Source organism: Falco cherrug, chromosome 5 (assembly GCF_023634085.1).
Source record: "Falco cherrug isolate bFalChe1 chromosome 5, bFalChe1.pri, whole genome shotgun sequence".
NCBI lineage: Eukaryota > Metazoa > Chordata > Aves > Falconiformes > Falconidae > Falco > Falco cherrug.
Window position 1 is genome coordinate 49,287,118 of NC_073701.1, and position 60,985 is coordinate 49,348,102.

The 60,985-nt window shown below is 37.6% G+C and overlaps 1 long non-coding RNA gene across 2 annotated transcripts; it reads right to left on the reverse strand.

Annotated features, from left to right (window-relative positions):
- Positions 1 to 2,733: 2,733 nt before the first annotated feature.
- LOC114017221 (uncharacterized) lies at positions 2,734 to 49,122 on the reverse strand. Of its 2 annotated transcripts, none has more exons than XR_008732564.1 (5): positions 48,855 to 49,122; positions 17,730 to 17,836; positions 15,583 to 15,686; positions 14,421 to 14,480; positions 2,734 to 9,558 (listed from the first exon to the last, which is right to left on the reverse strand). It is a non-coding gene; the product is annotated as an uncharacterized LOC114017221 (long non-coding RNA). The 2 variants fall into 2 exon arrangements; XR_003562129.2 differs by lacking the exon at positions 48,855 to 49,122 and adding an exon at positions 19,004 to 21,759.
- Positions 49,123 to 60,985: the final 11,863 nt, after the last annotated feature.

Here is a 60,985-nt window from a genome sequence, read left to right on the forward strand (position 1 = left end):
GCTGTAATCCCTTTAGCCACTCCTCACACTGAAGCCAGTCTGTCTCTCTGACTACCCTTGCCATCCTTGTCTAGGGAAGCAGTAATGCAAACAGTACCCAAGATGCAAACACGCATTTTCTACAGTTGTGGAATGCCATTTTCTGGTTTATCTTCTGTTCATTTTTTGTGATTCCATTTGCTGGTCCCTGCTTAGCACTGTACGTTTCCATTGAAATACTCTAGTTCTTATTCCTAAATGGAAATATTTATTTCATGGTCTAGTATTGTATCTAAATATTTAAGAGCTTTTCCACAATTTTAATGTTCATTTACACAGAATTCTATGTACTACTTTGATTCTCTAGTTACTCATTATCATGAGGTCCTTGTAAAACTCTCAGAAACTGGGTTTTCTAGTAACAGTAGCACTGCCAAACTGCCAACTGATCTTTCAGTTCCTTTACAAGGATATTTATAAATTCATGCCTTCATTCTTTTAGCTTTGATATATAATCAATCTGTAAATCAAGCATTAAATTTTATATTGAGTGAGTGCTGGGTTTAATGTTAACTACGGATTTGATAATTTTTCAGCATCCCGTGTTTAAGGACTGGAGGCTTCTGCAGTTTCCTTATTTGCAGGTCTGCCACATCAGCTTCTTAGTAAATTATTAGTAACTTCTAAGTTCATTAGCCTAACTTTATCCCTATTTAACACAGATTAAAGTCTTCAAAGTAAGGTTCTTTATATGCTTGTCAGAAAATGACCATCTGAAATTTATATTCTTAAAAATTCAATCAGAAACACAGCCATATCTGAGGTGCACTTATCATTTTGCAGAATAAAATGGTAAGTTAAAGTAATGCCTGGATTCTAATGCATGTGGTTAGCATTCCAAAATCAGCTTGGAAGAAGAGGAAATGCAGAAGAAATGCTGTGATTATTTCCAATGGCTTGTAACTCATTAACCCTATTGGTCCTTTTCTAAGTCCATGAACAGAGAAAATGAGAAGAGAAAAAATATCTTTAATTCTTAATGCCTCTAGTGTTGTGCCTTCCGAGCACACAAGTAATGGGAATTAGTGTGTGCACTGAATGCAGTCCAGACTCCTGGGTAATGAGTAATTAGTACTAAGCTATACTACATTAAGGACCATTAGGAGATAATACTTCTCCTTAGCCTAGTTTTACTGGGCCATTTCTTTCAGATTAATTTGTTCTGTTCTCAGGAAAAAAAAAAAATCAATTAAAGATGATAGAATAGATAAAAAAAACCCAACAAAACAGTAGGCACAAATGACTTTTTTATTTTCCTGTGGTAGTTCCCTTAAAGCCAGCACCAGTGGGAAGTGGAAAGCCTGTGCAGCTAGAAGGGTTAGTGGAAGGGGGAAGGGAGAGCAAAAGAAGGTGGTTGCCTGACTGGTTGCTGCCTTCACACGTTGTTAACAAAGCTGCATGAAGAGACTGAGAAAGATGTTCTAAACTGAGTGGGTATCTCTTCTCATGAAAGAAGTTGGAAAAGGACTATGATGCCGTGACTCACCATTTCTTCTCATCACCCCACAGCCACTAGCCACTTCTTTTAGAATTGTGAAAAATCCACAATACAGTGAGATAATTAATGTTAAAATCAGCTATGAGCTACATGATTGTATTATGGGGACACATTTTATTTTAATCTCTCAAATTTGTTGCAAATCTCTTTGGGCTGTTGTGGCTTCTTTTTTGAGTCGTCTATGCCTGAAGCTTCCCAGGTTCTAAAACAGCAATAAACTCTCCTGGTCTTGTGTAACTCTGGACAGATGGTAAATGCTGTAGTGCCTTTCAGTTGAATATCAAAGCATGAACAGCAGTTGTGATTATTATTTTCTAGTGATGGTGTCATCCTAAAGATTCTTCAGTTGCTATCAGGGGATAAACTGATGTACACGGTCAAAGTAATTCACAAGTTGACAAGCACTATCTCTCTTTAACCTTGCCCCCAGTGAACAGCCAGACAATTCATATGAGGACCTTTAAGACCAGAAAAATCTGGTTTAACATGCTATGCAACCTGCGCATCAAACAAGTGAAGTGTTTGTGCTAGTGCCAATGTGCCACTTAAGCTAGCCAATACGCACTGGTATGCTTCCTTTTGGAACAAGAAACTGCCCTAGACCCACTGAGATCTTCATTTTGGGTAAATATAAAACATTTAAGAATCTTAATTGGGTACTCTAAATTTATCCATTATACATATGGTTGCTTTTCACTGAGCTGTAAATTTAGATTTTAATTTCTTTCCCCTTAAATATGTCTGGTTTGATATCTACTGGAACTAGGTTGAATACTTTTCTTCCAGTATCTAAATTTCTGAGTATATATGTATCTATATACTGTACATTTCCATGAACTGTATTTATCCATACAAGTTTATCAGTTCCACAACTGGGAATTACAGACAAGACAGTAAAAAAAAAATTACGTTACACTGCAAATGTGCTTTTTTTGAACAATTAGAGGATTCTGAGTAATCAAAGAAGAATAGAAAAGTGTGAGAAGGCAGGTTAATATTTTCACATATGCCCGAGTAATTCAAAAGCTAAGGCTTACTTTCAAGAGTGGATAAACAGGATACTGAAGCTTCCAAGAGTATTTTTATTGTCACTGTAATTAGTGGAATGGAGAAAAAAGATAAATGACTAGTCCCAGTATATACCATTCACACAAACTAATGTGAAACTTCATAAAAAAAAAACAAAAAAACCCAACTTTCTGTGTTACTTTGCAATGTCATCTTTTTATTCATTTAGATGTGAAAAACAGAACATTGACTTTAGCTGCATGTTCTACCTACTTACAATAAAAAGTAGAACCTAGAATAAAAATAAAAGAGCTAAAAGTTCTTTTGATACAGGTTTTACACACCACGCTTTCTTTTAATGTAGATTTTTGCTTCCCCTAGTGTGGCTTTACTAAACAAATTCACTCCAGGTGTCTTACGAGAGCAGAGTGGGAGGATCACCTCCCTTAACCTTCATGCTTCTTCTGATGCAGCCCAGGGTATGGTTGGCTTTCTGGGCTGCAAGCACACATGGCTGGGTCATGTTGAGCTTCTCAACCATCAACACCTCCAAGTCTTTCTCTTCAGGGCTGCTCTCAATCCATTCTCTACCTGGCCTGTAATTGTGCTTTGGATTGCTCAACCCAGGTGCGGGACCTTGCATTTGGCCTTGTGGAACTTCATGAGTTTTGCACAGGCCCACTGCTCAAGCCTGTCAAGATCCCTCTGGAGGGCATCCCTTCCCTCCAGCATGTCAAGTGCACCACAGAGCTGAGTGTCATCAGCAGACTTGTGGAGGGTGTGCTCAGTCCCACTGCCTGTGTCACCAACAAGGATGTTTAACAGTGCCAGTCCCAGTACCTAGCCCTGATGAATGCCACTTGTCACTGGTCTCCACTTGGACCATTGACCTCCAGCCAATTCCTTATCCATCGAGTGGTCCATCTGTCAAATCCATGCCTCTCCTGTTTAGAGACACAGACAACAGGCAATTCTGTGTTCTCACTTTTTCTTTGTGGCATCTGAAAGGATCTCACATTTTCAGGTTCAATTCTCAACGAATTTGGAAGTGTATATTCTTCTGGAACTCTGCTGACAGATTTCATGCTCCCCTGTCACCTGAGAATGTAAAAGACTTACACAATACAAACTAAAATATGACTTCCTACTTTTTTTATACTTTTCTTTATGCCAGGTAAGTCAGTGGAAGCATATGCAAAACATTCCTGTGGACTAAACAGAAGTTCTTGTTGAAATGAAAGGTTAATGGCTTAGTACCTATTACTTTTCTTAATCTTTTTAAACAAAATTATCTGGAAATACTAACACCACTTCTTCAGAAAATGAATGTTCATTCTTTACTCTTATTCTTTTTGGCCTGTATTTTCTTTTTATCATGGTAGCACACTAGCATGAAAAAGGCTACCAATGACATAAGTCTGTGATCCATGCCACAAAGAAACAACCTATAATCGATTTTATTTATGCCAGATTTTGGCGAGTCACTTTGCAGACTTAATGTAAACCACTGAAAAAGTTACACTTCTCAAGCAATATTGTTTATTGGCTCTTTTAACCCTCATATTACTATTTACAAAATTATTGATCTCAGAGACTTTTCACACCTTTTGTTATTTTTCTTACATTTCAGAGTTCTGTATTCTGTAAAGAAAGAATGGAATAATACTATGAATGGCATAATAATGGAATAATATGTGTTTTGCAATACATATCATCATGTATCATGAGATATTTATTGAGAATTACTAACAGAAGAAGGATAAATTTTGGCACTACTATCTGATATTGTCATGGTTAAACCTAGTCTCAACAATACCTGGGAAATATCTGTTGATTTGCTAGGCCTGACATTTTAGGGATATGTGGCTCTAATTCTTCATCTAACATTTCTTCCAGACTGTAATTATAACCACTGTACCATGTACTTTAGTTGTCAAGTAGAAAAAGCACTGGAGCTTGTATTGTCTTCCTTTTATATAGCAGCTGTACCTCTGCAAGGTGGGATTTAGTTATTATGATAATAATTAAAAGTCTTATGAAAAGTTACTACAATAAGACAGAAATGTTGCATGCCAACTTCGTTTAGAATAAAGCGAAGTTAAGGGATTAGGAACTGAATTCAGTAAACATTATCTTTGTTTTGTAGCCTAAATGCTCTTCTCAAAAAGAGAACTTACATATGATTACTGCATAATACATGTTCTCTACACAGAGAAGTAGAAAAGGTAAATAATAAAAGTTTCTATTCTTAATTACGTGATCTAATTAAAAAATTGTGTATACCTAAATATGGACATACCAAAGACTTATTTTAAACAGACTTGAAAGAGAGAAGCTCAAGAAGCAAAATCCTTTTATTTATTTCTGGGCTCTTCACCGCCTTAGTGCCTTTAGTCTGTGGTTGTTGTACTACAGGCCGCAGTGGCAGCAAGGTAGCCTCTAACAGCTTCTGCCAGTTATGGAATTGTATGGCTGAGGTTTAAAGCATTGGAAAAAAAAAAATACTAACTGTTTGGAAAAGTAGTTATTGCACATGCACTGTGCTTCTTCATGACTGAGACTCTAAGGCTGTATCTGCTCTGCAAAGTGGAAAGCACAAGAGGCTTTATGATCAGTTTCCTTCCTTTCCCCTTTTTGTTTTCTAGCTTCTTAGTCTGTTTATCTTCGGGGCAGAAACCATCCGTGCTCTGCTAAGGCAAAGAATATTGCACTTGTGGACTGAGCTTTGTCCTTCAGTGACACTTAAAAACCAAAATGAAAAGTTTTCCTAAAAGACATGCTCCCACACAAAAAGGAATTCTCTCAGAGGAACACAGAGGCCTTATTACATGACACCAACTGATTGCAGCAGTTCTGCTAACACCCCACCCAATTCACAAAAGTAAAACTGAGGCAGTTTCTGCCACAAAATGATGCAATGGAGCCTGGAAGGTTTTCAAAACTGTCTACAAGGGATCTTTTCAGATGATTAAAATGGGTCAAAAAGACCCATTATAATCATCTAACTTAACGTCAGACAAAACATATAGCTTTTCTCACAGACATTTTGGGAGAACTTGCAGGTGATTAAGTATTCTTGCCGTCTGTAGTATCAGTGTGCTAAAGCAGTTTTGCTTTTGAGCACTACGGAAAGAGCTGGCACATTTTTAAGGCCTAATGTAAAGACCACTGGAGCCATGGAAAGCAAATGCAGGTGGCTACATCTGAGCTACCGATTTTGCTGCATTCACAGTTAACGGACGTAAATAGACACTCTGATGGCAGTTTATCTCATGCTAAAGTAGATATCTAAAAACAGTTATATGAATCACACTTGGAAGTGCCTCTTTCTTTTCATCAATTGTTAAAGCAGCTTAGGATGAATAGTTCAGATATACACATCCACACTATACACATGCAAAGTCAGATGAGATGAAATCTTCCCAGAAAATCTTTTTGCATACTGTTACCTGAATTTGGTTCAAACCTGGTTTTGCATTGTTACTGTTTTTGATATTGATAGGGCTTTGCAACACAACAAATGTTGCAATAATTCTCTATATACTGAAAATATAAAAGGTCACCTATAACTATAGGCATTGATGTTTTTTGCTTCAGATAATTTTTGAAACTAAAAAAATAATCACTTCCTTAATATGATCACACCAGTGAAGATAATGACCCTACAAATCTGTTTCAGTGAAGAACAGATAACAAATGCAAAGTATGCAATATGCATAAAACCTGCTGATTTGTAGCAAGTTACAACATAATAACTGATCTTTTACAGACTACAAAATATATGTGCTTATGATAGCAGTATACTTCGAAGCAATATTTAGTATCTTGCAAGAAGTAGAAATGAAACTGTAAAAGACTATAAATAAATCACAACTGCAGCATTTCATCTCTTCAGGTTATCTACACATTACTTCTCTAAACTGGAATGTTTTTAATTTCTTCAACATATTGACCATAAATGCTATGTGAGATTGATGATTTTACAGTCAATGGCCTACACCAAAGATAAAAAGCATGCTGATATGGCATTCTGCTCAAGAAATACTCCTTTTCATCTCCCTGGTGTTATCAAAAACTTGACTTGCTTTAAAAACTGATAGAATTAACTACAGTACTTCCTTTGTGTACTCACATCTTCATAATTTACAGTCTAGCTGCCAAACTGAGAAAGTCTTTTCACATCACGTTAGCTTTTCTAGATGTTCAAAACATTCTCATCTGGTATTATTAAATAAAACAAGCTTGTGCAAGACCTCCAGTTAAAATGAAGTAAAGAATGTGTAGTTTCAGAGTAATGCTAATAATGTCTGTTATTTGTATTTATTGATTGGAGGGGAAAAAAATCACTGCTCTATTTCAGAACTGCAGAGGAATGAATTTTCTTAAATCTCAGAGCTATATTTTTCATGAGTAATGTATATGGCTAAAGCCAATACTGTTAGATTTATTAGGAATGCGATGCTCAGTATTTCTAAGGACTTAAATCAGCAATATTAATCCAACAATGTTAATTACAGAGCTATTTTGCAGACTCCCATGATTATTCAGTATCAAGAGTTAGTTATACCATGGTAAGTAATTTATTCTTCTGTCCTTTTTTGAAAAAAAAATCTTTGAAAGGATTGCTGTAACAGTCTTCATAACGGTTAAGCATGTATGTTGATCCAGGGTAAAAAAACTATTTTAAAAAATGAATTAGGGACTCAGGAGTATGAAACACATTCAGATTTACCAAGGCTTATTAGTTCCAGCTCAGCACTATACTAATGCAACTATACTGTTTCTGCACAGACCTGGCTTGCATCCAGCCAACTCAGAGCACAGCAATCATGAGTCTCTGCAGCCATCCATGGAGATACACAGCTCAGCGCTCAGTATCTAAAGGTCGCATTCAGACCAGCCACCACAGCACCAAGGGCAGGTGTTGGCTCCTACCACAGCGTGCACATTCAGAACAGAGATTAGCAGTTTACATCACCCTGGTAGCCAATGAAAACACATTTCATGACTGCAGGAACAGGGCTGACAGACAAAATACCTAGCACACAGTTCAATTAAGGGTTTTGGGGGGGGGTGGGGTTTTTTTAGAATACAATAACTTCATTGTTAGAAAGAGGATATGTAATCCATGGAAGTCACTGGTGCTTAAATCTTGATGCCTCCACTAGGATTTCCTGGGAAATGCAGTCCCTCCCGTGGAAAACTTTGAATGGAGAAAGACCACATTCAGAAGACTTCCAGTAGGTCTCAAGCTTTGGTGTCACTTCTACCACCCCCTTTAAATACCAGTGGCCCGCTTGATGGGAGGCAGCCTGAATGGCCTACTGCTTTCTTAAACACAGATGCCTCAGCAAGCATGACAACAACTGGCTAAGAGCGGCCATAAATTTCTTTTCAAATGTGGTTGACTAAAAATGAAAATGAGCATCTACAGGGAACAAAAGCACAAAGACAGGGTTGTATTTCTAACTCTACTTAGTCAGTCTGAAAATCACATATCAGGTGGTGGGTTTTTTTTAATTTAAAATTAAAATAAACTGGTAAAAAGGTTAAAATCTTGGAAAAGTAAAACAAAAACAGTAGAGCAGTTTATCCAGCATTATCATAGTTCCAAGAAGAAATGAGAAAACGTTGGAACAGAAAAAGTGTTTAGGGGCTGAATATCATTGTAGTTTACCTGTATGAGTCTTTTTCTCATGAACCAAATACATTTTTCTGTAATGACAGAATGCAAACTGCTTTTTATATCCTTCTTTGAAGGTATTTAAATCTGACCATTTCAACATGAGATGAATTACTTGCAAGAAAGAAAGATGAATTTGCCACGATTGAGGAACTGGATTAGTGTTTCAGGGAATTAGCCAACTCTATCGTTTGCTCCAGCTGTGCTGGGAAATCTCTTTTCTGTACTATAAATCAGTAGAAGATATTTTAACTACATGCATAAAATATATTTCAGGCCAGTTCCTGCTACCCCAAGTGATAACAAAATTTTCTGAAACATTCTCAGACTAGTACTGACTTATTAAAGGCCTCTGTGTCACATATATTAAATGAGAGGACATTAACTACTAAACAGAAAAAATGCTAATTCATGGTCATAGAGCAGACATTTGAAACTTAATTCATACTGAGAAAGTATGGAAATAATTTTTTTAAACAGTGAGGTACACTACAAGAACAATCTTAAATGCCAGCATCCTGATCTTAGGAAATGGGATGGCTTTTGACATATGCTGGCAGTGTTGATGTTTAAGAGGAAGAAAATGGTAATACTGGTACTCTTGGAACCTAGAAGGAGTCTTATGGTCAGAGTATATTAAATTGTGTTGCAATCCCACTAGCAGGGATGAAATAAGCAAAAGCACCTGGTACCTGCAATCAGAGGACTGATTCCTTTCTCTGGGTAATTGACAGCTCCAGCTAAGGGGGTTGAATGTTTATGGACTATTGATCTAGCTGACACAGCACAAGCTGAGTTTCATGTAAAAGTCTGTACTCAAATCAAATTAGAGGGTAGGTGAGTGACTCATAAAACATCTAACAGCTCTAGTTTAGAGGAAAATGAAATGGCATTGAAATGGGATGTTTCAGTAAGAGGCTATACCTCTGATCATGACAGAACGTCTTCCACACTAGTGTTATTTATTTGGCACTTCTACAAATTATTAACGATTTTCTACTACTACAGTGAAACAATTCAATGGGAGAGTTCATTCTGGTAGGGAAAGAGAAGCCAAACTGCAGCCAGTGACCCAGACCACCCTGTATCAGTGCGGTACTAACAGAACATACTTCTATCAGAAACATGAGAACACTGACCCATGAGGGTCATTTTGCAAGGAGTACAGTCCAAAATAACAGGTCTAGGGATTAGGGAGGGAATCCATGGAGGAACTTGATTTTTCCAAATCTCAAATCTGAGATTCATTTAATCTCTCTTTTCTCAAGGAAACTCAGTTTCTGTGTTGCTTACAGATGTTTCCCAACAATGAAACAGCAATTCTTCCATGCTAGGGGAAAAAAAAAAAATTATCTTATTTCAAGATACAGCCATCAGAAATTTTCTATAAACATTCTGCAATATTTCAATTTTAATCTTGGTATTGTATGACTGACATCTACTTTTTGGTATTATAACTAAATTTGATACATCACTGATCTTGTACTAAGTAATCTGGCTTCAAAAAAAGGAAGAAATTAAATAATATGGTATACATATATCTCAGAGATTTACACTTTTCAACAACAAGACCTGCAGCCTGATAAAGTAGATGAAAATGAAGGTAAGGTGAAATTTAATAGCAATTTTCCAATATTTGATACCAAACAGAAGTATTAGGAAATTAATATACCAATGACATAGCATCTTAATATTTTAGTAGAATATTATCAACAGTAAATTTTCTGTGGTCTAAAAGGCTATGACAGTTCAAAATATGTTAGCACATATTAAAACAATGACTGCATTTCTCATTTCAAATGCATCTGATTTTCATAGAGCACCAGAAAGTCATCATCCCTGCTGCGATCATAGATTACAGAAAATAGAGGATGTAGATTGTCATGCTTCACTGAATACATTTTTATTACATTTAATGTTATTTAAATGATTGCAGAGCATACTTGAAAAATTGTGCTCCATCCTTGCCCAGAACCCTTAATGAAAGGCTGTGACTAGAGCAGTGAAATATATGCTAAAGGCTACCCAATTATTTACTTAAAGATTGCAAGTTTTTTCTATTATTGTAGTGTATATTCAACAATGTTTAAGAACAGCTTAAAATATTATTAAATAAAAATAATGTTGCATAAATCTTTTTCCCCAAAAAATAAAAAGCATATTTTACAAAGTGAATCTATGAGTATTGAAGATAAAATGTAACAGTCTTTCCTATAGACTGTTTGAATTCTTCAGAAATCTTCATCTCAAAAAATAGAAAGAAACGGCTACACTTTTTAATGGGCACAGGTAATCAAAAGAATAAAGGCCTTTACAGGAACTTGTCACTATCCAGAATGAAGCCTCCTGCAAGGCACAAAAAGGTTGAAGAATTTCATTGGCTTTTGCTTTGCAAAGTTTAGGTAGTCATAAAAGGCAACCTGAGAAGATCAGACAGGCTGTGAGAAAATACAGCAAGGAAACCAGTTCTGAGCAGACAAGTGACATACACTAAGCAAAAGTGGTTCTGTGTTTTAATGAAATAGGATTTAAGGCTGAACAAATATAAAAATAGATGTCATTGACCCTCTGATACCATCGTGAATTTCACCCAACAGAATCAACTTCTACCATCCTTAATCACTAGTTATCAAAAGGGAGCAACAACACGCTCCTTGAGCATGTGAAATATTTTCACGTCTTTCAAGCACAGACAGATCTACTGGAAGTCCCCAGTAAGTTTACAACACCCCATTCATATGTGAAAACTATGAAGAGAAAGACATTGTTTTAGGTATGAATACAGCAAATTAATTCTTTGATTTTAAAACCTATGTTTTTAACTGAAACTTTTGAGTAGAAATTGACATTTTTCATGTTTGCATGAAAAAGGAATGACATCTAGTGGCAGATTAAATTAGTTACTACTCTGTAGCAGGGGTGAAGGACACTGTAAGGAAATTCATCATCTGATTGCAGTGTTATGGAATTAAATCTAATAGATCCTGGTAACATTTATCAGTATGATTCACTTCACACCTATCAGAGCAATTACTGACCAAATCTCTTTAATAAGTTAAAGGTATACATGCAGGACTGGACCTGAGGGAAAATAAAATACACAAGGGGTGCATTATCAAAACAAGATACTAAAACCAAACTAGCAAATATGACTGCAAGCAAAAAAACACCTTTGCACGTGCAAGAAAAACCTACAACAGTCCAAGCATCTATCTCTTTTCAATTTTTGCTCATTTGTGTTGATTTTAGGTTAGCCCAGGTAGCCTTTTCTACAAAAGGGTAGCTAGGAATGCTTTGTGATCATGTAATTTTTACAAAATAAGGTAATTCTTTCCCAGCCCCATCGTGCAATCTAAGTAGATCACTTGAGGAAACTGCTACTTTTATACTATCATGCTTTTTTTTTTTTATTTATTTATTCTTTAAATGATGCAATAAAAAAGAATGACCAGGGCAAAGAATAACATCATCCAAAGATAATGGCCACTTTGAAAATTTAGATCAGAATATTGAAGACATCAGGTTTTCTTCGAACTCAGTGTTTTGAAAGCATATGCATTGTTTTAATGAAGGAGTATTTGTGGTCTGTTCTCAAATATGCAGTGATTCACTGGGTAAGGTCTTGTGTTATGATAGGAAATACAGGCTGATGGGTGACTGCCATTTCAGTAAGTAGAAAGAAAGGCAAAAGAAAATTTGATGTAGTACCAAACCACAGGTAAATTTATGAATTTATATTCTGTTAATTTCTTCTTTGCCTTCTGAAAGCTGCAGTATTAATAGGCAAAAGTCACAGTCTTCTATTGCTGCTGAATGAAACATGCTGTGAATAGAGATTAGATCCCCTCAAACCTCATTTATTGCCAAAACTTGACTTGTGTTGGAGCTTTGATAAATTACAGCAATTTCCAAATGTGCGATTGGGATTCAGGGAGATATGGCATGTGTTATCATGACTGATAAACAGCTGAAGACTGTCAGGAAGATGCAAATTTATAAACGCATTACTTTTTGTTCTTGAGTTGATTCCTATGTAGAATATTGGCAGGTATATTTTGCTTGTTATTTTAATCTCTACTTTTAGAAATATGAGGGTTTATGGATGGTTCCTCTGTTTGGAGAAAAAACACTAATCAAGGCACAATGACAAGCATTCCAATAAGACTAGCTGACAAGCATTCTGTTTGCATCGCACTTTACCTAAACATTATTAAACTTTTACATTGAAATTATGTCAATGTAATTTCATCTGCAAGGGTCCAGCTTCTTAAAACAAATTAGATGAAAACTAACTATTGATCGGTCAAAAACTGAGCCAGTCCTAATTAATGAGCAACCTGTAGACTAGGACAATACATTCCCTGTGTCCCCCATACAAGTGTCCCACTCAGTAAGTTTATCAGTTCAAGATTTCCAGGTCACGGGCCCACAAAAGCTCAGGGTTTTTTTGCAAAAGCCTTGTAACTTCCTTTAAAACTGGCCACTGGCTGCACATGTAAATCCCTACTTCTGCACTTGGCCACAGTATGAATGCCAAAACAAGGAGAACTGTTAATATCAAGCAAACATAAATTATATATACACAGCAATATCCTTCCAAGAGAAGTGTCCCATAATAAGCTTGGAATTATTATTTTTAAGTACTATTTAATAAACAATTGAAAAAAATTGTCTTAAAAGTTAATCCATAGTTTTTCCTCAGGTGTAAGAGTTCTTGATTTCCCCCTTACATTGGGCAAAGAGGACTTCAAGACCTCTCTATGGAAGCAGTTATAACTTCATCTTCAGCCACTGCCTCAGTTGCTGTTATAAATCAAGTAGCATAAATGTAAGGTTTTTTAAACAGTAGAACCACAAAATGGAATTAAATTCTGAAAGCCTTTATACACTGATATGTTATTTTCATTCTAAGCCTCTTTCCTGTCAAGCTTCATTAATTCTTTCATGTCCTTGGTTATCTACTTTTGTCTCTTTATCGCCTTTCTCCTATCCTTCCTTCCTTACTCCCTGCTGATAGAGTTCTAGTCTCTTTGCCTGCCCTCCATTTCTCCTCTCATCATGTCCATTTGAATCTGAAAATTTTTCTGAGATACTACATCACATTTCTAAGTGCTTCTGAAGTCACTTTTTTATAGAAGACCTATTAACCCAAAATGATAAGGGAGTAACATGTATTTAGGCGAGTTTTTACCAAGCTTCCATGTGTTCCATTATTGATCTGATGAGCTTCATACAACAAAACTGCCTAATTCTCATTTGAAATGATATAAAGAAATGCAGATTTCAGAAGTCTGTTATACTAACAGAATAGTATGTTCCCAGTCTCTAATCAGAAATACACTATCTAAAGGTTTGATCCTCTCTGACTGTAGTGCCAAATCTGCTCCAAAATTTAATGAGACAAGAATAGGTTTCAAATTTCAAATGCTGAAGAACATAGATGACAGAATTAATCAGCATCTTTTCTAATTTACTGCAGCAGTTAGCTATTTTGCCAGAGCAGATGAATCCAAGCAAGATATTTGGCTGCAAACCTTTGGTTTCACTTAGTACTGATAAAGCTTTCACTGCACAGAAGTGCTAGATCACCATTTAGTATACTGGCACACATTTTTTGATGAAAGTTAATTCTACACTTTTATCAATAATTTCTCACAATAGAATTAGACGTTACACAAACTACATCAGAAATGTGCACGTGGTTCACACCCCAACTTTGTAAAAGTAACTGCCTCTGCATTTTCTCCCAATTTCCAAATAAGCAAACAGTAACACTTAATTTCAGCCAGCTGACAGAAGCAAACCGGCAGGCAGACATGATAGAAACAAAAGTACTTATATAATTAATAGGGTGGACTTCCAGATGCTGGAAAGAGTGCACTTCAACAGCAGTCACTAGCATGGATTTTCAACTGACTTCAAACAATGACTTCCATGCCAAATAAGCAGGGAGCTGCTAAACAGCTCTTTCCCTTCCCTCCTTCCCCTCCTCTGCTTTTTTGTGGTTTGGGTTTTTTTCCTTTTTCTTTTTTTTTTTTTTTTCTTTCAGCTGGAGACATAGACAATACCTGGAAAACAGCTTTTCTGTTGTTATTCACAACTATTGTGTCAATTGGTGAGAAACAATCTATTTCCGCTATCACATTTTGTCATGTTGCAAAGACACTAGCTTTTGAAGTTCTAAATACATACCCTTTCCCCCAGAGGTAAGACTTGTCCAGGATATGGTTATGCTGAATCTCAATGATGTATCTAAAAGAAGATGTAAGCATCTCATTTTTGCAATAGTTAGCATATTAAAAAGGCACAGATAAAGTTCTTCTCTCTAATATTTCTTGGGTTACCGCACAATTTCACACTCAGAATAGATGAGGCACAGTAAAAAAAGAATAGTTTTCATTTGGAGGTAATGTGACATAGGAACAATCTTCAGGAACTAAAAAAGGACTGTGGTCTGTGGGATGGAGCAGCGGACCAGATGCTGAAAGACCTGGATTTTATTCTTGGCTCTGCTGCTCTACTCAGCTGCTTAACTTCAGCCAAGTTACTTCACAACTTGTGACACATCCCATCTGCCTCAGACGTTTTGCAGATATTCTCAAGGACTGAGATTCTGGGTTGCTGGAAAGTAAAATCACCTTTGCCACATATGCACCCAGAAGACTGCTGTAACTTTTGGAGAAGGGAAGTTTAGTCACACTTCTAGACACCCTATTTCTTCTTTGCTAGCTATAAAGCACCTCACCACTCCACGTAATGGCTTCAGAGACAGGGCTTCAAAGACATTTAGCTTTCTCCATTAAGGAGCCTGCACACCATAACCTCTGTGCTTTATATCAACTTGAGACCAGGTGTCTCACCGCTAAGTGTTGCAAAAGATAAGCTGCAGGCTTCTTAAAGAAGTGCCCAAAATCTCTCCTTTAGTTACATCATAAGTAGCATATTCCCAGTGCCTCTCCATAGGGACAACTGAGTGCGCCTTACAGTCTTGACACTGTATTGGTTCAACAAAATATTTATCCTTTTTTTAAACTTAATTGCATTCTTGGATGTGAATTTTTGTATCAAGTCACTTCCTGGGCCTGTCAAAACACACCCAGTTGTTGTATGGCTGCTGTCACCTGCCATTGCAGGTTGCTACAGGCATGCTCCAACATGTATGTCTGTTGCACAGCCATCAGAAAACTGCAGTAAACTGTTTGTCCTTCTGAAAACACCACCTGGACATTCAGCTGGAGATCGCTATCTTAAAGCACAGTAATTCTATAATAATACTGTGGCTCCATCTGAGCTTTGTATTTTATTAGCTACATGCATATTCTATGTAGAGACTTTTAAAAAACACATTATTTACCTAATAGGCTATAATGACTCCTTCAGCGCCTTTATAGTAGACTATATAATCTCTTCTGACTTCATGGATCATTGACATGATAGATGTATTCTTCTTTCATTCTCCTGCAGGCACATAACTTCCATTATCATTAATGAGACTTACAAACACATACTGAGAAAAGAATATATCCCTTATTGGTATTTGTTACCCAAAGCACCACATTTGAATTAACCTCTCTGCTACAAAGCAGCCAAGGACAGATACTAACAATCGGGATTGTTCTGTGATATCCACTATCCATTGTGTATTTAGTTTGTTATTTATTATCACCATCATACTTGAAAAAATGAATAGTAAAAGAATCATTAGGACACAGGGCAATTAATTTCTAATTCCATGTCTAGAACTAAATAGCTGTGTGACTTTTAACAAGTTGAAACCTCTTTATTATTTGTATAATGAGGATAATGCTACTTACCATATCTCCCTCAAAGGGGCCTTCTGAAGCTTAATTAATATATGTTTGCAAACCTCTGTTAGATCGTTAAGCAGAAGGCAATATCTGTGTGGTAAAAAAGCTCTGACTATGCCTCATAGGCATTTTCATAATATAAATACCAAAAAAAATATGATTACATAAAACATTGTTGCCTGCATTAACACTTCTAATAACATAAACAGAAAGTGAGATGTTGAAGAGGTTTGCCATTTATATGACAGAAATAAATGTAGGATAGTATGCAATGGTTTAGCTTTTACATAGAAGGGGTCAAATGGTTTTGTTAATGAAGTACTAAATCTTTCAATGAATTAATTTATGAGATTAAAATTAGTATCAGATACTGCAGCTCTTTTAGCACTTCAAGTCCCCAAAACATAAATTTGAAACTTGGCTTTGCTGGAAAAAGAAAAAAAATAAAGTTCTTGTGTTAAACACTCATAAAGCTCCTGTTAAAATGATGTAAACATGATATTAACAAACATAATTAAGGATCCTAAATAGACTATAGGTCACATAACTGCACATAGCTCACAAGCAATTGTGAGCTTGTGATGAAAGAACTTGGATGAACTAGGAAGGTAAATGGAGTCTTTGTCTTGGAGCAGTTTTCTCAAATCCATAACTATTATTATTTACTTTGTTTCTACAAGACCAGAGAGTCTGCTAGTACTGTAATAACCTGTTAGAGATGTTACTTTATTAGAATGATTATTTGGGTCAATAAAACATATTAATCTTATTTATTGCTTATTTCTGATGAGCAAATTTACCTTCAAAAAGTAAAAGAGAGGTTGATTTTCTTATGGAATTTTCATATTGCTATTTTGTCAGATCTGGAAGAAATAATGGCCCTTCTCAATTGAGGTGTAAATAAATCACATAAATTCTGTCTTGTTACATTCCAAAGTAGAAAGTGTCTTTGATATTATTTTTTTTTTCAGTAAGGTATTGGAGCAGAACATTTAATGAGTCAAAAATAATACGTAATGCTTCTAATATTGCCTCGTTTCTCTTTGACGTATGTTAAAGCTCAAATACAGTATGTCCTCACTTTTATAAGCAATATACGTCATGAATTGGACTAATAATCGTTTGTTGTATTAAACAGATTATCCAGGTATAGTAGTGCTCTAGAACCACAGCTGTGTATCAATATTCCCCACAAGACATCAATGACAAGAAGAGTTGAAAATTAAAACATAGGATGTTTTTTCTAATCATATCAGGAAAATGATGTAATAATGACTTACTGCATAAGAAAAATCAGATCAGGTTGCTTTTGCTGACTAGTAAGTATGCATGGTCAGCCTGGAAAGTCAGGCAACTGGAAGACATACAGAATGATAACACCCACTTGACCTCATGCTAACCTCAGTTTTGAATATACCCTCTGAAATACTTTCCAAAATTACCATGTGAATCCAGCAGGTGCAAATATATTTGCAACCAAGTTTTAAAATAAACAAATTAATCAAAATAATTAGATTTACGGACAATTGTTTAGGACCAAATATATCATTAATATAATAACATGACAATGTACACCAGGGTTGTTGATTGACAAAGAATACATGTAAGTCAATGCGAAGAGTGGCACTTTAACCTTAATAAAAACTTTGGAAAGAAAAGAAAAAGGAAGCCAGGGAAAAGCACATTAAATTACCTTCAGAGAACTGGGTGCTGAAAAGCAGGAGTGCATTCTTGGGCAGAATTCTTCAGGGGACCTGCAAACCAGTTATGCACCCTCACTAAAAGTTTTCCAGAGGGTGGCTGCAAAGGAAAAACATTATTGACTAGGATGAATAACTGAGAAACTAGATGCCATCTCTTGAGTGGCAAAATATGGTTTGCACATGCTTCAGTTAACTAGTAATCTGAAGATAATTTAGCGGATGGAAATTTTTTTTATGTGTGGCAGAGTGACTTTTGCCGCCCTATCAAACTTCTGGTAGGGAAAGTACAGATAATGTAAATTCTTGTCCCTCCTCAAACAGCAATCCTAACCAGCTTCTGGGACAGAGCGTGTATATGATACTCTTCCTCTCCCCCTCTACCTCCAGTTCATGTACAGATGGGGAATGTCCACAGTCTTATCTGAATTTAAAAGAGAAAAACTGTATTTTGTAAGATCTGACATTTATTTAAGATCCAAGAAGTTAAAATGCCAGCTTCTCCATCAGAGAAACAGCACAATCGATTTCAAAACATTCAGTATAAATTCCTGTTTCTGCTGAGTCTTTGCTAGGATACCTATTAAAATTGCATTGGTCTAAAAGTGATATTGCTAGACATGTGTAAGATTCAAATGAATTGATATTTAATTGGTTGAGACAGCCTCACGCCCATGCTATTTTACTGAAAGAAAGAAAGATAAAATATCATTACCACTGCAGATCCATCTCCCAAGAAAGGAACATGACTAATATAAAAGCTTTTCAGCCCTGCATTAAAGTGTCAGTGACACAGAGAATAATCCAGAAGCATTGCGTCTATGTCCAGGCTGAAAAGATTGCTCATTTATAATGAAACACTCATCAAATGAGCATCTATCTGATACCCACGCTCAGAATAAAAGAAAAACCAGTGGCTGATACTGTGGGAACGAGTAGGAACATAGATGGCTTTCCTTGATTAATGGGAGTAGCTGCATTGCCTCACTTGTCCTCAAGCACAGCTACTCCACATAATGCCTAGTTTTCCATGACAGAATGTTTGTGGCAATTATGATCTTAGCTTTGTATAGGCATGTACCAAACATGGATTAAACATCATTTAAATATTACTTTTTTTCTCTAATTACACTTAAGAATACAGACGAAGTCTTGCATTTTCACTCTCCAGCAGTTTTCAAGCTTTTTTTCCCCTTAATAATAAGCAAGATTAGTTCTAGATGGCTCTGACATTTTATGTAGGCAGAAAATGGAACAGCTTTATTACCTCCTCAGGGATGTTGCCTTCTTCACATATGCTCTTCTACCTCCCATTAGCTTTAATGGGATTTTCTCGCACCAATCCACATGAGAACAAATATATATCCAATATACGTAATCCTTTGTTCAAGGGCCACAAGCTTGAAGAAGAATTATTTTGAAGGGCTTTCAGTAGATAAGGATACACAGTAGCGTATCCTTCAGATCTAAGCATATGTTTTTGACACCTTCTTTTTATGTGTTGCAAAAATCCTGAGGAGATACAAGATCAAACTGAAAGTGAAAAAAAAACCACCCTTATATGAACAAAGACTAGTTCACAAAAAATGCCAGAAATGAAAGGGCGATAAAGATGTGAATCTACCATTCTTCAGCACTACAGAATTACTCACTACACCTTTCTACATAAGGAGTTACAACAAAATCTATGAAATACATCAAAATGCTAACATGGAAACTGGTAGAAATTGGCTATAGATCCTCATAATTAGTTTTAATACTGATGCTGGCAATGATTCATTCTTATCCAGACTCTAATATCCAGGACTCTAAGCATTAATAAATTAATTCTCACAGTCTACCACTGAAGCTGGTATTAGCACCCTCATTTTACAGAGGAAAGAAGGGTATGCTGGTCTCCCCTTGAGCTACCTAAAAAGGGCACCTGCGTATTGAAAAGCTCTCACAGGGATTCACTCATATGCTTTTCCACTGATTAATCTACTTGAGGCAGGATGGCATCTACAGAATTGCTTCTACTTCAGCAAAACGGTAAGACTTGTAGAGATTCACCTGAAAGAATAAAATTTTCTTTATGTGGGATAATGTGCTTACAAAGGGCACTACCCCACTGCATAAGAGAGCTTTTGTAGCATTGATTAGGCACAAGACAACAAAGCAAGTTCTCACCTCAAACTGTAGGGATTTCTTCTTTATAATACATGATTGCAGACTACTAAAGGAATGACCACTTTTTTTCATTTTATGTTAATTGGTTAAATACCATGATATTTTGGTAATAGGATTATTACAGAAAAAAGGAACACTAATACATTACATGTAGTCTTACCAGATTTGCCTAAAAGGAATAGCTAATGGCTATCTAATTTACAATTGGATGACAGGAAGGAGAACTCTATTATAGCCAAAACAAAGCCTCATAAAATATATAACTTTTCTTTTTTGACCAAAATAATTTATAGACACTTTCTTTTCTTCTTTCTGTCAAGAAACAGAAATTTCACAACTGCAGAACCCTGTAGCAAGCTAAACAAGATAGCTCTCTAAATGAAATTTGATTTTAGCTATTGACAAAAATCCAGATTTAAATATATTTTTATTTTTAAAGAAGGTAGAGCTTCTTAGAGATTTTGTCACCTCTGAGCAAATATTAATGATATTTCCCAATTTGTTTGTATAACTTATACCCACATCTTATGGGTATGCTTGTATATCTATCTATTCCTAGTTTCTATAAAGACCAACATAGACTTGAGAACGTATCATATATGCACACACTAGCTCAGAAAATATTTTTAGTCCTTGTACTTTACCACAAAGCACTTCTAAGTATTCCAGTAGTCAAAAAACTCCTAAGCTTCTGAAGTTCTTCAAGCAAAAAAAAGTACATTACTATAACTGCTACCTCAACAGTGCATTGATATTCACGAAAATACTTCTGACACGTTTAATGTTAGGTTTGCTCTTAAAGCCAGATTATGCTAGTAGTATTGTAGCATTTTTATTACATCTAAGAATTTTTTCTTAATGGTTTTCTAAACTGAGGTCACAATCCTGAAATGCTACTAATAACTGAAATTTTTGAACATACCTTCCATTGCTATTCTGCAATAGTGACTTGCAATCAATTGTTACCATGAATGTACCTGCTGCTAAACTTAAATTGAAGCATTATTTAGAATGCACATAAAGGATTTTGAATACAATCACTGTAAATGTCTGGTTTGAAGACTAGAATTGCATTCATGCAGAAACAAAATAAAAACTATAGTCACAAACTAAACTGATTTCTATGAATGTAAAAGTATCAAGGACCAAAGAAAGAACATCATCATGGCTTGATGAGCCCAAACAGCAGGTGTTTTGAAACTCCATGATTTTCAACTCTACACCTGTGCAATGATAAGAATTCAACAGTGTAATGTTAATGAGGCAAATCATATTGGCATGGAAAGAGAACTTCTAGATCCGTTAAAGCAATTTTGCACGTTAATAAGTGTTTGGTCCTCTAAATTCAGACTATAGCTCCACTGCTGGAAACTTCAGCATTTAGATAAACACTAAAATTATGACATTTCTAAAGTAGCATGCCTCACTATTACTGTTTGGGGAGAGTTTTAGGAATGATTTTTTTACATGCAAATGCATACATGCAAATTTAGAGGTAATAATTATAAACATTTGTAGCAGTGGCAATTCAGTTACCTAAAGCTAGTTCTGATGGAAATTTTCCACCCAAATTACTCTTTGACTTAAAGTGCATTTTCCACTGAATTCAAATGTTGTCATTGTTTCCTATTCCTGCCTGAATCCAACATTCAGTGTGAGAAACCCTGATGACATAATTTGATTTGCATCAACTTAGTATTCTCACATTGCACTAAAATGTTGCATCTTAAGTTTCCTTTGTCTTAATCACCTCTTCTCCGATCTGCTATAGTGCTTCAGGAAATTGCATTTTGATTTTGCAGTTATTCCGTTCTTCCATAAAAGTAAAGAACTCCATCTAGATTTACACACATAACAGTGTACTGGCATTTTCCTCAACCTGCAGTGAAATTGCCAATTTAAAAAAAAAACAACTCAGAGTAGTACAATGTGTCCACATGATTTCTCTCAGAAATATGCGTACTGGACAAGCACTCATGACGTGCTAAGTGCTCAAGTGTCTGTGCCATCACGTATTAGGGTTCCTCTAAAGCCTGGTCTGGTGTCCTCCAGGGAAAACTGGCTTTCCATCTTTCACTGTCCTAACTAACCATGCAAGTGGGGTGTCAATATTCAAGCAATGACCTGCATCACCTGGTGTCTATCCAGACAAGAAGGAAACAGTGCTCTCTGAGCTATATCTCACCAAACCAAGCAGAGTGTTTCTGGGAAATTATGCTGGGCAGAAAACTCGTGCTAAAAGTACAGTACCTATCAACTACTAGAATGTAAAAATGATAATTAATTTAATTTTAAAAAAATATTTTTAAATTATATTTTATTTATTGATGCTCTCCTCCTTTATAGATTACCCAGAAATCTATTAACTGAAACCTCTAAAATATTAATAATGTTAATTTTTACTATCCTATACAATCCCAAGGAATTTTAAAATGTGAGACAGAGAAACACAACTAAATTAAGACAGTAATACTGTGATTTTTAGCCACAACATTAATGTCTTGATTACAAGTTTTAATCTAATAAAACAATAGAGTCACAGAGGTTATGTCCATTTGGCTTGTTCATTGAATCTGAATGGATACTCAGTTTGTTCATTCTGAAACAAAGGAGCTACAGAGCAGGAGAGGAAAAAGCACGACTAGAACAGCCAGCTAGACCCCTGGTACATAAGTCAGACAAAGTCCACACCTTGAGATGAGGCAACTGAAACTTATTCTTGTAGCCCAAACCCATTATCACATTTTAATTGGCAAGGACAGAGCAGAGATATTTTTTTTCCCATAATAACACATGGTTACAGGTCTCCTTCATTTTCATGTACAAACCCATATGGCTAAAGAAAATGTCAAACATAGTTGTTTAAAATCAAAACAAGATGCCAAGCAGGGCTGCTATACCTGCAAGATTCTACGAACACTTCATACCCATGAATATAGCAGAAATTCTTCTTTCTTATCCACTGCCAGGATAGTCACAGAACCGAGAGCCAAGGGACCCAGAGCAGATCGGGCTGCCTCCTTCCCAGATCATACTGGGATGAAAAAAGAGAGGGGGCTTTGGTTTCCAGAATGACTCAAGAAATATTTCAAAAAAATCCTCAGATGAGGTGATACCAGATATAGCACATTCTTTGCATCCTACCCAACTGCATAACCAAGACAAAGCTAGGTAACCACTGAAGCATTCTGTATACAAATTTATACCTTAAATATCTTATAATGCCTTATAGTATACCTTTTTATAAAATCCTGTAATGTGTAACTGGTGAATTATGATTAAGGAAGACAACTACTTAATATGAAAACTTAAATTAAAATAATGTCATTAATAGTGTACTTTATTGCTTCTAGTTCTCAAAGATGGAATTCTTAGAAATGCATTACTTGCCTCCTCTACTTAAATGGCAATAATATATCCTGATTCAACAAAGCATTAAAAGTGCACCCTGTTATGAAAAATGGATTACTTCAGTTATGCTTAAAAGATCTCGTGGTAATCATTAACAGAAAGAGCTATTATTCTCCCCTATTGCCTTTTCAAAAGAAGTTTATTCCATACAAAGGTGGATTTGGAAGTATTGGTAGGCTAGGAATACAAATGATCCTTAGGTCTGGTTTAGGCAGATTTCAACTCAGAAAGGGATTATGTCCAAAAAAATTTAAAACCAAAAAAGTTTTCCCAATACTTAACACTTGTTAAAGTATGAAGAAAGGATGGTTTATAGAAGCAACAAGTTTTCCTTTAAAGAAATTTTGCAGTGGGTTTGAAATTAATAAATGTTTGTCTGCATTTTGTTTGTACAGCCAGGTACATTTAACCTCTTCTTCCTCCTTCAATTGCTCTAATATTTCCCCATAGCTCATTGTTTTCTTTAGGTAGATGCCTATAATGAGTCACTACCTTTCCAGACTTTCATGTCTCTTCATTAATTGTTCCAAAACAGTGAACAAAACACAGGACAGCTGCAAGTTCAGATGGAATTCACTTCAATAAATTTGGCTTTGTTTACAATCAAGTTCCAGTCTGAAATAAACCTGGAATTCTACTCTGGAAAATAAGGACCCTACACTTTTATATTTAACCTTATTTAAACTAAAATAATAAGCAAATAATTTAAATAATCTATTAAAATAATTTAAAAATAAACATTATGTAGATTCAGTGCTCTGTACAAATGGCATCATCTGAATGTAGCAAGAAAAGGACAAATTATTTAATAGGTATTGCATTTAAAGAAGCAGAATGATATATTTCCTTGCAGCCTTAAAATAATGAAGTATCTTCATCTCATTAGGTATAGTTATTGAATGAATAAATCCTAATTTGCTATCATTAACAAAAAAAACCCCAAAACCAAACTACTAAAAAGTAGTTAATCTGAAGGATCCACTAAACTAAGAATCAAGGATATTAAAAAAGGTCAAAAAGCTGTCTGAATCTCTACTGATATTTTTAAACCACGTTGAATGCCGAGAATGTTCTTATAAGCATAAAAATGGCACTTTTGTAGTGACACTTCAGAAAAGTAAACAGAGCAGATAAAAAATTAACCCCAAATTTGCCCACCTCATGGCCAGTCATGAGTGCTAACAAAGGATGCTAGCAGTACATTCAGGGAAGACAATGCAATTGATGTCTGTGTGTACATGGTCCTGTGGAAAAAAGAGCTTCTCAAACTTGCTTTTGTACAAAAATATCTCAGATTTTATAGAAGAAAGTATCTGTAACACAATTTATATCTGTAAATTTCAGAACCAACAAAGGAGGATTTCTTTAGAAAGTACTAGAATTGCATACAGCTCACCATGATTCAAGTATAACCACCAGGTTCAGCTCTCTTTGCCACCTTCTTCTTCATAAAACAACAGCCAGGATATCTTCCAGGTTCAGTGTTACTGACTCCTTTCTCAACCTGCCCTTCTTCGACTCTATGGTTTCACCACCACCTGTTGTCATGTGAGAAAATGAGACAGAAGGGATCTTCCCTGTATTCCACCACCCTGAGCCTTCTAGACAAATTCTTCCAATGAGGGAGGACTGAGGAAGCTTCAAGAGATGTGGGACAGATAATCTCCAAAGCCATTTGGAGACAAGAACCACTTAGCACTACTTGTCAGAGATAGCTGTGGTTTGCTCCCTGCAGGGTATGCATTGCACAGCATTAAAAAGCCAATTATCTCTCTGTCAGCTGGTGTAGAGGAATGAGGGCAGTGGGTTGATCAGCATTGATAACATGCAGCTGTGGCCTTGCCTCAGAGGCAGTAGGTTGATTGACGGATGATGTGCAAGTGTAGCTCCTTCCTGCTAAGTGGTTAAATAGCCCTGAGGAGGAGCGGTGTGGTCTGACCTCTAGAGGAAGGGGATACAGCTCAGACAGTAGAATCTGACCAATGGTAAAGCCTTGTTACAGCCTACTGGTTTGTTTGTGCTGCAACAAGGTGGTTTACACAGCATTTGGATAACAACAAGGCACTGAGGTCAGGAGGGTGCTGTGCTTTGAGTAAGGTCTTTGGCTTGCCTAAATTGCTTGCCCAAATTGTTTGCCAAATTTGCTCTGCAAATGAGAAAAGCAAAGACAATTGGTTTGTAAAGGTAAAACAAATTGAATGACAGCTGTTCTCTTGCTTGCTGACTGAGTGTCCTAGCAAACAGCCTTACCTAAATCTATTTGTCTTCAACTCAGGAAGGGTCTTCTTGTCCTTTTCCAGATATGTTGACCTGTACTAGACAGCTGGCCAGGTATATGGGGTTCTTCCAGGGAGAGCGCGGGTCAGACTGCCCTCATCGCCCACCAAGAGCATGGTGGAGGGATGCTTCTGGGTCTGACCTAACCACGTAGCTATGACAGAAAGGGGCTGGTTGTTTCTGTAGACATTTACATATGTCAAGCCTGGTTAAAGTGAGGTGCCATACAGCCCTGCAGGGTCAGTGGGGAATACCAAAAGCCACACAGTCAGTATCTGGCCGCTGAGCTCCTTGAGTAGATACTTGCCTAGGATGAGAGAAGGCAGGTGAATTCAGGGATATGGTGAGTGTTGGAAGAGTCTGGTAAGGTGTTTGGGTCCTGAGGACACCCTCTGGCTCAGCAACCACTTCTCCCTCCCAAGAGACTCAGCTCTCGGTGCTTGTGCTCAGCTCTGACCACTGATCTGGCTTTTCCTCAACGATTCTGGTGAAACAGAGGTAGCAGTGTGAGCAGCTTAACAGTTCAGAAAATATTTTAAGGGATGCAAACTAATTTCTGTGTTTTACAAATCTAATACAACTATACGCACTGTGTCACAGAAACATCTCATGCCATCAGTTTTTCCTACTGAAATTAGTAATTGGCACTTGAGTAGATTAATAAGGACATTTTCTCTTTTTATTTTCATTTTTATTAAGAAAAATGCTACACTAGATAATAGGCAAAATGAAGTTTATAAAGACATTTCTTGTTATCTTTTTAATTATATGGCTTATGATTGGCTGCATATTCCCACAGTTAAATTTAGTACTATACATCAAGAAACAGAAAAAAAGTTGATTACAGTAAGAAATATAAAAAGAAAATTCCTAAAGCCATTACTACTTCACATCAATAAAGTCCAACTTAAAATGTTCTTGAAAACTGATTTTGATTATTTATTTTTTATTTATTTAATGCAATAAGAAAATTGCACTGTACCTAATATTTTTTCATTTATTTTATTCCAAGAAGTATCCAAAAAGGCAGTGTTCCCATGATACAGGGAAAAGAAACTGGTAAAGATGACCATCACACAAGGGCTAGTTAGAAAAGCTGGTGGCAGCTGGGTAGCTGAACTCTTTTCTCTGGGCAACTGAATACCAATCAAAACACATATGTGAAACATATAGGCACTCCTTAAAGCCAAAGTTAAAACTTTTTTAAGATTAAAAAAAAGTATCAGGAGTGGCATCCACTATCTACTTGAAAATTCAAATTTTCTAAAGGAAAAATGTTGAAGTTGTGTAAGATTATTGATTAAAATAGCAAAAGACAACTCCTACTGTCTCAGTGTCTCGGTGTTACAGTATGTTGAACTTCTTTTGCCCACTATATAAATCAGGAGTCAACACTCTAGGTAATTAAATGACTGTGCCCGCTGCTTCTCTTCCCAAAATGTCCTACATTTTAATAAAACATACTCTTCCAGTGAGAATACACTGGGGGTAAGAGGAAATAACTCCTTTCATATTTGAGCATTTCAGAGTCTAGCAGGTAAAAACTGAAGTCTATTAGTATTGCGAGGCAAAAAAAGTCTCTTAACAGGCAAGGCTTGTAAGGAGAAGGTATCTTTTATTAGACCGACCAATATAAAGAGGAACATATCAGTAAAAGATATAGTCTTTCATCTCAGACCTTGACTTGTTTATATTCTTTGACAGCCACAGCTACCATAAGAATATTTTTACTTTAGAAAAGCACTTAGCAGGCATGTCTGTGGCTGAATCCTGCAAGCAATAAAAGGATATTGCCACACATGGTAGGGCTCATGCCCACCTAGTACATTCAGATCCACAGCACGGTAGCAAGGGCTACCATATAGGAGGGTATTAAAAAAAAAATTCTCAAAATGTGCAGGGTTAGTACTAATTTCTTGCTAAGAGAGAAAGTATTTTTCCTCTCCAAAAACTTGATCAAATTGTGTGGTTTGCCCAGTTAACCAATCAGAAATAAATACTGGAGGGTCTTTAAGGAGGAATTCCTTATTTAACCTATAGTGGTAAACAAGGAGAGGGTTGCAATTTTTCATATTTATCTAGTAATCTTAAGATAGCCTCAGCAAAGGGATTTCTTGGTGTGAATTTATCTCTTTTTCAGAAGCTATTTGAAAAATTAATTTCCTCACACTATTTTTTCCTCGTTTTAATCCACAGCTCTGAATAAGCTTTCACACTGTTTTGTAACATCCCTCACTCGCACTGCATGATAATACTCTGCTGCGTTGCAAGTCACAAGACCACCTGTCTTGGAAAGCCTATTAAATACTGGTATGCATAACCTTCTACTCTGTTTTCAAAGGAGCACTGTGCTGAGTCTTTGTAGTGTTGTCTGTGATAAAAATGCATGTGAACATGGAGATAAAAAATTAAATTTGGGGAGTGTATGCATTTTAATAGTAGCCTTTCTACCCACTTGAAAGTCTCCATACTGCCTACTTTAAGATCTTTTGGTTTTTTACACTAGTCTAATATATAATTTGCTTCAAAATACATAATATACTGTGGGATTAATATCCTTTTATTATTTATATCACTTTTAATGCATTTAAACTAATAGACCAACTGGACTTTTTCAGAAAGTATGACTCCCAACAACTGAGATTTAGCTATTTATTTCCCAGGGTAGTACAAAGTCCACATGCTTGGAACAGTGCTATTTTTCAGAGGGAAGGTGTACAAAAATCAGCTCATAAGAGAGTTGTTCAATGTTCTGTGCCTACTCTGACCTTTATTCCTCTGAGCTGAGGGCTTCTGGGTGGCCAGGGATGCCCTGGCTGCAGCCAGCAGTGGCAGCAACATGGAACATCCCTCCCTGGATCCCTTCCCTAACCTATAGAAACATCATGAAGCACCTTCCATTTTGCCAAAAGCACCTTTTAAATAGGAATGCAACAGCTCAGCTTCTACCAGAGGTTTCTGATTAATCCTTACTCTCATTTAGACAGTGTCTACATCAAAAGGTTGTTAGACCACGCATGCTTAGGAGTGTCACAGATCTTAGGATCTTCTTTGTTAGCCCAGAATAAATATTGATTCAGATGTTCTCATCTAAACAGACTCCCTAGTCCACTAGCACTTTGGTAGGGACCTCTGCATCAATCCTTACCACTGTAACGGGTCCCTATAATCAGCAGTTCATTCAGTCTCTTCAGGTGCAATAGCCTTTGTTTCCTTCCAAGAAAAGGAACTTTCTCCTTCTCACATGATCTTGTTGAATAAGCATATTATGTGTAGTATGTAACACTCTATAAAATTGTCTGAAACTCTTGTATTTCTTCTGAATTAGCTATCTATTGTCATTTTTCTATCCTGACTAGTGAGGTTGCTAAAATACCTATTTTCTCTAGAGCTTTTCAGCTAGAGGCATATATGAAGTACTTTGTTATATTTAAGAGTTTGTTCTGCTTTACTGGATTGTAATACATCCGGTTAACCTCAAATCTTCTAAGCTGTTGTGTAACTTTTTTTTTTTAACCTATCAGCTTATGTTTGAATTCCAGGACTGAAAATGTAGTCAGATACTGTTCATCTATGGATTCTAGGTTGTTTTCCTTTTTGGTTTTTTTTTGTTTGTTTTTGTTTTGTTTTTGTTTGTTTGTTTGTTTTTTTTACAGCCAGGGAACTTTTCTAAAATTGTACTCTTTATCACTGCTTTGCCTGAAGACCATTTCTCCTTTCAATACTCTATATTTTCTTTAAGTATTTTTGAAAATTCACACAATTCTTTTATGCATTAAGGGAACAAACATAGACCACCGCTCCAGTATGTCTCTGCAAGGTCTCCATGTTTTGATTCCCAGTGCTTTAACACTAAATATGCTACCAAGTATTTAGACTGACTACTGCTATGGACAGAGGTAACTATTTTCCTGAATATTGGATTTATAGGTGCCCTGATTTCAATGGGGATAGAGTTAATTTTCTTCTTGGTGGTTAGTGCAATGCCGTGCTTTGGCTTTTGTATGGGAATGGTGTTGATAACAAACTGAGTACTGCGTCAGGGACATTTTTGGTTTCTCAGGCCCTGCCAGCAAAAGGGCTGGAGGGGCATGGGAAACTGGGAGGGGACACAGCCAGGGCAGCTGACCTGAACTCAAAGGGATATCCCATACCATGGGGTGTCATGCTGTGTATATAAACTGGGGGACTGGCTGGACATCGGTCACAGTTGTGTCACATGTCACTTGTTTTCTTTTCTGCCTTCCCTTTGGATTTCATTCCTCTCCCCTCCTTTTCATTATAACTGTTATTATTATTGTTTTGGTTTTATTTTCTTTCAATTATTAAATTGTTCTTATCTCAACCCTCAAGTTTTACATTCCAATTCTCCTCCTCCCTCCTGCTGGGTGAGGAGGGAGTGAGTGAGCAGCTGTGTGGTGCTCAATTGCCAGCTGGGGTTAAACCATGGCAATAGGATAAATCAGTCCTAGAACAAGTCATGATAAATAATTCACAATTAATCAGTCTTTGAAGTTGAATCATATGATACAAATTACTCCATATATTCCATAACCTTTAAATATAATTTGCATATTACCCTACACTTGAACCAAGAGTAATTTCTTATCTCAAATTTTCCTGAGAATCCTGAAAAACTACAGAACAATGAATGGAGGAAAAAGACAACAGTGAATGTACAAGATCAGGGTTAGAGTAGCTAGCTATTGTTAATTTTCACTGTGAATGATTCTGGATTAGAATACAGTCGCTTTCTTCATCTGTCTTTTAAAATAAAGTATGTTCAACTAATAAAGCTGCCATTTGACTAGCTTGGAGAACATTATAGTGCCCAACTCTTATGTTCAGGCATTTTTCTTCACCATTCCACAAACAGGTTTTTGCAACAGTTCAGTGCAACATTTATCTTTCTTTACTGCCTGTAAAAAACTTTATTTTGACAAAGACAGTCAAGCCTTTTAATAGTTATAGAATATTTCTCAGTTCACTGATTCCAATCTAGTTTACCAGCTCATGTTCTCTCATTCTTTTTATTTTGTGAATATAAATCTATTTTGTCACATAGGCCTTGCCAATATTTTCATAGACTGCTAAGTACTTATCAGTTGTAATAACGTGTATTTATTAAGGCTTTCTTCACCTCTTTCTGACTACACCTCTGCTTCACTGAGAATTGGTTTTTAAATGTGTAATTCATGAGCCTTCACATGCACATTTGACTCTGCCTCTATCTTGTCAATGTAATACACTGTAATACCACAGAACTAAGGTCTAGCCATATCCAGAACAGAAAGATTTTTCTTAATAAGGAGCTTTTTTCCCCAGAGAGATATCAAGCAAAATATTTGGAAATATTTCTAATGTTCAAAAAATAAGAATTTCCAGCTTCACTGACGTTAGATATTAGAAAATCCAAAATCCACTACCAGAGGAGATCAGAAACAGTTTATATTACTTTAAATTTGTTTAATAGATTTATAAGTATTGACTCTGTAAATGTAGAAGATTACTTCATGCTCTATCTGAAAAACATAAGAAGTGTCACTGTTTTCTACTAAGAGGATTTGTCATTTTACCTTTTACATTGCAACAATTTACTACATATTATGCTGTGTAAAACATAACATCAAATCCTGGACAATGCTTGAATATGTCTTAAATAGCTGGAAAGGTGTTTTGTTGCTTTGCAAAATCATAATTTCTCACCAGATTATATTTTTATTTTAGCTACCATGTTTGGGATCCGAACAGATGGTACTCTATTATAAAGATTTTTGATTTTTCAAGTTTCTGGGGCGAGTAAAATGTTGGACATATGACTGTTTGTAAGAGAAAATGCCAATGTTATATCTAGGGATTTCAGTTTCTGTACACTTCTAAAACTGCTGTTTTAGGGAGGCAAATGGACTGTTTCATTTAGCATTTTCCGATTTGTAAATAAGATCATTTTATTAACGAACTGTAGTGGTATTCCCATCTTGTCCCAGTCTTCAAAGGCATAATACTTCTTTTAACTCCCAAGCCACATAAATGAGCCAAAGAGTACATTCATATTGCCTAATCTGTCTTGATTTCTATTTTAACTTAGAGTTTAACTTTTAGAAATCACCCTGCCGATGTACTTGACATGATTTTGTGCATTTGACAGTCAAACAGCTGGAAATTGTGTTAAGTCAGAAATTAGAAACATTTTGTTGTTGCCAGTCATAGTCTTGTCTACCTTATTGGTAGATTTATCAAAGATGATCCCCATCAGACATAGCAGTTTCTTTGCGCTACCCCATAGCTATTAGAACTGGACTATCCTAAACAGGGAAAATAGCGGCATAACTGGAGATATTTTAAATCCAACAATAAAAAAAAACTTGCTCAGAATTATTTATCCCCTATGAAAAGAAAGTAAAACGAAGTAACAGCATAAAGAATTTCCTCACTTTCAGGATTAGGGAAATGAAATGTTATGATTTATTTTGGAGTAGAAGCGTGTTATTCCTCTAGCTCTTTTCACAATGAGCACCTGTATCACCTCAATTTTCAATACTTTTTCAAAAGCCTTTATTTTTACATATATTCTGCTTATTGAAAATCATGCCATACAACCTATTGACATTTTGTTAATTCAGAAATAGTGTCTGGCATTAAGGGCAATATTTTCATCTATCAAAGTGCACAAGTCATACTAAGCATAATGAAAAGTAGCGTTAAACTTTAAATGTTTAGGATTTCAAGACTTTAAGTAGGCAATTTCTATTCTTCCAATAAAGACGACTCATATCTATAACAGCTTCATTTTGTAGTACCATTGTTCAGTCATCTCCTACCTTTGATAAAGTCATCACAAGAATATGGATTTCTCTAAGATAATACAAAATGAGTCTTGATGTCAGCTAAATAAATCCAGCTTTATTTTATTGTTGTGCTGTCAAAGTGGTGGATAGAAAGACATGGATCAAAATTCATGTTTGGTGGATAAAGTAAAAAAAATTAAAGTGCCTATGATTGTTTCCCACTATCAGCTCAAAGTATACTTGGTTTTGATTGATATAAAGGGCATGAGAGAGGTTCATTAGCTAAAAATCTTGCTACAGTCAACTCCAAAATGTAACCTGAACAGTGTGTTTGGCAGATTATTAAGAATATGCATTATCCTTCCAAAATACTAGCAGCCCTTAGAAGTGTTAGTCTGATTTTTGAGAAGGCTTTCCATGTTTTTTTTTTTTTCTCCTGTAAGCAAGACATTCACCAGTGTACTTGAGCAGATTAAATTCTGAACAGCTTCACTACACAAAACCCTCCCTTTAAACATTACTATTGCTCTGTGGTGAAATGCACATACCAGATTCTTCCAAATTAGTTTAGTACTACTGGTAAGGAGTAAAGCACAAATTTACGAATTCTGACATAAATGCAGAAGTTTTCCACCTGACAGAGTCCTTAATGAGCAATTATTAGTTTTAAAATGCTTCCATTCAGGCTTCTTTACTGCTTTCCTTTACTAAGGATGTTAAGTGGCATTAATTTTTGAAAGCCATCTTTACAACTTTACAATGAAAGTGGCTAGTTTACTATCAAAGTGGAAACATTTGCCAAGAATGCAACAGTCAGAACAACCAAGCAAACACAAACTATTAAATACAAGAATTACCAGTTCAGAGAAAATAGATTTTATATTGTCACAATTTATATAATGTTTGAAAGGAAACCACATTGTGCAATTCAGAACAGTTGTAAGCTCCCAGCCAAGTGTTCTCACAAAGCAATCCTAAATCTCTACCCAAAGTTCAGACTGTAAATGTATGTCCTCACATCTGTTTGCTTCTGTTCCATCCTACTTATCTTCAAAGTACAGCCAGCCCTGGACCCTAAAGGCAGACAGATCTCCACTATGAACAAGAAACGTCCCTGCTTCCTCCTGTGTTTACATGGAGACTTCAGCTTTATAAACCCTGAGTTTCTGGATGATTAGTCACAACATATCTTGAGCACTATCTTCCCCATAAACAATCACTATTTTCTGGTCTGTGTATCAAGACAAAAAATTCAAAGACTGACTGCAAAACTTATCCCAAAGCTGTCTTTTGAGCTTCAAGTTTATAAATATGACCTAGATAATCTACTGCAACAGGACAAACAGTTGAGTATAGGCCATCACCTGGTCCTTTCCACAGAATGCTCATGTCTATCCAAAACAGTCTCTCTCCCACCAGCTCTCCTCCTTTCTCCTGATATCTCAGTCACTCAAGCAAGTGGGTTTGTTAAAAAAAAAAAAAGATAGGTGATAGTATTAAGGTGACTTTGGCAGATATCACCTTTGTACCTGTTTTCACACTTAACTGAAATAGTAATAACATCAAATTCCTCTTTCTTTTCTTCCAGAAAAATATTAATCTCAGAGTAATTCTTAAATGATTTTCCGCCTAATTTTTAAAATCTAAGTTTGGAAGTGACATGAAATAGAATTTAAAAGGAAATAGTCTTGCAGCTTAACAATGGAACAAGAACTATGTTAAAAAGCAGCGGTAAAGTGTATGTCATTGTAGTCCAAAAATCACCGAGTGTGATGCCCTCATTTTCTTCAGAATTAACACATCTGTTTTCACATCTCATTTGAGAACATATTTCCCTCTATTGCATTTTATTAAATTCTTTATTGTATTGGCGCACAGTGGGAATACAATGCAAAAATACCACACAAAGCAGATATGTTGTTGTTCTGCTATGAAGCAGTTGTCAGGTTCTGCTTCTTTCTTGATAAATTCTTTAGTTTTCCTTTTTTGAGAGAACTGAAACACAGACATTGCTGCTATAAAATTCTGCTCATGTAGAAATGAAGCAACAGTAGGACATTTGGTAACAACCTGCTTCCCTTTTATGGAGGAAAACTAACGAAACTAAAGAAAAGCATCAGGAAGAACAGGTTGGAGTGAGTCTACTTAAACAGCAGTCTGAGGAAAATGATGTAGTAGAGGTTTTGTTGGAACTTTATTCCATTCTCTAGTTTTTAGTCTCACTGACACCAGTGTTACTTCATTGACTCCACCATTTCTATTTATTGAAAGGCTGGTTTAGCCCAGCCTAGCTATTCAGCATGCTCCATCTGTTTAAGTGTGCTGTTGTCCAACAGTCATTGGGTTCTAAACATTAAACTGCTCCGTTTAACGGACACACACACTTAGGTGTTCTCTTGAACTGAAGCTGAGGGGAGGGGCAGGGGAGAGAGACAGGGGGGAAAAAAAGGAGGGAGACAAGAGAGATTGTTGGTCCATGAATAGTGACATCAGTGTGAAAGAAGAGCCTGAAGTTTTCCCTTGTATTTTCTTGCGGTGGAAAAAAACAGCATAATTTTTCCCAACAGAGCAACAAACAAACATTCTCATCTCTGGTACACGGTGCTACAACAAACTTAACATCTGACATTTTTTCCCTCTAGCTCCTTTCCTTCTGTGGATGTGCTAGGAATATACCCACAGCTTTCAACCAGAGCTGTAGCAGCTGTGTCTCAGCTAGATACAGCCATTGCACCTAGGGGATCAGGTGGTTTCCCTTTCAATACTAATTTCAGTATTGAAAAAAAAGAAGTTCTCTCTAGATGTTAGCAAAGCCAAAGCCTTTTTAAATGGTAAACAGAAAACCAGTCTTCTCATCACAGAAGCACCACTTGCCAAATTAGTTGCCTGGAACAGAGAAGACCAAGTTGCAAGTCCTAGCTCTGTGTAACCCACACAAAGGACATGAACATCAACACTAGGTGAACTCCCCATCTCTACCTGGCCTAATTAATATTGCCAACAAATGGACAGAGATATTGAGATCAAGATATTAGCATAATTGCCACAGTCAGGTCTCTCACTCAGGATGCGCAAGTTTGAGAAATCAGTCTTAATCTAAGAAAAACACAGCCCAAATTTGTTTTCCTGCATCCTGGTTTCTTGTCTCACACCCTTGTATTGTTACTGGCTGTGCAGGTCCTCAGTCTGACCAGAAATCCTATCCATCCATCTATTCCAAGATCTTCACATGCTTACAATGAAAGTTTTCTGTCTTTGACTTTTGCTGCCCGATTTTCACCTAAAACCACCCAATTAGCAATACCTACTTTACCAAATACATATTGCTTGCCTGACACCTCCAGCTTGAGAATTTAACCAGTACTTATAAATTCCATAAATGTGGATATGACACCAGCTAAACATACCTGTCATTTCTTTAGAGTCACATGCAAACATGTATCTTACTTTCCACAGAAATGTTCAAAGGCTTTTGAAAGTGACACTTTCTACAGAAACTTCTGTTTTCTGATGAGCTGTTTAGAAACCTTGTATCAGTTGACTTGCGAAAGTTAGGCAAACTATTAGTCAGTCTTGAATGTCTCTAATTTCATTCTGCTTTGTCTTCCTTCCAAAGTCATTAAGGGCATTATACTGAAGCACTAGTGTCTAAATACACCAATGAAAATTCATTTGAATTACTCATCTTCTAAGAAAAAAATTTGTTTCTTTTTAAACAAAGAAACACTAGGCCTCCATAAAAGCAAAAAGTTAAAACAATCTGTTCAAATTTTGTGAGCTACCTCCAAGCTTTGCTTGCTGCCAGTTAGTCTGCGGCTTTCTCAACCTGCTGAAAGCTAAGCATAAGTCCAACTCTTGCTTTTTTTTTCCCCCCAAGAGGTTCATAAATCACGATTTTCTTAATTGTTTGTTACTGTAACATGCTGACTTCTTAACACTAATTGTCTCTCATCTTCCTATGGAATACTAATGTTTGCAAGAAAAAAAAACAGAAAATTATAGCAGCAAATTCATTTCCATGTAAGTAGAAAATATGGCTAAAAAACTATTAGACAAGCTTTGTAACAACTGCTGCAATCCATGCCAGGGACACGAGGAAAACAGATTGAATCCACAAAGCACAACTCTCGTTGCTGTTGTAGAGTCTAAAGAGACTGGGCTGTTTCATTTCCTGGATTCATGGGTCCTCAATGAAGTATAATTATATCTCTATGATTGTTTCATGCTAATTGAAGGAGACTACAGAGGAAACTAGCTTCTACAAGGATTTTTTTTTTAAATGGACAGTTATCATTAGTCTTCTCCCAAGGTTTCACCACTATTTCTATCATCTCCTCATCTTTTCAGAGGAATAGGAACAAGCACATCATATAGTTTTTTTTACAATATATAAATATTAATCTTTCACTATGTACTTACAAACAAGTAATGTTTTTAACTGGATTAAAACTTTTCATTAACATCCCTATACTGGCATAAAGTCAGCCTTGCATTCTCATGCTACACAGCTCTAAGTTGTATTTCCTATACCCTCTCTTTCATTTTCTTCCTGAGCCCTAATACAGTAGGGAAGGTCCTGTGTTGATCCAAACTAGCAGACCACTGTACATCAAGGACCTAGTGACCCACATAACATTACCCACATTAGTCACAGTTACTAGTTACCATACCCAAGTTTGTGATAGGATAATCCCTCTTGTGGGGCTATTCCCCACAAGGTAACTGCTACCTACCACCATCACTTTAAACATTTTCTCAATTGCCACATCCTAGGAGCTAGAAAACCTGCTGGCCATTTTAGAGTGATAAAATATTTGTAGGGTCTAGGAGACGATCCCTCAAGTCACATATTCCAACATGTGCTTATCTCTATCTCTTATATACAAAACTCCAATACACCACTCTTGCTGATAGTCTACAGAGGTGTCACAGGTTAAATGACCATAAGAACAAGCATACTCCCTCCCATCACCCAACTATTTATTCAGATTCTTCCCTGGAGTGATCACCTTTGATTACATAAAAGTACTAATAAAAATAAGCATCACTGGCAACTTACGGAAGATACATGCATTTAAGAAACAACCAATGTTTAAGAAACTCTTTCAAAATGTTTTTTTCTTATAAACTATCCCAGATGACCAGTTATACAGAAATTCTTGAGTGTACATGGAAAAAGTGAATATACACTTTCTGGCATCACTGTTATTTCAACTTTTACACTGACTTTTCAGAAGAATGATATTTTAGTTCTGTGGGAAAACTATGCACACTAACCATTCTGTTCTTACAATACTTATTTGGAAAGTATAGCTTGCTTACACCTCCCTAGTTGACTCTGTAGCAAAGAAAAACCACTACTTTTCAAACACTTTGGAGAATTATAGAGGTGGCTCTGACTAAATCAAATTATGCTCCAAAAGCTTCTAAAGAGTTCAGTCTCTCCAGCATTCAAAATTATTTCTGTAGGCTGAAAAAGCTGACAGTTTTAATCAGGTTTGATCTAGGTCCTGGAAGAAAAAACCTTTGATTTGCCGAAGTAGCATAGAACTGGAATAATGAACATTAGCACTAAGGTCAGTAATATATACCTTTAAAAAAATAATTCTAGGATTTTATTTTTTTATCTTAGGAAATGTGTGTATAATTACATTTCTAAGTCTGCAGACATAATACAATGCCATTACACTTCAACAAATCACATAACGTTTATATAAGATTATAATTTCAATAAAATATCACATTTAGAATTTACATTTCTAAGACATAAAATGGAAAATTAAAAAGTAGATAATATAACTAATCATGACAGTAAAAATTAGAACAGGTATTGAGGGGAAATTAAACATCACAATTGTTTCTTGATGGAGGGAATTCATGCATTTTAATTTTTGTTGGTTCAAGTTATTTTAGCTTCCCTGGAGATGTTGTTTCGTTGCATGTGTTCCTGATTCTATAGCTAAGATCTTACCACAGAAAGCCCAGAGCTCCGCTGAAGTCAATAGAACTCTTCTTGGGCACCACAGTTCATCTCCCTGTTATCAGCTTGAAGATTTAGTATCTTTTTGGTTGCCTAGCCACACATCCAATTCTGTTAACCTGCAGCAAAAAGCTTTCTAGGACTGTCGTGGTTGGAATTATGATTAACAATTTATTAACAAGCTGAAATTTTCTTTTGAAGCCTTCAGAAATATCTGAAACAAGTGTTGCTGAAACTTTCCAATTACATATTTAATACATCCATTATTGTGATTAAAAACATTGACATGTAAATATTCAGGGTTTTTCTTCACAAAAAAATTATTTTTAATCCAGGCTTCTGCTGCAGTCCTACTCTCCCCCACAGAGAGATCACCACAACTAAGTCCAAATTGCATGTTTGCCCTCAGTCCTGCAAAGCTATCAGTTCATCTCTATACCACTGCCAATTATTTGCACTGAAATTCATGTGCATTTTGAAAATAGGTATCTAAGTCCTCAGATTCCCTCTTGCAGCAAGATCTCTCCAGCTATATGTAGGAGATGCTTTCTCTTTTAGTTATATGATTTTAGAGATTAATGTCTCACCCTGAGGATAGAACTAAATGCTTTGAGTCACTGCAGACTATAAGTTTGCAACAGAAGCTGAAAATTAGTTTAAATTTCAAGATAAGTCTCAAAACTTAGCTACCAAAACTGGAATCTATTTTACTAGCATATTATTGGCAGGTATATCTTCATACTGAGTTGAACTGTTGTCTGCCTGCCTTTACAAAGCAGCGTAAATGTAAATCAAGCCTTACAGCCAGCTTTGAAATTGGACCATACTATCCATTGTTATATTGGTCTCTATTTTACACATGAATTCACATACCCTAATAAACTGCTTTTGGCATTTAACACTCCCATCCAAAATATTAACTAACTTCAACTTGTCTGAATTATTAAGTACATCATATTCTTTACATTGGTAGGCCTTATTTATAAACTTGATCTTTCACTTTCAACTCAAGAAATTGATTTCCAGTCTTCCATGTTCTTATTCACCTGAATAATTCAATCTTGTTAAAGTAATATCATGAATGCCAATTAATTACTTGTGGTGGGGAAAAAGTTCAAACACTTTCCCCATCACATTTAGTGATATAGTCCAATCAAATTTGTGTGAGCAGGGCTGGAGCATGGCATGCATAACATAGCTATCAATAGGGCTCCAGTAACATCAGTTCTGTGGATGAGCTGTTTTAAGGCTGGGACCTAAGTGAGTATTTTCCATGCAGCTGTTCATTGGGTACAAACCTACTCAAATATACTATGAACCCAAAGCAAATACATCACTGACATACCTATGAACTAGTTACTTCTGGGAAAGTGGCAGAGTCTACACAAACATATCCTTACTCAGTATCTGATTGAGTCAGTAAACCTAGCTGTTAATCATATGTTATACTGTACAAGAACACCGTTCATTATCTAATGATATATATCCAAAAGATCTGTTGTTACATTACACATATTGTATAAGGACATTTTTATACATTGTTCAAGTAAAAACTAATTCTTATTTGCAGTTCAGGTGCATATAAAATATTTATAGATGCAACTCACACTTCATGAAAGCTTTGTGCAACTGCTAAATTCTTAACTCCTGAATGCAAATAATTTCCATAGTTGGTTCAATTTGCAATGCAGCTGACTTTTCAGTGAGTCCTTAAATTAATATTAAATGTTAAACTTGCTGGATCTTTTTTAAAGGTTCTTTTTTGGTGTTTCAACTACATAATTCAATTGCAAAAAAAAAGTAACATGAAAGGCTAAATATTTCAACCATCTTGCCCTCTGAATCATAAAAATAAGATTTTGGGGGTTTTAATAGAAATATTAGATTATGAACTAAAGGGTTTGGGCTGTATTGAGCTCCTTTTCAACTCATACATACAACTTGTTTCTGGAACATCAGTTAAGGTACTTTTTGGATGCTCCTCTTATTACCTTGAAACATCTGTATATGCTAAAAGTGCTGCTATGTAAACATGCTGCTTCAATATTTAGTAAAGCTCCTTTCTGTCAAGTGGGCCAGCAAATAACAGACTCTGTGGGATTTTAAGTGGCCCTCCTCATGTTTTTTCCAGTTAATACTGGAAATTATACTTGACATTGAGACTTCCTTCAGCTGAAACATGAGGAAGAAAGTGACAGTCACCAGAACTGCAAAAAGGCAAGTGCAACAACTGCCAAAAAAGTCACATATATTGTAGACAGGCTAGAATGTAAAGTCTATCTAAAGCCCAGTGGGGATGAGATGCTTAGCTGTGGGAAGACAGAGTTAAGTCCACACAAAGATATTCTCATCCAATTCAAATTGAATTACTAGAAGTATCTCTTAATCTTCCATTATTGTTTATAAAAATATTGTGTTATCACATCTTTATGGTTGCATAAATTCATACCATAAGTGTTTTTATAAGTGCTTAAATATATAGAAATGGGATTTATATATATCTAATAAAGGTGGTGCAGCTTTATTTGAGCCTAGATTTCAATTCCATTAATAGGATCTCTTTATTGTTACTAGTAGTTTATGCAAGTAAAGAGAACGGGGGGGGGGGGTCACAGGATACAAGTCCAAAATCTGAGTGTTTGTATTTCAATCCAACAAACTTTGATATATTTGAAAAACCAGAGAACACATCTTAACAGGTAAGGCAGGCAAGCTTTGCCATCAGCTCCGAGACAGAAGCCAGTCATGAAAACACACACAGTTCTATTTTATGAGTTCTTGCATTTACTGAGGAATAATATTTTCAGATGAAGCTAGACATCTAAGTCCCACTGAAGCTGGGTCTTCCATTCCCTTAGACTATGGGAAATTCTACCTACAAACAAAAATATTTTAATATAACCATTCTGACTTTAGATTATGAAAACAAGATAATACACTAAATTGTCACTGATTGTAGCTAGTAATATTCTTCTCTTTCTACAGTTTATCAATTCTCCCGATTATTCTTAAAAATAACAAATAATTATAAAACATGTTTTTAAAAAGACCTGTCATGACACAGAAAACAATCAGTGAAGCAGGGGAATGAGCTGTTTACAAATGCAACTGAAAATCCAGAAAAACAAAAGTTCTGTTTGATAAAAACCAATCCTTGCATTTCATTTCTGAGCAAAACAAGTGAATCAGTGTGACTGAACTGTCAGGCTTTAATTGCTCCGAAAGTCTAATGACAAAGGGGGAGAAGTGCCAGAAATTCACATGATTTATTATCTTCCTACACTTCAGTTTCAAGAAAATGTACAATCCCAGAAGGATTCTCAACCACTTCCTGACAGCCCCTCAGCACTGAATTAATACACAAGGTAAAAGAAAATTTAATGTAGAGTATCAGAACTCATTAATGGAAGTCATGTCAGCTGTCAGTCCTCTGCAAACTAATTAGACAAAGCACTCAAGAAACTCAGTGCTGTATGTGAAGGTTGCCAGAAACTTTAAAGAGGATTATAAAAATAACAGTAGTTTATTAAAATAAAAAAATAATTTTCCTTCTATGTTTAATATGTATTTACTTGGACAACTGGTTTCTGTAAAGAAACTAGGATACAGTCCTACAAATTAATTCTGATTATTTGCTTGAATTTTCTAATTTTTTTACTTTGAGACCTTTCTTTAATTCTTTAAAACACAGTTCTAAGACACTACTGAAGTAATAAAACCCAAAGAATTCTAGGTAAAAATAATCTCATACACAGTGTAACAATTTCATTATGAATTTATTCATTCTACTACATGCCATGACTACTGAAGACTGAAATATTCTATCTTGAAAGAACCTTTGCTTTAAGCGTGCCCAAAAATCAAACTCTGTAGACACTAACATGCACTTGGCCTTGAACCACATTGGAGCTCTCATGTGAGAGGACATTGAATACCAAAGGAAAAACATGAAAAAACTTCATATAGGACAACATATATGAACAACTCAGTCTGAATGTCCCCACACTTAGAAACACCTACAGCTGCTTTTTTTTTTTTTAACACTACCTGTCTTAGAAAGCATCAGTGTGTCACAGCACTATCCAAACTAGCCAGCTGCAACAAGGCTTTTACCACCCAATACCAGGTTAACTTCAATAAGTAGCTCCCACACCTTGCCCCAGCACAGCCACCAACCCCCGACAAGGTTTCAAAAGTTCACCTACTGCCTGTGCTGTTTCTTCATCCTCTTCAGGCCAATCCACCCTGCTTCTTGCCTCTGCTGCATCTGGGTTCTTTCTTCTCTGGACTCCTCTTCCAGCCAGCCTCTCCTCAGCCAGGCTAACATTCTCTCAGGGCCTCTCCTTGTTTCTCCTACATCCAGGGCACTCGCTCTCCTCCCTCTGCTTCTTCCAGGTCTCTCTTCATCAAGTGCTCTTCTTCACACAGTCCTTAGAGCTATTTAACTACTTAGAAGAACCAACCACAGCTGCACATTATCCACGTCAGCCAACCCACCGCCCCTGAAGACAGCCCACAGTTGTATATTATCAATGTTAATTAACCCACCTTCATTCCTCTACAGTTTCTCTATATCAATGAACCCTTTTCATCACTGAAGTCTTTAATCAAAATACAGAGCATTCATGAATATTATTCTGTCAGAAGTATTGGACTCGGTTCAGCCCCTCCATCAACTGAACAGGTCAAGCTATTCCACTAGAACCAGGTAGTGCCATTGCCTCTATCTCAGAACAGTATCACCTTATGGTATTTTCTCTATGAAAAGTATGTCTGTGTGGAAGTTCAGAAGCCAGAGCTCACTGCAGCTCTTAACTGTGAGCAGAACTGATATGTCTACTCCATCCACGTTGCCTTTACTTTTTTATCTGTATTCTATATATAATTCCACATGGGACCTTTAGTGCACCACTGGAGATCAAAAGCCAAGCCTAGTGTATCCATGCAACTTACACTCTTTTTCATGTTACGTTTTCCCAGTGAAAAACAGCTGAGGCTCCTAGGCATCCTCAGCTAGTGAGGCAGAGGGCCACAGGCCAATGGCATCACTGAAGATGCTTCTTGGTCTGTTTGATAATTGGGTCAGCTCAGCCCTTCAATAGCCAAATCCATAACTTTCCTGGTATCACCCACCCCTATAGAGGATTCCCAGTTTCATGAGCCCTTTCCCACTCCTTTTCCATGAATCAGATCCCAGCTGCAACAATGTGGTGGATATATGTGAACTCACGCATGGCCCTGCTATGCGTGCTTAGAGACAGCGGGGGACCTCACCTTGTAATAAACTTTCAATGCAAACATGCTTGACAGCCTGGTTCTTGCAAGGTACGCCAAGTCCCATTTCTCCTTAAACTTCCCTAGAGTCCACACTTTCCCTAGAGTGCACACACATCTGGAAAAGCTATAAACCTAGAGAACAAACCTCAACATATGAGTGGAACATTTCCTTGTAGCTAGTCTTGTCACACCTTTTCTTCATCCCCAGATCCCGATCCCTTGTTTGTCCTTTTACTCCTTCTTTAAGACATCAGTAGGCCTTCTCTCAAAGCTACAGTTTGTGAGTCCAGCTCCAAATTCACCAGTTCCAGGACATCTCAGACTCCCAGTCTCTGGAGATGCCACACTACAGCAACAGAGAGGCTCCGGTTACACGTTTATCACTCTGGGATTTTCAGGGAAATTCCTCCCACAGAGGAGGACTGTCAGAGGTGCCAGATTCCACAAGGGAGACTTTGGGGGCACACCCCTTCTGCCTGTAGACATTTCAGTCCATAGAGAGAGTCTCGGGATGACAGATTCGGTGTCCACACTGTTTTGTATCCACATGTCTGAGGAAGAGCCAGGGAGGTGTCCTTCGGGGGCCTTTTCTTTGATCGTGGTCTCTGTGAGTGAGAGGAGGAAAGTCCTGGTTGATAACCATTGGGGCAAACTGCTAGCATGAAGTGTGTGGCATCTGATATGCTATATTTTCAGGAAATAACAGATTCAAATACATCTACCCACACAAAATTAAGGATCAATATCCAAGCCAAGCAGCAGTATTTCCACTGGGGCTGGTGTGCTCCATTTAGATACTAAGGTGCCAAGCTGACAGATGTTTCCCAGATTGTTTTAAGTTGCCTCGTAGAAGCAGAGAGAGGTGCTGTACGAGGTGGAGAAATGTGGTATCTCATCTTTCACAGTGTCACAGCTTTAAACTGTCTGCCTCTCCTCCGTTCACCCTCGCACAGCAGTTCCCTGGAAACAGAGGTGCTGACAGATAATTCCCCCGATTTAGGACAGTGGAGGGGAGGAGCAGGCATGATGCATGTAAGCTGGGCACAGCTGAATGTTTAGAAGCAGTCAAAGGGCCTCAGAAGTCCTGGCATGGCCAAGGTGTCCCATGGGCCCCGACATGTGCATGTAAATGGAGCACTCTGAGGGCACCCACACCCCTCAGAGATCAAATGGCTTAACAGATGCCAAAGACCTCTTCAAGAGCTTAGGTCTATGATAAATTTAAAGTTAATTAAGCCCCACAAACTTTGTTTCTAATTCCTCACATCTTTGCGGCAACCGATATCTAATTCTAGCCAAAATACAGTCTAAACAAAAACTGCCTAGCGTGGTCACACAACGTGTTTAGCTTGAAATAATTAACTCAAACAGCAAAGCAGCAATTAGTTACAGTTCCATCTGCTGACGGGTCATTCTTCATTATTATTAAGTATAAACACATCTTGGAGTTACAGGCAGGCCCTGCCCTCCCACCATGTCTGTCATACTGTCCAGGGCCACCTGACCTCTTTACAGCTCTCCTTGGCTGTCCCTTGGGAAAAGAGGGACAGGTCAAAACAGCATGGCAACGAGGGGCTACGGCCTGCTCCTGTTTTATGATCGATTGGCATTGAGTTTCCTGGAGAAGAATCAGACCCATGCTCGGAAGAGAGCCCCACGCATCGCACACAGAGGCAGCTTGGCAGGCACACAGAGCCCCTGTCCACCCCCAGGCATCCTGGTGAAATGCCCGTACTGTTACACCACAAGGGCCAGACTGCAGCCCTCAGAGTGCAAACTTGGCACAACGGCTTCCTTAAACCTCCTGAAAAGTCCATACTCCTTTTGCACAGGCAGTCTACTACCACCCTCATAGCTCTTAAGTCCTAAAGTCATGCCCGTCACTGGCAGAGGCTGCAGGGCAGGACTATGGATGTACAGCTGCCATCTGCCTGCATTGTTTCTGATTTCCACAAGCAAACCCAAAGTACCACCCTAAATATCCTGCCAGACTTGCTGTTGCACACCCAGGCATGTTATATTCTTCAGCCAGCACATCAGACACTCTCAGGGTAATCGTGTCAGTGAAACCAAGCAAACACTTCACAGCAGAATGAACTCACCCAGGCAATCTATAAAGGATTAGGCAATTGCAAGTGGATGAATATTTCTCACAGAATAATCATTCTGTCTCTAATCTTCAGCCCTGTAGCTTAGGGAAAACCCACAAAATACCTTCTAAAAATGAGCATGGGAACTAAAATTCATAACTCTACTGGATACAAAATCCACAGACTCAGCAGAGCTAGCAGTTATGCCACACATAAGATGGTCCCTCCCTCCAGTAATGCAATAAACAGTCTGATAACTGCCTTTCTCTCTTTCAAAGATATATCTTACCAACTTTCTCCTTTTACCCTTTCTTTCCAAGATGGTCTACCTGCAATGTAAACTAACTGAAGTCCAAACAGGCGTTCTCAAATTGTGTTTGGTTTTGAAGTCTTCTCTTTTCTTTCAGACCTGAAATCTGCCCAAATCTTTGTCGAGTTTTACCAAATGAGGAGATAAATTGGCCTTCACCGTAGCAACTAAAGAGCAACACGGTGAAGACCTGTAGTCTTCTATCAATTTAAAACTATCGCAGGATCAAAACAGGATTCATAGGCTTTCTTCAAAAGGGAAAGAAGGAGCATTTGCTATCAAAAATGTTTTCTGGAGCCATACTGTCCATATGGAAATGAGCTCAGCGGGGATTTAATTCCTTACCAGGCTGGATACTTGTAACTATTTCACCTTATACTGACTTGAGAGCAGGCTGTTATCTTGAAGCAATCTGTCAAGGAATTCAGTACCATTTTTTTCTTCTCTGTTACACTAGTGGAAAATTTTCTATCCTGACTATTTCAAAGGAAAATTAGATTTCTTACTAAAGAAATTATTTTCAAAAAAGAGTGAGTGTGAGGCTGCTTGCCTTGCAAAATGTTGGCTTCTACCAGAAGCTCTTGCAGCTTTCCAGACAAAAACTGTCCAAGCAGGAAGGGACAAATAGCTTGTGGAGAGATCTTCCTTTTTTTACAAAGGCTTGAAATGTCTTTGAGTTAAACACTCCAAGCAGTTCTGTTTCCGGTCTCGGCCATTTTTGAACTTGTATCACACTATGGAGTAATACCTTACAAGTTTTGTACTCGTGTAATTTTAAGATACCTGCATAAGCCACTGAAATGTCATAAATACCTTTTAAACAGCTGACCTGCAAAAGAATGAGCATGTTACAAGCTGCAGATGCGCTTGGCAGCATGAATCTCAGTCAATATAAAAAGCTGGGGAGTGCCTGGGGAGTGCCTAATGAGCTGTACTAGAACAAGACTTGAGGGGATATGTTAACTAACACAACATCAGCTATGACTCTGCAATCAGGGCTGACAGAAACAAGCCTGTGGTTGGTGACCAGCTGACTGCTATCCTGCTGGCTGCTGCAGCTTGTCTTCGCTGGTGTTTCTGAGCCAGGGGTCGGCATGTAAGGTAACAAGCGGAGAGATGCAAGGCTTACACAGCTGACACGGCACTGCTCTCTTTCCTTCCCATGCTCAGGGAGGATGTGCACACCCAGCAGCCCCAGCTAGCCTCAATCTTCTGACACTCTCTTGAGCTTAACAGGCACTTCATTTCATCCTTGACGTGATAGTAAGAGACTTCAAGCAGAGTTTTAATTTTATCGTCTGCCTGCTGGCCACTTAGGACATTTAACCCTCCCACACCTCCTAATGCAGCTGACTAAACCAGATCACAATACCAAGTAAAATGTTTCTTTTCAGGCAGAATGTGTAAAACACTTATTTATCCATGGTTTTAATTTTGTACCAAAAAGCCAGTGAGATGGAAAGTCTTTGAAATTAAATAAAGGCACAAAATACACAAGTGACAGAAGACAGGGGTCTGAAATACACTCAGCTGCTCTGAATTTTGCTAAGCCTTGGCTCAGGCAAAGCTGTTGAGTTGGACAGGGAGCCTACAAAGCACGAAATGAAATGGGATTTGGGTTAATTTTATTTCATCATGTGCAGCAGATGTTTGGGTGTTTTGATGCAGAGATTCAAGTGAAAATGTTTAAAGGGTGTTTATCACAGAAGCCTACTATTTGCAATTTCAGCTAAAGGTGGTAAAATGTATCTAAATAACAAGAATCAAAAGATTGAAAGGAACAGTGTAACTGAATCATTCTGCCTTGATTAGTGAGACATAACTGCCACCCCTGCATCTTATCCTCTCTTACTTCAGTCTCATTTTATTTCCTTTATCCTAGTCACTAGAAGAGAGGAGCACATTTAATTCTGAAACTGTTTGATCACTTAAATATACAACTACAAAAATATCTGTAAAGAATAATGAAAAGGACAAAATTTTTGTACAGACATTACTTAACAAAAGCAATAGTGTTATGATATTCATGGAAATAGGAGCAGTTTGACTCCAGAGATTACCATATTCGCTATATTCTAACACAGCCACCAAAACACAGCAAACATATCTATGTTATATCTAAGTGCTATGATACTTACAATTATAGGTCAGGCATGTGTAAATTAGTTCCATGCTAAATAAAATCGGAGCATTTGTATATTAGGTTTTTTATCCTCTGAAGAGGTCTTTTCATACTTTACATTGAGAAAACTTGGCTCCAAAAGAAAGCTAAATTTATTGACCTAAAGCAAACCAGAATTGTCATGTGTTGCTTTTAGTTCCTTTTCCTACGATAAAATGATTTACAGCAAATTCTCTTATCTGATCTACTCAAACAAATGAATTCTGCTGGGAGTTCAGCATATTCAGGAGGAATAGAGGGTCAGTTAAAACTGGCTGCACAGACCTCAAAGGAGGATCCTGATCACAAAGTTTTGCTGGTTGGTTATTTTTATTGCTACTCAGTATATTACAGAATATCACATCAGAAAAGACAGCTTGGGTCATTCAGCCTATCTTCTGCACTCTAAACTTCTCCGTACATCGTTCTCACTAACACCTTGTTATCGAACCCACTTGGGTCCCCCAGCAGTGCTGCAGCCGTTGCAGCTATCACCTGACTTCTCCCCTAGTGCACAGCCTCATGGCACTCTCCACAGCACCACCGCACTCCCACCACGGGAAGGGGCAGTGTGTGTCCCTTGCCGTATCTGTGAGCCTATAAGCCCCACTCAGGGCTATAGTCAAATGATAAAAATGAGTAAAATGAGACAGACCTCTGCCACTGGACTCTGCAGCTGGACACCGTCATGCCCTCAGAGGCAATGCACAGCCCTTCGTGTCCTTCACCTTCTGCCCACGTGTATGCTCCTCCTCCGTATTCTCACCAGATGAGCAGAGCGGCTGCCTATTCGAAGTCATCTACCCATTTCTCCATCCACTAGCTTTAGATAACAAAGGAGCAAACATGCTGCCCCAGCTGAAAGGTTTAATGTTTAGTACATAATATCAACACAAATGTTGATACAGCAGCTTTGCACCACCAAAAACGCAGTTCCCCTTTCAGTACAACATACAGCATTTGTTTTCTTAGGTGAAATGAGTAAGTATCTATGCATGGGAAGTTATTTAAGTATTTTTAGAGATGTTTAAAATACCTATCAGTTTTTATTTTGTTCTTGTTAATTTTCTACAGGTAAAACAAGGGGAATTGAGTTAGATAATTATAGAAAGAAAGGTACAGAAAAGAATACCGCACAATTTTTTAAAACATTGAATGCCTTTCAAAAGTTTTATTGGCCCTCAAACATAATGAAATTACAGCTTGGTATTAGTTAATGATTGTTCTCTAATGCAAAATAGATGTGGAAGAGACTCCAGAGGTTGGTCTAGTGTTTGTCCAGGCAAAACTAACAACACTCAGTGTTTCTAACTCATGTTTGCACTGAAAGTTTGCTGTGTCCAATACCTTCTTAGTACAGATGTCCATTGCTTAACAAGACTAATTAGAGATTGTTTTTCCTGCTGTGCAGCTAGAAACCCCCCTTCTACCATTTTAAAACCACCACCGCTTTTTTTCATACTAACATGCATGGAGACCATTAATTCCTTTTTTCTTCAGAGCTTCCTTTGCATATTTGAGGAGTGTTACCATGCCACCATCTCTTCTCGGCTTTCTTAACTCTTCCCTCACAGTCCACCTTTTCTGTTCTTATTGCTCTATCCTTGACTTACTGCATTTATCCACATCAATTTGCCAGTTATTCTGAGTTCTAAATACTGTCCACTGTAGTTCTTCCAGCTCCTTCCAGTTTACTATCTGCATGTGAAATAAATGTACTCAATAATATCATTGATGGAAGTAGTGACTGACACTGGAAAATCCATTTAGAACATAATTTGAAATATTTTTTCACTTTGACTAGGAACTTTCAGATGTATTTTGTAAGCACAGCTCCTCAGTCCCTTTTTCATGTCACAGTAATTTCATCAAGACAGGTTTTGCCTAGGGTTTTTTTAGAAGAACAGGATATGACAGAGAGCCAACCAGCTTACTAAAGTCAGTTGTTTTTCTCTCTGTCTGAAAAGCCTGCTGTTCTTCGTAGAAAGAAATTTAGTTGATGTGACATTATGGTTTTTTCCAAATCTATTCTGGCTGTTATTTGTCATTTAGCTGTTTTCCAAGCTTTTTGGTTATTTCTTCTGCAACCATTCTAGCCATTTAAGTTGAGCTGACTAGTCTGTAATTTCCTTTTTGTTTTTTAATACATCTGAAGACAGGCAGTATGTTTGCCCTTTCTGGAATGTCATCCTTTCTGAATAAGTTTACAGCATAATAGTTAATGTCTCTGGCATTGTTTGTGTTTGTTCTTGAAGAAGTTTCAAGTCCATTCCATGTGAAGACACTCAGCTATGCAAACATTCAAACATGTTCTTGCACCAGTCTGCTCTTCTAGGCTTCCTGTCACTGGCGTTAATGGTGTTAACTATCTGACCAGCACACTCTCAATGTGATGGCCTCAGCAGGCTGTATACCGAGCTCTTTCCATCATTTTAGCATAATTGGCACTTAGCTGTTTGGGGTCCTTTAATTATTTCTTGGTCCTTCCATTACTATTAGTGTACTGATGAAATGTACTCCTACATTTTACATCACTGCTACCCGTGTCTCAGTTCTTGCACTCCTGGTGCTGTGCATGCAAGGTCTTCTCACCCTCAATACCAGACTGTCAGTTCAACATTTTGTTCAGGCCCAGCAAGCATTCATGGTTTAGTGAAGTTGTTACCTTATCCTTTTCCCAGACATTGTGCACATTTTTTTCTTTTCTGAGGCTGCTAAGTCTCCTAAAATCTTTTTCCTTAACCTTCCTTCGGCAGAAAGGTTATGACCTGTGTTTTTAAAGGCTAGCTGTTTGTTGTCTTTATTCTTTGGTTCTTTCTCCTTCCTTTCTAAAGTATCATGCCTTTCGTCTCCAAATTCCTGTTTAATTTTTCCCTGTTATTCATAGTCAAGAATAACTATTTTTAATTACTTATTTTAAGTTCCAGTGTCAAGAAATTGCTTTCAGCATATTGCAAGAGCTTTTCATATGTTTTGGTTAAATTTACAGCTCAGATGATTGACAGTTTCTGGCACTCCTAAAGCCTTTGATTTCATTATACATTTCCTTTGGGGGCAGTTAGGAAGGAGTTTTTAGCTGTTGTTTGGCAGTGCTACTCGGGCCCAGGATAGCCTCTCTGATGATATCCATCACCTGATACCATTGCAAGAACGTGCAATATGAGCAGTTCCTGTGTCTGAAAAGAAAGATGAAAGATACTCCAAGTTTCCTCCTAGCAGCATGTACTGTACCATTGCAAAGCTGCCTGCTTCAAAATGAATTTGGGCTCTCACCCAGTCTGGAAGCCTCCCCTGCCTAGCAGAGGAGAAGCAACCTGCATATCCAGTGGGCTCCTTCACCAGGAGATATGCAACTCTTACTTTTTGGATAAATGTGAGTTTTGGAAAAAAAGGACCAGCTGCTTCTTTACCTCTTTAAAATTATCATCACAGTCAGCCTGTATAAAGACTGTCATCTCATTCTCTCCTCTTTTTGTTAGCAGAGATTTTCACTGGTGTTTGTTTATGTCCCTGTCTCCTCTTTCTCTGTATATTCTTAACTGTAAAGCAATATATTTTCCTTCTTTTATGAGCCCAAACTTCTTGAGCCAGCTATACCCATGTATATCAATATTGCAGTCGTGTGAGCTATTCCCTAAAGCCTCTGCTACGCCAATTAAGTAATAATTTTAATTATGTGCTGAGATTTCTATGCCTGCTCTTCCTAGAGACATGGTATTAAGCACATGCATCAATAAAGCCTGCTGTTCAGCTTTTCAGTAGTTTAGCTTCTCTATTTTTTATTAAATTTTTGCATTGCCCTTGCCTGAATATCCACTTGTACACCATGCACTCATTGGTCTGTTCTAGCCCTCTAAATGTTCCTGAATGAGAAAACTACACTGTAAATTCATAAAAATTACATTTTAAACGGAAGGTGGCAGTTATGATATATTGTAAAGGTATGTCAGCCCAATAGGCTTTTTAGTATTTGCTATAAACAACAGAACTTATAGAGTCTTATAGAAATACCAGAAAATTTTGCTTATGCAAAATGAGTGGCTGCATGTCTACTTTAATACAGCAGTCACTCCAAGTGTTAAATTCAGTGTCCTGAGCAGAAAGCTGTACTGTTGAGAGGTTGTGGGGGCTGATGCTCAGTTTGTTGTATTTCTTACTGGCTTCCACAGTGCTAAATCAATTTACACCAGTTCATGTTCTCTTCCTGGCTTGCTATTGCTTTCTTTGTATCCAATTTTCAGACAGGCAGACACAAGCATTTTAAGACATAATGTGTTCTTTAGCCAGCAATCTCTTTAGTGTCCACTAGTGCCTGAATAAAAGATGATGTTGCAGGATAGGACACTATTGTAATTCTGTTTCACTTCTTTTTGTTTAATTTTTGACAAGCAATGGCTTCTGATAAAGGAATCCTTTCCACACATTTTCCCTTTAGATTTTAGCTCTAAGATTATAATTTGAAATAAACCAGCATTACACCAAGGAAAATTCTATAAGTAGTAGTTACAAATGAAACACGGAAAATGAGAATGGATGTACAAAATACCTAGGGCCAAATTCTACTATCAGTTCTCTTCAGTGAGGTTGGATCAGTACACCAAAAAACAAGATTTACAACCTCAGGACATGTAACAAAAAAAAGGGTTATGTCAAACTGAAAAAGCTAAACAAAAAGATGAAGGGTTTGATGTTTCTGAAATGGATCTAAAGTGTTATTGAAGCCATCAGGACTGTAGGGGTGCCGCTAAGAGAAGTGCAAGTCAGCAGTTATTTATTAGATAGGCTGCACTTCCAGTATTTATTACATGAAAATACACATTCAAGCTACTTCTGCTTGTGTGTCCTCTACACTAATTCCAACCATAAGACCTCTCCTGTGATTCAACCTAACAACTTTATCCTGCTTCTCTAACTCTTTGTCTTAAGACATTGTGCAAATTATAACAACCCAGATTTTCATACAGCAAAATAATCTTCTTAGTGGATTCTCCACAGGGTTTACTTATTCATCCTTCTTTCCCAGGTCTTCAAATAATGTAGGCAGCAACTTTTTTCCCACTTCTCTTCCACTGGAAAAAAAAAATATTTTTTTTAACACTAGACACTGGTGTCAATGTTGATCATAGAAAACTCCTTTTAAAGAATGCTTATTATTTATTCAATTTTCAGATTCAGCATACATGTAAGGTATTCAAATTGTGCTATTTAATACTGATAGTCTCTTTTAGAAGGCTCTCTAATCTGTACAGTTATTAAGTATAATGGGATTTACTTCAACAAAGTCTAACACTAGGAAGGAAAGTACATGTGGTAAATCCTATTATAGCTCAAGAGATGGGTTGCATTTCCTTGATTATTTTTAATCCTCTGTTGGCAGGAACAAAAACTTTTCAGGTGCTTGGGTTTCTTTCCCTGATTGTCAATTTTACTGCTTGAAAGGAGGGTGAAGGTTGAACATTTCCCTTTGAAGTGGGCAAACAGCAATCTCATGCAGCTCAACAAAGGGAAGCAGGAAGCCCTGTACCTGGGCAGGAACAGCCCCAGGCACCCCTACAGCTGGGGGCCAACCAGCTGGAAAGCAGCTCTGCAGGAGAGGCCCTGGGAGTCCTAGAGGGCACAAAGCTGAACATCAGCCAGCATTGTACCCTTGCAGCAAAGAAGGCCAATAGTGTCTGGGGCTGCATTAGAAGCAGCATTGGCAGCAGACTGCAGGAAGAGATCCTGCCCTGCTGCTCAGCACTGGTGAGACATCTGGAGTGGCAGGTCCAGCTCTGGGTTCCCCAGTGCCAGACATGGACACAGTGGATATAGTCCAGCAAAGGGTCAAGGAGATGATAAAGGGCTTAGAGCACCTGACATCCACAAGAGGCTTACAGAGCTGGGACTGTTCAGCCTGGTGAAGGCTCATGGAGATCCTACCCATGTCTATAAATACCTGATGGGCATAGCAAAGAAGATGGAGCCCAGATCCACCACAGTGGGACCCAATGACAGAAAAGAGGCAATGGGAACAAAATGAAATAGAAGAAATTCCATTTAAGCATAGAAAAGCACTTTCACTGTGAGGCTGGTCAAACAATGGAACAGGTTGCCTAGAGAGGTTGTGCACCCTCCATTGCTGGATCTACTCAAAACCCAGCTGAAAACTGTCCCTGAGAAACTGTTCTATCTGACCCAGCGATGAGTAGGGTATTGGACCAGGCAATCTCCAGAGATGTCTTCTAGCCTCAGTGATTCTGTGACCCTGTGAAGTCATCCATTAATTGGCTCCAAATCTAACACAAACTAATCTAACGGTATCTCACTCTATACCACTAGTTCCAAGCACAGGAAGGCAACCAGAGTCTGTCTCTCTACTTAAAGAATATATTAGGCTGATTTTTCAACTGTTTACACTACCCAAAGACAGGTTCATTTTTATTAAAGACAAACTCTCCACTCTTATTGCTTTCTGTTCCATTACCACTTCTGCACACACACACACAGAGAAATAAAAGAAAAATATAAAAAAGGAAAAGAAGACAAAAGAAGAGAGAAAGAAGAAAAGACGGGAGGGGAGGGGAAGGGAGGGGAGGGGAGGGGAGGGGAGGGGAGGGGAGGGGAGGGGAGGGGAGGGGAGGGGAGGGGAGGGGAGGGGAGGGGAGGGGAGGGGAGGGGAGGGGAGGGGAGGGGAGGGGAGGGGAGGGGAGGGGAGGGGAGGGGAGGGGAGAAGAAAGAAAAAGAAAAGAAAAGAAACATTAGTGTACCTGAAAAAGAATTACAAACATTATCAACATCTTTTCTCCTTTCTCTCTTCTCTTGTCTTCTCTTCCTTTTTTATCTTTTTCTTTTCTAGTTCTAGTTATACTCACCCATGGCATTTTTTCCTTTTTATGTTAAATGATTACGTCAGCCAATAGAGAACCAATGAACAAAAATGCTGTAAAGGGTGGGAAAATGAATTCTTTTTCATGTCCATTCAAAGGCATGAAATTCAAAACCTGACTTCCATAGAAAGTGACATTTAATTAGGCTGTTTGTGATCTTAGACACCAAAAAGAATAAAATGTAACATGACACATACAGGTGGAATTGAATCAAGATTGAATTCATCTTTTTACACACCAGGAGGGGTGCAGGTCTTTGGCAGTGAATGCAGTTTACATTTTCCACTTTGACAGCATTCTTCTATCAAAGTCTTACAAAGTAATTCTTAGTTCCAGGCAAATGTATATGGGAACCCCACTTAACAGCTCCAGATAGGTAAACTCCAAACACATTGAAGTCTACAGACACACAACCACATCCCCTGCAGTCTAGTTTTGGAAAAATACATTTGGGACCAGTTTTCTTGCTGCAGACAATGTTCACTGCAATGTATACTATTTGTATACCAATTTATATTGCTCTGCTGGTTTCAGCTAGGATAATTTTCTTCTTAGTAGCTGGTACAGTGCTGTGTTTTGATTTTCGTATGAGAATAATGTTGGTAACACACTGATGGTTTAGTTGTTGCTAAGTAATGCTTACCCTACTTTTCCATTTCCCCATACTCTGCCAGCGAGCAAGTGCACAAGAAGCTGGGAGGGGACACAGCCAAGACAGCTGTCCCAAACTAGCCAAAGGGATATTCCATAACACAACATCATGCTCAGTCTAGAAATTGGAGGGAGCTGGCCGGGAGCCACCGATCGCTGCTTGGGGACTGGCTGGGCATCGGTCAGCAGGTGCTGAGCAACTGTACTGTGCATCACTGGGGTTTTATTCCTCTCTCTCTCTTCCCTTCTCCTCATTATGACAATTATTATTGGTTTTGTTGTGATGTTTTGTTTTTTACTTTACCTCAATTATCTCAACCCACAGGTTCTACCTTTTTCCGATTCTCTTCCCCATCCCACTGGGGCGTGGGGGGGAGTGAGCGAGCGACTGAATGATACTTAGCTGTTGGCTGCAGTTAAACCATGACAATTGCACGGACTGACAATTCTAAGACAGACAATACACTTAAAACAAAATCAAATTCTCCATAACATCAGAGTAAGGACAATTGTATATTTACTGACAACAGCATGCCTACAGCATCAATCCCTTCTAATTACAGAACATATTTTATAGATGTAATGGTATCAGTGAGGTTATGTCCTCCTATTCATCAGAATTTGACCTGTGTAATTTTCATTTCAGTATTTGGGGGGTGGAGGTTGGCTTCATGTAAGATTAAATCTGTAAGATTTCAAACATTGTTGTTCCTAGAAGTGGTTTTCAGACAGTTGTCAAAAGCAGCCTTTAGTCATCATGTGCAAACTATCACATACAATAACTTGCCTGTGGCTTAATTTATAATCCAACATATAGTATAGCCTTTATATGGAAACCTTGAAACCTTCAAACAACTCTCCTGTGTAAATATTAAATTAGATAAAGTATTGTTCCTAGATTATACTCAATACCCAGTATGGCTTCTCAAACAATTTTTGGAGAAGAAATTAATGGAAAATGCAATGTATACATGAATAATGGATACAAACACCTTTAGAAGTAACTCATTTTGCAATTAAATCACTGGACTGTTGGAATAGAAACTGATATTATATGCAGTACCACAGTATCAGGAGGAAAGTGGACTTTGGTTCCACTAGCAGTACAACCAGAGGTAGTATACTACTTATTCACCTGTTGATGCTATTTGCTTCTGTGCTTCTGTCAGCTTCTCTTGAGTCCCTGCAAGCTGAGGGGCCTCAGACAAGTTGAGCTCACTCTTCTGCTTTTATCAGAGGCTCCTGTTTGGTTGAGCGCCTGGGAACTTGCTCCCCAGGAGGCATGGGGCACAGACTCTGCCTTGTAGCGCAGCCCGCCATAGCTCTCCACTTTCTAAGAGCAGGAGTGTCCATCTATCTGGACCCCAACCAGGCCATTTTGCAGACAAATATACACACCAGAAAACTGTGGTGAGGGAAACTCCATGTGTGGCTGTTTTTAGGTAAGGGTGGCAATCACTCCCTTGAAGTCTCACTTGTCCTTTTCAGGTCAAGGTGTGTAAATGAGTGACCTCAGCTGCCCCTTGAGCCAGGCTTACTTTGAAGCCACTGCTACTCCTGTGTTGATCATGTCACTGTGCCCTACTGTCAAATTGTTGAAAAGACATAGGATGACCCTATCATAAAAGCTCTAATGTGAGCCCCATGGTAGTAAGCCCTCTACAGAGGTTAAAAAAGGGAGATCTTGCTCTATTCTTTGTATGTAATAGAAAGAAGTGAATAGAGGAAAGGAGGTAAGACAAGGCAAAAATAAAATAGACATAATTTATATAGTATAAAGAAAAGAAGTAAACTGTGCTGAACTGTGGCTTTTTCTCCAGACAGGTCTTCCCCCCTGCATTATTAGATCCTGCACAGGAATGATAAAACCAAATAATCCTGTCAGCATTTTCTCATAGGAAACCATTCCAGTATGTTCTAAGGCATCAGCTTAGTAGCGTACACATTCTCCACTGAGGATTATAACTTCCTGTTGAAAAGGGAATTAACTCTCTCTAATTGTTTTTTCCATGCCTAATTATTACATTCTGTGTGTCTGTGACCCATTAAAAATAATAGCCATGGAGAGGAAGCTGCTATATATGCATGACAGAATGTATATAGACACTCACATGCATGTACACACACACACATATGTGCACATAGTTCAGACACTCACATGTGTAAAGACATACCATTCTTTTATGGTATATATAATACAATGGAATCCCAATACTGCCAATACAAAAAACAGTGTTTTGCAAATTTTATTCATTTACCTTTTAAATTTGAACCAGAGAGACTGTGGGAATTTATTGGTACCACTTACATTGCAATCCTCAATGAGGTACTTAATGTTTTCCAAAATTAGCGCTAACACCTGCAGTTCGGAATCTTAATTCCTGCTCTGTGAAGAAAAATCACTGAATTAAAAGCAGTGTTATTGTCATTATTTAGGAATTCATTTCACAAGATAATGTATGGAAAATACAGTGCAAAAGGGAGCAGGGTGAGGTGCAAAGCAGCAGCATTCCCTATGGCACTATTCTGTCCTACTTCTGTTGTCAGTATGGCCCATCAGGATGTATTCCCTGTATTTGCATTCTCTGTATGTAGCTCCCCACTGATTACCTACCTGGCTTTGGCTAATTGTAACATTAGCAGAACAGAGGGCCTTACATTGTGTATGGCAGCTGAGGTTTACTTAAAAATATTTTTTAACCAGTGACTCAATTCTGAGTGGGCTTCACGATGAGTGGGCTCAGTCAGGAAAGCAGAGGGTGTCACTGTCTCTGAAAAGATCACCTTATCATCCTGCGACTCTTGGAATAACAACAAGCCTGGGCAGAGGCAGAATGACTGGTGAGCTGGGTGGTTTAATTCCTCTTTCTAATCCAGAAATATGAGTCACTAATACAGCAGGAGCTTTTCCTTCTTTGCAATGATACCACCATAATTTTGAGTGACAAGTGGAAACGATAATACTGCTACAAATCTCTCTGGGTTATTTAATGACACTAATCAGAAAATAGCGTTCAATAGCTGTAGTACTCGTCATCTTTTACCCTGGGAGCAACTGTCATTACCTATTGTTAGCAGAAAACCTATACAAAGAGGGTCGTGCTCAGGATGATCTTGCTTCTGGCAGTCCCAGAGCAGTGTGCTGGGCACATCCCACCCCTCTCACCTCTCCCCTTAGTGTACCACTAAACACCCAGCTTCACTGAACAGAAATACTTCTTAGCACTAAGTGTTATCAAAGGGCCAGATGCTCTGCAGCCGCTTTGTGGATGGGTCTGTTCCCAGGCACTGGACCCGCACACAGGCTGCTGTTTTCCTTGCGTTGCCCACACAACAGCAGGAGGCAATGACAACAGGAAATGTAACAATATAAAGCAAGCAGACACGGCATCACTAGAAATTCTACATCACACAAGGCAATATGTCTACATTTGTACTCTGCACAGTTTTGGACAGAGGAAACATCCTATGTGATTAGCATTTTATATATGAGTAAAAGCATATTTAACAAATGAAACATTTAATAGGTTCATGAAAAAGCATGGGAATTTGCTGTGAGCCAGACTGAAATAATCTTTATGATTCTTTTTATATATGCTGTTCTCTAGGTACAGTTCAAGATTTATCTCCATTTTGATTTTAAATCCTTAATTTTAAGGGAGGCAAGTAACCACCCTAGAGAAAAAAAAAAGAAAATCCCAGCTGCTGTTTTGAGCTATATGCCTTCAACACGGCTACTTGCTTCCTTACAAAAAACTTTACGGAATGTAGCTGAGTTTGTAATTTGATACCAGCTTTTTTTAAGATGAACTTTTCATGCAAAATTCCAATAAAACTGATAAAATAATTTGAAGATATTTATATTTTCTTGCAAAGCTTCCGAGTCAGAGAAAACGTGGGTTTAGGAAAAATACCTTGGTAGTTTGAGACTCTCCAGCATCTAGGGCCAATTCAAGGGACAATGACTATCTCATTTTGGAGGTTTATGGTCAACTCAAAATTTGTTACTTAAGCTTTGGGATGGCTCTAAAACCCAGACAGGAGAGTAAGTTTGACAAGTGCACAAAAACTGTATTCCTGATTCAAACACAAACAAAACCATATATTCAGACCTTGTGCAGTAAAACTGGATTCTCAGGGGTATTCACATGGCTACCTTCCTCTCTAGGCATCCAGATTCACTTCTGCTGTCATGGAGGTTTTCAAGAATATTGTCCTGCTGTTACCATGTCATACACAGCGAGGCCTATGTTTTCATCATGCATCATGCAGAAAACTGCTGAAATGATAACACTGCTTAATAAATTACCTGAAGATCCAGTGCAATGCAAAGCAGGAAGGCCTTTAAGTAAGACAGAATACCTGGATGCCATCAGTAGGACTTACCCTACCGTTTCAGAACACTTTAAGCAGTAAGTTATTAGACATTACTGGGTCTCCCTCTCTCCTTTTGCACTACTGAGAGGAAAACTTGGCTTAAGTATCTAGTTCCAATAGAGGATATGAATAGAAAAGATAATTGGTATGACTCGTCTGGCAGATGTCCACTTCTACACTATTGTCTGCAGACTCATGATATCCTAGCTGTCTGTACACGTGGATGCATTCTAGACTACAATAAAACCTGTGGTTAGCTTTCCGTGTGAAATATTTTTCTTTTTTCTTTCCCCTCTAGCACAAAAATCAGGTATTTTTCTGTTTGCCGAAGCAAACTTCTTAATCAGTCTGGCATGCTGCCTGGTTGAGACTGTTCGGAAGGTGCGGGACAACCATGGGTCTGACAGATCACTTCATGGCTGTGGCCTGAGGATTAATCATGTAGAGTGGTCATTTGGTGAGACAGGGAAGCTTTTCACACTTGATGGATCTGGGCCAGGCTGAAGGAAGCAAAAGCTGAGGGGGAACCAGATATGATTGATTTAGAATCCCACGTTACAGTTAGGAGATTATGATGCTAGTGACAAATTCCTTGTGCATTTGCCAGCATTTCTGCATCAGGACAAAGAGCAGTGAATGGCAAGTTACCACTGTTTTATAGACAAGGTCTCTGATCTTCCTTATGAGGAAGGAAATTTTCATAAGTCTATTTGGCACTTGTACCAGTGCTACAGCACAGGGATAGATCAGCAAAGAAACCATACCTGCACGTAAGTACCTGCTCTCCTGTACATGGATCGGTTAGCCCAGAGTATTACCTGGCCCTGGCTAAGCAGTTGCAAAGCCAGATGTCAATGGAGGTTTGTGATGCTTGCCTGGCATGAAGGGACAT